Genomic DNA, 72089 nt, shown 5'->3' with positions numbered 1-72089 from the left:
ATGACGAGTCTGGTCGAAAAGAGCATGCCATATACTACCTTAGCAAAAAGTTTACCGACTGTGAAATCAAATATTCACAGCTTGAGAAAACTTGCTGTGCTTTGGCCTGGGCTGCTCGCCGACTGAGGCAGTATATGTTGAACCATACTACCTTGTTGATTTCTAAGATGGATCTAGTAAAGTACATCTTTGAGAAGCCGGCTCTCACCGGACGTGTTGCCCGTTGGCAGATGATTTTAACAGAATATGATATCCAATACACGTCGCAGAAGGCTATCAAGGGTAGTATTTTGTCAGACTATCTCGCCGAGCAGCCGATTGACGACTATCAGCCTATGATGTTTGAGTTCCCTGATGAAGACATCATGTATCTTAAGATGAAAGATTGTGAAGAGCCTCTTGTCGAGGAAGGACCGGATCCTGATGACAAATGGACATTGATGTTTGATGGGGCTGTGAATGTGAATGGTAACGGTGTTGGTGCAGTGTTGATCAATCCAAAAGGTGCTCATATACCTTTTTCTGCTAGATTGACTTTCGACGTCACCAACAATGAAGCTGAGTATGAGGCTTGTATCATGGGGATAGAAGAAGCCATTGATTTGAGGATCAAGACTCTTGACATCTATGGAGATTCCGCGCTAGTGATCAATCAGGTCAATGAAGATTGGAATACGAACCAGCCGCATTTGATTCCTTATAGAGATTACACCAGAAGAATACTGACGTTCTTCAAGAAGGTGAAGTTGTATCATGTCCCCCGGGATGAGAATCAGATGGCTGATGCCTTGGCTACTTTGTCTTCTATGATCAAAGTTCATTGGTGGAATCACGTGCCGCATGTTGACGTGAATCGACTCGAGAGGCCTGCGTATGTGTTTGCAGTCGAGTCTGTTGTGATTGATGAGAAGCTGTGGTATTATGATATCAAGAACTTCCTCAAGAGTCAGGAGTATCCTGAAGGTGCGTCAACGAATGACAAGAAAACCCTGAGAAGGCTAGCTGGAAGCTTTTATTTGAATCAGGATGATGTGTTGTACAAGAGGAACTTTGACATGGTTTTGCTCAGATGCGTGGATAGACATGAAGCAGACATGTTGATGCAAGAAGTGCATGAAGGTTCGTTTGGTACCCATGCTGGTGGTCATGCAATGTCGAAGAAATTGTTGAGAGCCGGTTATTACTGTATGACTATGGAATCCGATTGTTTCAAATACGCTCGGAAGTGCCATAAGTGTCAAATCTATGCCGATAAGGTGCATGTACCACCAAGCCCTCTGAATGTCATGAACTCGCCTTGGCCGTTCGCCATGTGGGGCATTGATATGATTGGGAAGATTGAGCCTACTGCTTCGAATGGACATCGCTTCATCCTGGTTGCGATTGATTACTTCACCAAGTGGGTGGAAGCAGCTTCCTATGCTAATGTTACCAAACAAGTGGTTGCCCGGTTCATAAAGAAGGAAATCATCTGTCGTTATGGGGTTCCTGAGAGAATCATCACTGACAATGGTTCGAATCTCAATAACAAGATGATGAAAGAGCTTTGTAAAGATTTCAAGATTGAACATCACAATTCTTCTCCTTACAGACCGAAGATGAATGGTGCTATAGAGGCGGCAAATAAGAATATCAAGAAGATTGTGCAGAAGATGGTCGTGACGTACAAGGATTGGCATGAGATGCTGCCTTTCGCTTTGCACGGGTACCGTACCTCAGTACGTACGTCGACCGGGGCAACCCCGTACTCCCTTGTGTATGGTATGGAAGCAGTCCTACCTGTTGAAGTGGAGATTCCTTCTCTGAGGGTTTTGTTAGATGTCAAGCTGGACGAAGCCGAGTGGATTCAAACAAGGTTTAATGAGTTAAGCCTTATCGAAGAGAGACGGCTAGCAGCTGTGTGCCATGGGCAGTTGTATCAGAGAAGGATGAAGCGAGCCTTTGATCAGAAAGTGCGTCCTCGGAGCTATCAGGCTGGTGATCTAGTTTTGAAGAGGATCCTTCCTCCCGGTACAGATAACAGGGGCAAGTGGACTCCTAATTATGAAGGTCCTAATGTTGTGAAGAAGGTTTTCTCCGGTGGAGCCTTGATGCTTACAACTATGGATGGTGAAGATTTCCCGTCCCCTGTTAACTCAGATGTAGTCAAAAAATACTTCGCGTAAATTGACCCGCTGGACAAAAAGAATAAAAGAGTCCAGGCAAAAAAGGGCATCTCGGCGAACCAAAAAACAGAAAGAAAAGGTTCGGGCAAAAATTAGGGATAAAAAATGAAAAGAATTTGTACACCCGGTAAGTCGAAAACCCGAAAGGGCGACTTAGGCAAAAATGGGTATCCCGGTGGATTGAAAACCCGAAAGGGCGATCCAGGCAAAAGAGGGATTAGAGCGAAGACTACAGTCTGAGTTATCTGTACTTCATCGCGCTTCGTCATCTGCCATCTCCAAAGATGTGATCGGTCCAGTCGTTCTTCTCAGAAATCAAGGAAGACGGGAGGAAAACTGATGATCTGTGAGTTATAACAGAATTGGGAAATAGTGGATGTCGTGTTCACATTGCCATTAGGATAGATTTTTCCTTTTGTGCGCAATTACCTCTTTCAAGGAATTGCTTCCCGATGTATTCGCCTTTTCAGGCCCATTTTCAATCAATAAAAGTCGTTATTCAGATAAATAGCTCTCCTGTTTTTATTTTACTGTTTTGTTTGCAAAGACGTCCGAATTTTTGATAAACATTGCATATAAAAACATGAAGGCTAAACAATAACTTGCAGAAAGATAAAACATTTGAAAATAATTTTGAATGTTGAGGACACTTGAGCGTATCTTGTCCATGTATCCCCTGGGGCATTTTGTTGTGCTGTTTTGCAGGTTGTCATCTGTAGGGATGTTTCCACAGCAGATATTTCCCAAGCAAGTATGGAAGTTGTCAGAACTATGTTCCCCTGTAGAGACGCCTTTGGATATTGTCTTCTATCCCCAACAGATCTAAGGATTGCCTATCCCCAACAGGCCTGGAAGTGGGTGTATTCCCCAGCAAATATTTCCCCAGTTGAGATCCCCACTGAGTATGAAGGATGTGGTATCCCCAGCGGAGGTGTCAGTGGAGTGTTGTTCCCCAACAGTCGGGTTGGAAGTACTGTTATCCCCAGCGTGGTCGTGAGCGCTCATCCCTAGTAGGGTTGTGTATGTCTCTCCCCGGCACAGAGTCTGGTATATTACTTTCCCCACCAGCGTTTTGCTCTTCCTCAGCAGAGTTGGTGTGTTATCCCCGACAGAGTTGTTTTCCCTAGCAGATCTCCCGAGTAGTTGGTGTTGATAATTTTCCTCAGCGAGTCCCCGAGTGGAGTGCGTTCGAAGAAATTTATCTCCAGCAGAGTTTATCCTACCTGTGGATTGGATGAGTTTTCCATAGCGGAATGATATCTGCATCACCAAGCTGAGTCTATCCTACCTGTGGATTGGGTGGGTCATCCCCAGCGGAGTAGCATTTTTTTTCCCAAAGCAGAGTTTATCATTTGTGGGTTGGTTGGCTCTCCCCAGTGGAGTCGCCTGGTCATCCCTAGCAAAGTTGACCCCACTTGTTGGCAATTCTCCCCAGCGAGTTAATTTGTTTACTTCCCCAGCGCAATCGCCTCGGTTAGTCCTCAGCAAAGTCGCTTTGTTTGTTTCCCCAAGTGGAGTCCCCGAGTGGAGTGGGTCCTATGAAGGATGTCCCCGGCGAAGTCTATCCTTTTCCCAGCAACAGTATTATTTTCTCTAGCACGAGTGAGAAGTTGGGGCTCTCCCTGCAGAATATTCCTCAAGCAGAGTCTCCCCACAGAATGGGAGTACTTGACCAGTGTTTGGGCTCCCCAACCAGAGTTCATCATTTTGCATTTTGCATATAGTGATCATTGCATCCTCAAAATCGCGTAGCATTTCCATTCAATATGGAGCATTACGCCATAGAAAGATTCAAACATATGCATTCATGTGTTAACCATCGGACCGTATCCCCGGCAGAGGCGGATCTTTGTTCAACATCTGTACGACACATTTGCTACAGTTGCTCCTGACGGCATTCAGGATTGATACCCCCTAGAGGTTTATTTCCTCATCCGTTGGTGAAAGGAAAGCCTGTTTTCTCCCCAGTGAGATCCCCAGCAAGTGTTTAGCCTTGCCCCGACATATATAGATGTCATCTTGTGATACTGGTCAGTGTCATATCAGCACCCGCGTGTGTTATTTCTTTGGTGTCGGTAAACACCATCTTTCGGTGTCGGTAAACATCGAGTCTCACCCCTAGTCATCGGTCAGTGTCTGGTGTTCTTTGGTGTCGGTCAACACCATCTTTCGGTGTACACTTCGAGTCTTTCCCAATCATTCGTTGATGTCTGGTCTTCGTTGGATGTCGGACAACATCATCTTTTGATGTTCGTAATACCCTTTATCCTCCCCAGAGGTCACCTTTTTCCGTTGGTGTCGATAAACGTTGAGTTTTTTCTAGTCGTCCGCGAACGTCTAGTCGAATCATCCCCAATAAGAGTTACCTCTCTGTTGGTTTCGATAAACGTCGAGTTTTTCCCGATCGTCCGTTGACGTTTGGTTGAGTTATATTTTCTCTCCCCAGAAGAGTTACCTCTCCGTTGGTTTCGATAAACGTTGAGTTTTTCCTATTTCGTCCGTCGACGTATAGTTGCTTGTTCCCCACAGATCATTTGTTAATGACTGTTGATTCCCCTCAGAGTTACCTCTCCGTTGGTTTCGATAAACGATGAGTTTTTCCCAATCGTCCGTTGATGATTGGTTGTGTTCACTTTTCCCCATAAGATTTACCTCTCTGTTGGTTTCGATAAACGCTGAGTTTTTGCCTATGCGTCCTTTGACGTGTAGTTGCTCTCCCAGTAGAGTTACCTCTCCGTTGGTTTTGATAAACGTTGAGTTTTTCTCATTCGTCCGTTGACGTCTGATTGTATATCCTATTTCCCAGTCATTCATTAATGTCTGGTCGATTCCCAGCCAAAATCCCCAGTAGAGTCGTCAGTGGACGTCCTATTCGGTTTCTGGTTGTGGTATCCCTTCCTGAGTGAAGCGGTCTCCTTCTTCGTTGGTGTCGATAAACGTCGAGCTTCTCCTTCTCCGTTGGTGTCGATAAACGTCGAGCTTCTCCCTTTCGTCCGTTGACGTCTGGTCGAGTCTTCTCCTTCTCCGTTGGTGTCGATAAACGTCGAGCTTCTCCCTTTCGTCCGTTGACGTCTGGTCGAGTCTTCTCCTTCTCCGTTGGTGTCGATAAACGTCGAGCTTCTCCCGTCCGTCCGTTGACGTCTGGTCGAGTCTTCTCCTTCTCCGTTGGTGTCGATAAACGTCGGGCTTCTCCTTCTCCGTTGGTGTCGATAAACGTCGAGCTTCTCCCTTTCGTCCGTTGACGTTTGGTCGAGTCTTCCCATTCATCCGTTGATGTCTCGTCACCTCTCCGTTGGTTTTGGTAAACGTTGAGTTTTTCCTGGTCGTCCCCAGTAGAGTTACCTCTCCGTTGGTTTTGGTAAACGTCGAGTTTTTCCCATTACGTCCGTTGACGTATGGTTGTATCTCTTCCGGTCATTCGTTAATGTCTGGTCACCTCTCCGTTGGTTTCGATAAACGTCGAGTTTTTCCTAGTTGCCCGTTGGCATCTAGTTGTGATTTCTTTCCCCATTCATCGTCTTTCGATGTCTGGATGTGGATGTACTCTTGGAAAAAATCAAAATCCCCGGTAATAAATATTAGATCCCAGTGGACGTTTTCGTTGGTGGATCCCTGCATTGTGCAAATTTCTACGGTTCTTGGTATTCAATCCCTGTTTACCCGGAAAGTCTGACAGCCGTTGCTCTCATCCATTCGGGTTCCCAGTTGATTGAATAGGGGAAGCTGTAGCACCTCAAATTTGCACCTCCCATTTTGTACATTCATTTTCATGTTAGGTCATTAACATTACATGGTCCACTGCATAGCATTGCATTGTCCATTGCCCAAGTGCAAGTCATCAGTCATCAGTCAAGATTGGCCAGGAGATCCAGTCAAGCAAGCAAGCAAGTGCATTTCCTATTGAAGCAAAGCCCTAGGGTTGGTTCAACAAGTTCATATGACCTAAGGATCATTTTGAAGTGATTTGGTCAAGTATTGAAGGCTCAAAGCTCATCAGTCATTGCACAATGCATCTGAAACCCTAGAAAGTCAACCAAAGTCAACTGTGCATGAAATCATGGATTTGAAGGTGGGAGATGGTTAGAGAGGCCTCATTCATGTCCATACAAGTCTCATTTGACATTTCAAAGATCAACATTAAAGAATTTAGGGTCAGATGAAAAGTTTCCAAAAATAGTAAGTGACCTGTAATTTCAAATTGCCAAAAATGGAAAGGTCTTCTCCTCAAGATTACATGTCCAAGGAAGCTTCAAATGAAATTTTGTCCAACATAAAAGTTGAAGATCTTGCTCTCACCTTTCCAAAAAGTCCAGGAACATGAATTTATCATGTGTGGTTGAAAAATTATGATCAAATCATTGTCAATGGATTTTGAACTTCAAGCTTGGATAATTTTCACACCACAAGGCCAAATGAAGTGGGGTTTTTTGCCACATTCTTGTTTTAACCTGAGCTATCATAAACATGCATCACATTTCATCAATCCTCATTACAAAATTTTGGCATTTTTCACTTGAATTGAATTTGAAATTTGGAGGGAAAAAGTCCAATTTGAAAATTAAGCATTTTCCACACTTCCAATCACTTGCATTTGGTCTTAAACAGCATTTTGAGGTGAATTAACATGCAATTCGTGCACTGTAGCAACATTTTCCATGCACATGAGGGTGAATTCCCAATTTGCATTACACTTGCATTTTCATTAATCACTCACATTTGGCTAATTGGGATTAAGAGTATGATTAGTGCATCATATATATAGACTAAGCCTAACAGAATTTGGATTAACAGCTCATAATTTTTCAGATCTGAAACTTTTTCCATTTTTCTCTCAAACTTTTTCTTCATCTTTCTGCAATTTTCTTCGAAGGCATTGATTGGTTCTTGGTTAATCCATCATACACAAGCATAGTTGATGAAGATTGAAGCAAGCATTCATCCTTTTCGTGCCTCTTTTGGAACTGTTAAAGCAAGCTTCATCCATGGCAGTCGCGGATTTGAGCTACATCAAAGGCAATTGAGCAACATTCCTTCATCCATTCATCTACCTGAGCATTGGAGAGCAACTGTTTCACCTTGCCAAGGCCAGAAAACTGCAATTCCAGTTCTGCAATCCTTTGAAGGTTAGAATTCGATTCTTGTAATTGTTGAAATCATGATATGCGTTACGTAGATCTTGAATCCATGAGTATTCTGAGCTTTGTACTTTTAATTTTCATCAAGAATTGAGTGAGAAATGTTGAATATAAGATTGATGATTGAAATTTATCTTGCTCGATCTGGACATGTTGTTGAGATTTAGGTTGAATGGATGTTAGATTATTGATGTGCGTGCTAAGACGAAGCTAATGATATAGGTTTTGTGCATTTTGGTGATAATTTGTTCTTGAGCTGGAAATTTGTTGATGAACACGATGAAGGTTTAGGGTTTCCGTTCCCAGAAATATGTTTGATCTGTTTTAACGCTGGCTGCATGTGATTTTCTGTTTATGCGCATGTATTGGTTGATTGAGTCCAGCGTGTCGTTTTCATTGGCCACCAGCGTTTCCAATTGCCATGTAGGCTTAAGTGAAACGCGGCGTTTCACTTAAGCAGCGCCAGATTTAAATAGCAACGTGGTTCAAGTCCGGGCGCAAGCATTTTCACATTTAGGCTTTGGGATTTTTTCATTTTATGCTACCATGTTCACACCATGCCATTTCACATGTTTTTTTAATTTTTTCTCCATTTAAAAAATTCATAACATCATGATGGATTGTCCAAATGAGATGAGGTTTTTTGCCTGATATTCCTCAAGATGTCTTCTATTTTATGGATATTTTTCCACAATTTGTGCACGGTTGAATTTGTTTTTGGCCTAGGGTTTATGTTTGCATGTCATATATTGCACCTTGCTTGCCATTTTCATTGTGAAATAATGATGCTTAATCCAATGAAGCTGAAAATTTACATGTGTAAAATAGAGATCCTAATTGACATTTTGGCATTGAGTTTGCTATTTTTTCATTTCTGGTTTGTGAGATATCATCTGATCAATATAGGTGTGACAATGTGTGTCACACCATTTCTTGTCCAACTTGTGGATTTTCATTACCATGCCATATGAACTTAAATTAATCTGATTTTTTGCATGTTGATTCTTCTGGATGTTAAGTTCGATCATGATATTTTGTGGATTTTTTTGAGTGCATTTCCAATTTGTTTGAGAATTTCTCTTCTGTTTGACCATTTGTGGTCTTTTTGAGAGTCATGAACTTCTATGATTTGTGAAATTCTTGATGTTTATTGGATGGACCTGAAATTTTGCACATGTATTCTAGACACCTTGAAGTTTGCCATGGCTTTGGTTTGATGTCCATATCATGTTTGGATTCTGTTTTATGCTTGTGTGAAGTTGATGCATGAATTTGTGCTTCCTTTGAGCTTGTTTTGCCTTGCCTTGCCTTATGGATTTATTTGACATGCTTCCACTTATCCAAATGACTTGAATTTTGGTGTGATGATCCTATGATGAATGCTGTTTAGCCATGATTTTTCTTGTGATTTATTGAATTGTTTTTGAGTTGATGTGGATTGATTCATTCTGTTTGGTTCTATGAGCTTTCAATTTACATGCTTTGTACTAAATGCTTTATGAAATGAAATTGGTGCATGATATGAATGTGAGATCTTTTGGATTTTGTTCCTAACTGATTAATCTTGATTCTTGATAATTTTCATGTTCTGTTTTGGTTTATTGCTCCCATTTTGACCCTAGGCCTTGTCCTAGTGGTTAGTGCCTCTCACATTTGAGCTTTGTTTCAGGTTAAGAAGCACAATTGCCATGCTTGATGAGGTTCACTCATTTGGAGTTGATCCATTGCTTGTAGATGACTAATCTTGAGTTTATTTTGTAGGCTTTGAGACTTAAGCCTATGCTTTGTGGCTTGCACCTTTGTGCATTGATGCTTGTTTGTCTGTTTATGTACAGTTGTCTGTTGACTTGTAATTGTTTGTTTGACTTTTGCTTGAGTTGTGTACTGATTATGTTGGATTGTTTTCAGGTACCTTAGTTGCTATAGTTCCTTTGTGAACTTGCTTTTGCTTTGCTTGATAGCTTGAGCATTGAGGTATAATGTCTCTAACTTCATGTAGTCTGGAAGACCTGGCCTGTTATTTGGTCAGGCACCTGTCTGAAGTCCTCCTTAAGAGGCAATGCTTGTGATTGTTTATCTTTGCCCCAAGCAGGAAAAGACCTTTGATAAGGCAATTGGCAGAACACAAGAGATGTGCAATCCATCTCCTGCTATTCAGTTGAGTCATCCCTTTGCTCACACAACTGGTGTTGATGCATTGTGGATATTAACCCAAGATCCTTGTACAGTTGTACAGTTGAGTCAGTCATAAGTGTAGAAGGGTTCCAACTTTCTGAACCCACACTTTCATCTGTCTAAAGCTCTCCCAGACCAGGGATAAGAGCTGTGAGGCACACCCCTCACTTCCTATTTCATCTGCTTCACCCTAACTCTCAATGTTAGGGTTAAGAGCTAACATCACCTGATTACAGATGGCTTGTGTTGTACAGCCTAACCCTTGTGTGAGCCCACTTTGTGTGTATATAGTGTGTGCTATTTGTGATTGTTTGCTTTTGCCTGTGCTGTTATGATAGCTTGCTCCCTGTGCAAGTTAGATAGCAACCTTAACTTAGGGATGATTTGCATGATAACATCTAGGCTCGAGTCGTAGTCTCCCTAGTTGTGTCTCCCTTTGTTATCTGGTTAGGCTAGTCCTTTGTCCCTGCGTAGGGGAACTACGTCGCCCTGATCCTCATACCAGATGAGGTACGTAGGCAGGAGATGAGCTGATCTCTCCGGGCGCCCTTTTTGTTTTGTCTTTGTGTGAGTAGGAGATGGACGTAAGCCCAGCGATTGGCATTCCGTATCCTCTTGTTGTGTGCTTGGAGTCCGATGTAAGTCCAACAATTGGCATTTGGTTTCCAGTGTGGGTGTGTTTGGTTCGGAGTCAGATGTAAGTCCAGCGATTGGCATTCGGTTTCCATGTTTGCCTGTTTGTGTGGAGTCTGACGTAAGTCCAGCGATTGGCAGTCGGTTTCCTGTGTGGTTTTGTTTGGCGTGCGTTAGCCGAGCTACGAGTGCTCTAATTCTTCTTAGTCCGAGAAGATACGTATGCATGGGATGCGACATCCTAGCGAGCATGCTTTTCCCCTAGTCCGAACTACGTCGACTCTGATGTCTATGCATGATAGACTACGTAGGCCCATGATGCGATATCCTGCCGAGTTAGTTTCGTTTGTTTTCTTGTGTCTCTTTCAGCCAGTGTGTTTGTTTCTGAGCAGTGTTTTAGCAACCATTTTCCTTCCTTTTGTGCGTGGATCCCGTCGAGTACGACGGATGCGTAGGGGTGCTAATAGCTTCCCTTCGCATAACCGACTCCCGATCCCATTCTCTTTGGTCGCGAGACCATGTCTTTTCCAGGTTTACTTCGAGCGTTTCCTTTCCCTCTTTTGGGATAAATAACGCACGGTGGCGGCTCTGTTGTTTCGTTTTTCCCGCCGGTTTTTCGCGTAATGCGACAGAGGGTTCATTCATGGTAATGAACAACACTTAGTTGTTATGCTAGAGAATGACAAAGAGGAAGACTACACCAATTTTGTGACGCATGGAAAGGCTTGTGATAATTGAACTGCTATTGATATTCCTGTTATTATGCATAGATCTAAGTAATTTCTTTTATTTGTTTTAAAAATCCTTCTCCTATGCCTAAGGGAGAAATGAACATTATTGAGCATTTCAAAATTGATCATCAATAAAATTAATTCTATTCATCCACATCTATGATGTTTCGTTTTACTTTTTGCTTTATTCTGAAAATGGTAATCACAAAAAACATAAATAAACAATATAATTGTCCACCTGCATAATATTTGGTCACAAGTTCACCTCTCTAAAATCAAAATATCAAATCATTATGTAGGTTGGTTTCTAACCCCTTTGAATACAATGATCCTTCTCCTTCTCCAAATTTTGAATTCTCTGTGTTTGAGGCTGAGGAGGAAAGTGATGAAGAAGTGAGTGATGAATTGTCTCTTCTTCTTGAGCATGAAGGAAAAACCATTCAGCCATTCGAAGAACAGATTGAGTTAGTCAACTTAGGTTTCGAGGATGATGTGAAGGAAGTCAAGATTGGGTCTCGACTGTGTCCAGACGTTAAGAAGGGGTTGATTGATCTTCTCCGAGAGTATTTACATGTGTTCGCTTGGTCCTATCAAGACATTCCTGGTTTGGATTATAAGATAGTAGAGCATAGATTGCCATTGAAGACGGAATGCCCGTCAGTCAAGCAGAAGTTGAGAAGAATGCATCCTGATATGGAAATGAAGATTAAAGAAGAAGTGCAGAAGCAGATTGATGTTGGTTTCCTTGTGACTACTAAATATTCGTAATGGGTAGCCAATATTGTGTTTGTGCCGAAGAAGGATGGAAAATTCCGCATGTGTGTCGACTATCGAGATTTGAATAAAGCCAGTCTGAAAGATGATTTCCCTCTGCAAAACATTGATACATTGGTAGACAATACATCTAAATTCAAAGTCTTTTCGTTTATGGACAAATTTTCCGGATATAATCAGATCAAGATGGCACCCGAAGATATGGAGAAGACCACATTCATTACACCTTGGGGAACATTCTGTTATAGAGTGATGCCTTTCGGTTTAAAGATGTTGGTGCAACTTACCAAAGAGCAATGACTACTCTTTTTCATGATATAATGCATAAAGAGATTGAAGTTTATGTCGATGACATGATTGCTAAATCAATTGATGAAGAGGAACATGTTGAGCATTTGTTGAAGCTATTCCAGCATTTGAGGAAGTATAAACTCCGCTTGAATCCCAATAAGTGTAGTTTTGGTGTTCATTCTGGTAAGTTGTTGGGCTTTATTGTCAGGGAGAAGGGTATTGAAGTTGATCCCGCAAAGGTCAAAGAAATACAAGAGATGTCTGCGCCCAAAACTGAGTAGCAAGTCAGTGGTTTTCTCGGCCGCTTGAATTATATCTCAAGATTTATTTCACACATGACTGCCACATGTGTGCCTATATTCAAGCTTCTTCGAAAAGATCAGTCTTGTGATTAGACCGAAGATTGCCAGAAAGCTTTTAACAGTATCAAAGAATATCTGCTTGAGCCTCCGATTTTGTCTCCACCTATTGAAGGAAGACCGTTGATCATGTATTTGAATGTGCTTGAAGAGAGTATGAGTTGTGTTCTTGGTCGGCAAGATAAGACTGGAAATAAAGCATATGCTATTTACTACCTTAGTAAGAAGTTCACCAACTGTGAGACTCGGTATTCTATGCTTGAGAAAACTTGTTGCGCATTGGCTTGGGCTGCTAAGTGTCTGCGTCAGTATATGTTGGATCATACCACTTGGTTGATATCCAAAATGGATCCAATCAAGTATATATTCGAGAAGCCTGCTTTAACTTGGAGGATTGCCCGTTGGCAGATGTTGTTATCAGAGTATGATATCAAATACCGATCTCAAAAAGCAATCAAAGGTAGTGTCTTGGCTGACCATTTGGCTCACCAACCAATTGAAGATTACCAGTCAATGCAGTATGATTTTCCTGATGAAGAGATCTTGTACTTGAAAATGAAAGATTGTGATGAACCATTGCTTGAAGAAGGGCCAGAACCTGGTTCCCATTGGGGCATGGTGTTTGATGGAGTTGTTAATTAGTATGGTAATGGCATTGGGGCAATAATAATTACTCCTCAAGGCACGCATTTTCCATTTACAACTATATTGACTTTCAAGTGTATAAATAATATGGAAGAATATGAAGTTTACGTTATGGGGCTCGAGGAGGCCATTAATCTCAGAATTAAGCATTTAGATGTATTTGGAGATTCAGCTTTGGTCGTGAATTAGATCAAAGGTGAATGGGAGACAAACCAACCTGGTTTGATACCACACAGAGATTATGCGAGGAGGATTTCAACTTTCTTTACAAAGGTTGAGTTTCATCATATCCCTCGAGATGAAAACTGGATGGCAGATGCTCTTGCAACGTTGGTGTCCATGATTATAGTGAAGTATTGGAATGAAGTTCCCAATTTGACTATGAAGCGTCTTGATAGGGCAACTCATGTTTTTGTTGTGGAAAAAGTCAAAGATGAGAAGCCGTGGTATTATGACATCAAGTGTTTCCTCCAAAGTTAGATTTACCCGTTTGAGGAATCTTTGAAAGATAAGAAGACTTTGAGAAGGTTAGGCGACAATTTCTACCTAAATGGTGATGTGTTGTACAAGAGAAACTTCGATATGGTTTTGCTCAGATGCGTGGATAGACACGAAGCAGACCTGTTGATGACTGAAGTCCATGAAGGGTCCTTTGGTACTCATTCCAATGGACATCCAATGGCGAAGATGTTGCGAGCAGGTTACTATTGGCTGACAATGGAATCTGACTGTTGCAAGTTTGTGAAGAAATGCCACAAGTGTCAAATATATGCAGATAAAATTCATGTTCCTCCGACACTGTTGAACGTCATTTCCTCCCCGTGGCCCTTCTCCACGTGGGGAATTGATATGATTGGCATGATTGAGCCTAAAGCTTCGAACGAACATCGTTTCATTTTGGTGGCTATTGACTACTTCACAAAATGGGTCAAAGCGGCATCGTATGTGAATGCAACCAAGCAAGTTGTTGTGAGGTTTATCAAGAATTATATCATATGTCGTTATGGTGTTCCAAGCAAGATCATTACTGATAATGGATCGAACTTGAATAATAATATGGTGGAAGCTCTTTGCAAAGACTTCAAGATTGCACATCATAATTCTTCTCCCTACAGACCTAAGATGAATGGGGTTGTTGAAGCTGCAAACAAGAACATTAAGAATATTATCGAGAAGATGGTTGTAAAATATAAGGATTGGCATGAGATGCTCCCATTTGCTTTGCACGAGTATCGTACATCCATCCTCACTTCAACAGGGGCAACCCCTTTCTCTCTTGTATATGGTATAGAAGCAGTGCTCCCCATAGAGGTTGAGATTCCGTCATTGCGTGTGCTCATGGAAGCCAAGTTGACTGAGGCTGAATGGTTTCAGACCAGGTATGATCAGTTGAATTTGATTGAAGAGAAGAGATTGACTGTCACGTGTCATGGTCAGTTATATCAGCAGAGGATGAAGAAAGCTTTTTATAAAAAGGTCAGACCTTGTGTGTTCAGAGAAGGTGACCTTGTGCTCAAGAAGATTTTATCTTTTAAACCATATTCTAGGGGAAAATTGACTCCTAATTATGAAGGCTCATATGTTGTTAAGAGAGCCTTTTCAGGCGGTGCATTGATCCTTACAACTATGGATGGTGAAGAGTTCACTCGTCCTGTGAACGCAGATGCAGTCAAGAAGTACTTCGCCTAAAAAGAAAAGAACAACTCGCTAAGTTGAAAACCCGAAAGGGTCGCTTAGGCAAAAATGAGTGTCTCGGTGGATTGAAAACCTGAAAGGGCAATCCAGGCAAAAGTTAGAGACATAAAACAGAAAGATTATCCCGATAAATTGAGTACCCCATCTTGGGGAAATTTATGCAAAAGTTAGGCATTATGGCAAGTAACTGCATCCTTTGATCTTCAGAGTTGAAGACACTTTTGAGCACAACGGTCGATGTTGATTCATCATCCCCAGTAGCGGCCAAGAGCACAGTGAACATCAAGAGTCGGTGGAAGGATTAGTGGTCATTTGTATTCAATGTAATCCTTTTCCATGTAAATCACCATTTTTCAAATTTGTAAAGATATATGGAGTCTTGTCATTTACAGACTATCATTCTATTAAATAAAGTTGAGCTTTTATCCAATTGTTTCTACTCTTATTTAATTCAGCCAAATAGTTTTAAATATTATTATGATCATTTTTGAAATAAAAGTTTTAAACCAAAATCATTTTTCTTAAACATATAAAAGCATGAATTTTTAAGCAATCGATTTCATTTAAAAGGAATATCAACAGTGGTTCGAAAACAGTAAGCCCTAAGTTTGGAACATTATTGTTTCTCCCCGAGCAGTAGGCGCAAATTCTCTTTCATCCCCGACATCATTTTTTTAGCACTCGACAATTATTGTCCGCTATTCCCCAGAAGATAGCCAGCTGAGTTGGTTGATTGGTCCCCTGCGAAGTGTTTATTCCCCAACTGAGAGCGGTTTCCTCAGCAGTTCGTGTGATTTCAGTAGAACTTTGGTTTCCCCACCAATCTCCATTCAATTCGCTCCCAGACAGAGTTTCCTCCTGGTTTCTGAGCAGCTATTTGTGTTTATCGTCTGTATAGTTGTCTCCTATTTGATATGGTGTTGACCTAAAATTCCCCGCAAACTCGATAACATTTTTTTCTCAACAGATCTTCTCTTTCCCCAAGCTAGGTTTGAGCCTTTAGAGTGTTGATCTCTCTTTTCTCCAGTAGTTGTCTCCCTCTTTTGCGGATTGACCGAGAATTGTACCGATGATTCAAATTTGCGACACCTTTGTATCCTTTACGATTGTTTTGTCAGCATAATCATTAGATATACATATACATGTACATAAACATTCACATATTCCATTATTGCATCATCATTATTGTTGATTCACTCATGTGATTCTTATTCTCTGTTATGGCGGTACTTTATCCCCATACAAATTTGGTGTTTGTCCTCCCTCCATGGTAGAGTGTCAGCCCCTTAAGCAGAAAGACTTTAACCTTTCTCCTTTCCCCATTGAGTTATTTCCTCGTGGATGATTATTATTTCAGTTTCCTCCCTAGTGGATTATCTGGATTGAATCACTCCCCTTGAGTTATATCCTCATTGGGTTGAGTCTTGATTGACCGTTTCTTTCTAGATCTTACCTAGATAGATGCTTTGGGTCCCCTAAGAATTTATTACCCAGTAACTGGTAATATTCTTCTTAGTCTGTAGTTTGTCATTTCTTGCCCAATACCCGACAAAAGTACCCCTATTTTCTCCTCAGTGGAGTCCCCAGCGGATTCATTTTTATGTTTCCCCAGGAAGTATATCCTTGATATGTTCATCCTAACCGATGACGAATATTTTCTTCCCCTTTGTTTCAATTTATCCTTGATATGTTCATCCTAACCGATGACGGATACTCTCATCTTTGGTATTCTACCCATTAAAAGGTAGTTGTAATCCTTATTTTGTTCCCCTTGCAGAGTTTATCCTTGATATGTTCATCCTAATCGATGACGGATACTCTCATCTTTGGTATTCTACCCAGTAAAAGGTAGTTGTAATCCCTATTTTGTTCCCCTTGCAGAGTTTATCCTTGATATGTTCACTTTAACCGGTGACAAATATTTCTCTTTGGTGGTATTCTATCCAGTAACTGATAGATGTAATTCCTATTTCTTTCTTGCAGAGTTTATCCTTGCTATGTTCACTTTAACAGGTGACAAATATTTCTCTTCGATGGTATTCTATCCAACATTCCATAGATGTAATTCCTACTTTTTGTTCAGTTGGTTTATCCTTGATATGTTCATCTTAACTGATGATGGATATCCTCCTCGACATCCCCAGGTAAGTCTATCCTTGAAATGTTCATCTTAACCGATGATGGAGTTTCTTTCCTTTGAGTCTATCCTTGATATGTTCACCCTAACCGGTGACGGGTATTCTCATCTTTGGTTTTTTGCCCAGTAACTGGTAGTTTTAAATCCTATTCCTGCAGTTTTCCCCAGCAAGGCTATTCTTACCCAGTAACCAGTAATGAGCATACCCTCATGGCGGTTCCCAGCGAGTCATCCTTGATATGTTCATTCTAACTGGTGACGGATGTACTCTTTGTCAGATCTTTATTATCTCCTTACCCAGTAACAGGTAGTGGATAATAAATTTCTGCTCCTCTTGAGTAGAAGTTTATTTCTTCCCTAATTGAGTTGAGTGCGTATTTCCATAGTGAAATTTCCTTTCCTGCATGATTCGAGTACTTCAATTTTATTCTGATTTACTCGTTTCCCTCGCAGACGTTCCTTTGTTCCCCGGGCTGAGTCTTTCCATTTTTATGGAATTCCTCTCGTCCCCCAGCTGTTTTAAGTCGTAGCCTGGCCTACGCACAACCTTTTTATCCCCTCAGAGTCTCTATCTCCCCAATGAGTTTTTGTTACGGAATGCATTATGCTCCTGCGAACCGTTGGTCTCTCTGATTTCTTTTCTTTTGTGGCAACGTTCCCCCATAGATAATTTGCTTTTACATTCATATCATATGCATCATGAGGTCTCTTAGGGACCAAAATTTATTTCTATATGTTGTTATTTAAGCCTATTCTACTGAGTCGATACGAAGATTTTAACCTTCACCTCCTCAGTTAGAATGTCCTTAAATAAGGGCAGTTGTAAGACCCTAATTTTGACCCTAAGACCCCTCATGCAATCTCATCATATGCATTAGCATTGGGATCATACATTGGCATCCTCCTCACCCCTCTTTCATTGGGTTTGTTCTGGGAGAGATCACCAAGCACTATGTGGTTGTATAATACTTGTATATTATCATTTTACTAACCAAAATACCAAAAATATGTCTTTGCTTATGCCTAACTCTTTTGTAGGTAATGCATGATCACCATTGATCCATCAAGTTCATATCTATGGTTTAAGACCCTCATGGATAATAGCACAACCAAGGATTGATCCACAATGTTTCAAATCATCATATATGAGTCCCAATGATCTTTACATGTTATTTTGGTCAAGATTTCTTCAAGAGTTTGGAGTTGGTTTGCCTTGGAAACCCTAGTTTGTCTGGGTATCTTGAGTAACTTCTTCACAAGCTTCCTCACCAATTGATCAAATTTCTCAAGAGATATTTCAAATTTCATCATCTTACTCATATATGATCTACCATGAGCTTAAAAAGTCAAGAGAATTACAAGTTAGCAAGATGGTTGATGGTGGTTGGCCTGATGGATTCATCTGATCAAAACTGGGTCTCCCTAGACCCTATCTCCTACACTTTTCACCATATGAAAATGATTCCAAGATCAAAGTCTCTCTAAATTACATTACAAACAACTTTCATGTTGAAGTCTAGATCTAATTTTACTTGGAAAGTCATTTCTATGTTGAAACATTATAGGTCATTTTGTCTAAACCCTAATTTGAAAGTCAACTTCCCAGGGCCATAACTTGCTCAATTTTTATGAGATGAAAGATTTCCAAGTTTCACAATTAAATTCAAGATTTCTAATTCAACTTTGATGTTTGGAGTGAAAGCTAAATCAACTTTTATGAGCATGTGATATGAGGATACATTGTAGGTCATTTTGGACCAATACCATTGAACAAGTGATTTTCCTCAACTTCAAAAATACATAACTCTATCATTATAAATCGAAATGATGTCAAATTTGTGACTATTGTGAAGGTATTTGAAAGAGCTACAACTTTTTTGAAGACACTGTTCTCATTTGGAGCTCACATAAAAGGTTTAGTTAGGTGGAACATTGAAGTATGTGACTTGACACTTAGAAAAAATTTCAACATGTTGATATTTCCAAACTTTCACCTCAAAATTCACCTTGATCCAAGTTCCAAATGGAATGGTGTTCAACATAAGAGTTGTTCCTCTTTATCTAAGCTTTCTAAATAGTCCTAATTCATTCATTTTGGATGAGGTTTGCTAGGTTTGCGTATGGTGTTAACAGGCCTGCATCATTGGTAAAAATCAAAAGATCAAATAATCACATAACATTGCCTTGCCATTCAAGCTTCATTCCAACATCATTTCAGTTGCATTTGGACCTAATTGGGTTGCTTCATGGGCTTGTACACGCCCATGCAAGCTTGTGCATGACATTACCAATTTTGGAAGAAACTTCAAGTGTGCAAATAACACTTCCAATTGCTATAAATAGAAACCCTTTGAGCTCATTTCAAAGGATCCTTGCGCGCCAGCTTTGCCCCTCTCTCTTCAAACCCTCACAATTCAAAGGAAAACCTGATAATTTTCACTTGAAATTTAGTTTGAATCTCACTGTTTGGAGATTCAAAAAATCCAGGATCCAAAGCTTCTTACCATTCCTAATCCACTTTTGCAAGTCATTGGAGCAAGATCAAAGAAGAATTGAAGAAAGGAAGAGAAAATTCTACACAACATTGAAGGTATTTTCCAGAACTTTTATTCTCTTCGATTCTCACTCAATTCTCATAAATTCTCTTGGATCTTTGGTTGTCTAAAGTCCTACCAATGTAGGAAAGAAGATTGAGTTGCTTTGAGGTCAAATCGAAGCAACTCAATTGACACACCTCAAAATCCAACTCCTCATATCTTTCTATATATTTGGAGTTAGTTAAAATTGAGGTCAGATTTATGCTCTACACCATTTTTCCTTTCAGATCATGTCCTCCTTTTTCATTTTTATGATGGTGATGACTGAACCAGTCCGGCAAGGTTCGCTTGAGAAGGTGACCGACCATTTGCTCCGGCGATGTGGTGAACAGGTTCTGAGCCATATGATCAGTTCAAATCATTTTGATCTTGAGCGTTGCTTTTGAATACCATTGGTGTGGCGCGCTGACTCGTGTGTTTGGTGGAACGCGCGTTTTAGACCACTTTATCTGCCACCTCAATTAATGGGGGAGATCAAGTGGTCCACGTTTTTTTGTATTTTTTGATTTTCATTTTTATTCCTTTGATTTTCATTAATTCATATTAATTTTAATATTGGTCCAAAAAATATGAGAGTTTCACCAATTTTTTAAAAATAAAATCCTCTTTCATATTTTGAATTAAAATTATTTTTTGGATCATTATTTATATTTTGCATGATTTAATTTATTTTGTTAATACTTTTAATTGTTTAAAACTACTTTTAAGTCTAAAAATTCTGAATTTTTTTCTCCAAGGTACTTTGACCTTGTTTGACCTATGATAAATCTCATGACCATTTCTTTGGTGTTTTGATGAGGTTTTAGGAATTTGACAAACCATATTTAATTTAATGCATTATTTTTAGTATTTTTAAATTGAAAAAATGCCAAATAATTATGTTGAGCCATTTTGATTTGACTTTGTAAGTTTGACTTGTGTTGTTGGGCCTTTGTCAAGGTTGACTTGACTTTGTTAAGTTAAGATCATTGGATTTAGGGGATTGATGGAATGAACGCCCCATCTCTCACAATGAATGAATGATCTTAATTTGGTAAAAGTCCTCCCTTGTCCAATTTGAGTTTGATCTATCTCCCCTCCCTCTTAGTCTCATTCCCCTTCTTTATTCAGTCATGTCATGGACCTATGATATCTCTACATCCTAAGGCTAGTTGATTGCAAAATCAACATAAGTATGAATGAGATTAGGCCATCACTTTTGCATATTATTTTTGTGGGTGGTATGTTTCATGAGCATAGGCCACCACTTTTGCATATTCATTTTGTGTGTATTTTATTGTGCATTATTTGTTGCTTAATTCTAATGTCCAGGGGAATTTGGGGTTTCTATATGACATTCTTGTCTATTGGGTTGCAGCCCATTGGTCAGATCTCTTCAACTCTCAACTTTTAAATTTATGCTTAGGATTAGTCCCTTCATCTTATCCCCACTTCTTAAATTTCAAAATCTCTCCCCCTTTTAAAAACACTTCTTTGATTGTGTTTTTTTAAAACTTAGACCATATTACAAACTAGAAACTTTGGCCTTATGCCATTGCATTTTTAAACTTTTTTTCTTAATCAAACTTGTAAATGTACTTAACTATAGTTGACCTAAAATTTTCAAAAGCAAAAAAAAGAACTAACTCATTCAAGCCATTTTTAGGCCTTTAGGCCTTTCAAACCAAATTTTTGTTAAAAGCAATACATCCACTTTGAAATTTATACCCCGAACTATGAGGTTTTGATCCCTCATTTTTATGTTGGTACGTAGGCACAAGTTTGAAGGTCTTGTCAAACACAAAAATATAATTAATGAATTCTTTTCTCATCCCCCATTATATTTGTTTGTAAACATCATTTTGTACAAAATACATATGCACACAAAAAAGGGCTCCCTAGGAGTACCTAAGACACTTTGGGTGCTAACACCTTCCCTTTGTGTAACCAACCCCCTTACATGTAATCTTTGGAATTTTATTAGTTTTGATTTGAAAACTTCTTATTTTTGGGTTTTGTTCGTACTTTTCCCTTTTCGCTTGGAAACAATAAAAGCACGGTGAAGACTCTGGTTTTATTGATGTCTTGCTTATCCATAGCTTGATGATCATGAATTTACCGCTACATGGTGTTGTCTACCCGTGGGGGTTTCCTCCAAACTTTACTCCTCTAGTTGCTAATGGCAATGCTTTTTCTCCATATCAACCTTTTGTTGTGCATCCTGCCAATGGGAACTCTGTTGCCCATCCTTAGGGCATGACCATTCAGTCTCCTCAGATGGTTGGTGCTGACAACCATGAGATCAACCCAGAACAGGCTCTTCAAACTTATGCGCCAGTTATTATTGAAAATCCTGATGATAATGACCCTCGCCTTCATTTTCATGTTCCTCCTCGGGCTACTCAACCTGTTGTCCAGAATTTGAATCAAGGTGTTTAGATACGTCCTCCTTATCCTGGGGCATCTTCTGATGTTGCACTTCCATTCGTGTATCTTGGGGAACCCTATTCTCCATATCAGGGTCAGTATGGTTAGACTGTTGGTCAGATATTTAACTCGAGATTGGTGTATCCTTAAGGGTATCCCCAATTTTCTTCTCCTCTAGTCCTTGCTTAGGCAACTTCTTAGGGTGTTCAACTCCCAAATCATCAAACTAATCGTCATCCTACTAATTAGATTGCTTTTAGTTCATATTAGAACAAACGAGAAGACTATCAATTACTAGATGAGAGGATAAGGCCTATTGAAGGTTTCTCCACTTTTGGCATGGACGCTAAAGACCTATGTCTAGTTCCTAATGTGGTGTTTCCGCATAAGTTCAAAGTGTGAGACCTGCCAAAATACAAGGGTTTAAGTTATCCCAGAAGTCATGTCATTATGTATTAAGGGAAGATAACATCCTACATTGATAATGATGACCTTCTTATCCATTGCTTCCAAGACAACCTATCTGGGTCATCCTTAGGTTAGTATATCATCTTAGAGCGCAATAAAATCAGATCATGGAAGGACTTGTTTGAAGCCTTTCTCAAGCAATATAAGTATAACATGGATATGGCTCCCACTAGGTTACAACTACAAAATCAAGCAGCAAGTGAAAAAACAACTACAAGTGAAATTTTCATATTCATCCTAACATGACTGACTTAGCATTGTTAATCCCCAACTATTATGAAATAACTAACTTTTCAATTCAATACATTTCATAACACAACAAGATCATAATAACATTCAACTATTTTTTTCTAGCATATTTTTCTAACTGAATTAAGACAAACACATTCAACATTCATAAGCATAGTTCAGTTTCAATTCAGTTTTGGGAATACCATTTCTAACTTAATTTTCAGGCTATGTCTAATGCAGAATGATTAATCCCAAGGAAATCCAATTCCAACCTCTAGAAGTTCAGTAATATCATAAATAGTTAAGTTAAGAGATCTACGACAAATCTTGCAAGCTTTTTATTTCATCACCAATCATTAACAGTCCAACAAACATACTGCAAGTCATGAAAAAACTAAACTTAGCTTTAACAAGCCTTTAACATTAACATTGAACCCTATAAAATCCATTCACAACAATTCACAAACCCTACACCTACAGTGAACAAGCAGACCAATTTCACATAAGGAGCACAACATTCAACAATTAACCAGCAGACTAACTAATGCATCATGAACATCGAGCAACAATAATGATAAGCAACCCCAGCAAGCCAATTAACTGGTTATGAAATCGAGCATCAAATTAACATCACAAAGAACTCCACTTAATATTTTCACCAACATCTGACATTTCAATTAATTAATCATTTAACAGGAATTTCAAATTCAGTTTAACAAAAAAGCTCTAACTTAATACCACTTAACTCTCAAATTAACAGCAGTCGCTGATTCAAGTTTCCATTTCATCACTAACTCACTATTTCACTGAAACTACCTGAGATCATTTAACTACAACTAACAGATTCATTCTACTCTAACCAACTAACTCCAACTAGCATTATTTGAATCCTAGCTGCTAACAGAGTTACCAACTGCAATCGTTTTGTTCATCAGGAAGCTAATAGAGTCGGAATCGGTTAGAAACAAACTCTATAAAATCACTTCCCGTCGAAATCTCAGAAGGGACTTGATCAGTCACCATTTATAGTCAGTTTTCATTACTGATCCGACGCAAAACAGAGATATTTGATACACTGTGCAAGCATTTAAGGTACAATTCGAGTAGTTTTACTTCTGCTATTTTATTTATGCATTTTTAATCTTTGTTATGTTTTACTTTGTTTATCTTGATTTTATGCATGGGATAGCTGTGTCTTTGTTATGCAGGAGAAACAGTATGCTGACACGGGCCGTGTCAGCCCAAGCCCAATATTTCCAGTTTTCTCGGGCTTTTCATTCTTCGGGATTTGTGGAGACATCTTTAAACCTGTCCAACTGCTGCTGGGAACTTTCACTATAAAAAGAGGTCTTCTGTCAAAGGAAAAATCATCTTGGAATACAGCAAACCACAGTATTGTGAAGCAATCAAGTATTATAAAGATCAAGGCATTTGGAGAGCTGAAGAGATTCATGAGCGGGAGCGATTGAAAATCAAAGTCATCTAATTACTTGTAATGTGTAATTTTAATCTTGAATTTGTTTTAAACAATATGAGTAGCTAAACCCCTAAATGCTAGGGGGTGTCCCTGATTTAGAATTGTAATGAATTTGAGTTTACATTTGCATTTATAATATTGTTTTTACGGTAACCTTTTGATATGTTTATTGCTTTCTCTTTCGGACCAATTGAGATTGATTTGTGGTTATCAATTAGGTTGGACCGCCATTGATAAGGTTTTCATAAGGTTACTCTGTAGTAGGTATCACCTAGGACTAGGGGTACCCTGTATGAACCAGAGTATTCTTGATATTATACAGCTTAACTTCACCCTAATTGGCTATGGACATAGGAATTAGGGTAGAATGATTAAAGGTTTTCTCACCAAGGACTTGGGAGAAAATACCCTTGAGAACTGGTAGTAATTGATATTTGTTGATGCAATAGTGACTCAGAGTTGTTACAGAGATAAATCATACACCTTCCCTGGCATTGTTCCTTTTTCTCTATAAACCCTTATTTTCATATTTTTTTTACCTTTTCTTTTATTATTATACTTTTACACTCAAAAACCAAATTAATACTTTTTGTTTAATTGAATGATAATTTAAACTCGATACTAACGTGCAGTCCTTGAGATCGACATTCGGGGAATTTCCCCATTATTACTATAAAAGGTAAAATAGTACACTTGTTATTTTCTTGATCAAGTTTTTGGCGCTGTTGCCAGGGACTGCCAAAAATATAGAGTTTAATTTTATTTCAATTAAAATTTTCTTGCTCTGCAATAAAATTATTTTTCTGTCATTTATAATTTACTAATTTGTGTATGCGAGGAAAATCCTCAGCTAAAATTCTTTTTGACGCAGAGATCAAGAGAACCCTTCACAGAAAACGCAGAGAACAAATGGTGGATTCAACAGAAGAAAGTACCTCGGATCAACCAGAAGTCAAGGAACCAATGGCTGAAGTTCCTCAAATTCCACCTCCTCCACTGCCGGAAAGACTCCTAGGTGACTATGGAGGTGCAAATGCACCGGGTGGTCGACTGACCATTGTTAACCAACCGGTGAATGTGATAAATTTTCAACTGCATCCTAGTACGATCAATCAATTGGAAAGAAAACCTTTCACCGGAAAGGTTAATGAAGATGCCAACAAACACCTACAAAGATTCCTGACCATGAGCACCACCCTGAAAATTGATGGTCATACTGATGAAGCAAAAAAATTAAGAATGTTCCCGTTCACTTTAGCTGAAGACGCTGAAGAATGGTTCTATTCTCTCCCTGCCGGTAGTATCACTTCCAGGGAGGAGATGGAAACTGCATTCTTAAATGAGTATTTTCCAGCATTAGTATTCCTGAGAAAAAGGTATGAAATTCTGAATTTCAAACAGAAGGATGGTGAATCATTGGGAGACACTTACAAAAGATTCAAAAGGATCTTAGTCGCGTGTCCCACTCATAATATGGATCAGACAGAACAAATGCAGATGTTCGTTAATGGGCTGAAAATAAAGACAAAACAGTTGATTGATACAGCAACCGGTGGCTCAACAAATTTCTCAACAGCCACTAGTATCAAGAGGATTATTGAAGCAATAACTGCTAATGAGCACTTAGATCTATATGACAGATGTACCAGTCAGTCAGACGGGATGATTGATCTAAAATTAGAGACAAATAAAATCCGTTTGGAAGACACTGTTGTTGCCGAAGTAGACAAAAAGCTGAAAGCTATGAATATAGGTACTCAATAGATAGCGCAGGTTCAGCCAGCTCAGGCGAGCACTTGTGAAATCTGTAATGGACCTCATCACACAGTCTATTGCTTTGCGACTCCCTAACAAATTGAAGAGATCAAATTCTTGAAGCAGAATGATCCCTACTCTAACACTTACAACCCAGGTTGGAAGAATCATCCAAACTTCTCCTGGAAAGATCAGAGAGGGAATGTTCCGCGATAGGGTACAGGGCAACATCAGACTCAGTATCAGCAACAACAACAACAACAGGCACCTAAAAAGGCTGAATGGGAGATTGCCATTGAAAAGTTAGCAGCCCACAACATACAGTTTCAAGAAGAAACAAGGACTAATCAGAAAAACACCACAACCTCCATAAAAAATCTTGAAGTTCAAATGGGGCAGATAGCACAACAGTTAGCTTCAAACTCTCAAGCCCCGGGCACCTTACCTAGTGGTACGGTGACAAATCTGCGGGAACATAACATCGTGAACACTGTCACAACCCGAAGTGGAAAGTCAACAGAGGAAAATAATATAGAAAAAGATGGATTAATAGAGGTGGATTTAGAAATCAAGGAAACAAAAGTCCAAGATGAAGAAACAATTCCACCTCCTGTCGAGGAGAAAGAGAAGGTTCCTAAACCCGTAATCAAACTCCCTTACCCTCCACGACAGAAGAAGAAAAATCAACATGAGAAGAATTTCGAGAAGTTTCTGGAGATGTTCAAAAAAACTCAAAATCAATATCCCTTTTTCTGAAGCATTAGAACAAATGCCAATATATGCTAAGTTCATGAAAAACATAATTTCCAAGAAGCGTTCCACTGATACTGAACCAACCATCCTGACTGAAACATGCAGTGCCGTTCTCCAAGGCATGAAAATCCCAATGAAGAAGAAAGACAGGGGATCAGTTACTATTCCTTGCACTATTGGTAATCGTAAATTCAAGAAGGCTCTGATTGACTTAGGAGCAAGTGTAAGTTTGATGCCACTGTCCATCTATAAGAAATTAGGCATCGGTTCTGTTCAAGATACTCGAATGACCCTTCAGTTTGCGGATCGCTCTGTTAGGTGACCCTATGGTATTGTGGAAGATGTTCTTGTAAAGATTGACAAGTTTGTCTTTCCAGTCGACTTCGTCATTTTGGAAATGCTGGAGGATGAGGAGATCCCTCTCATATTGGGAAGACCTTTCTTGGAAACAGGACGATGTATGATAGATGTTGAGGAAGGAACTATGGCCCTCAAGGTCTATGATGAAGAGTTAAAGATAGATGTGAGGAATACCATGCAATACAAAGATGATGTCGGCACAAGCAACACTATAGAGATAATCGACCAGGTAATTGCTCAAGAAAATGACCAGCATAGACCCCGGTCACCTCTAAACTGGGTCTTAAGCTTGTCAAATTTTGAAAGTAATGAAGATAAAGAAGAATCTGAGGTGCTTGCTCTAATGGAAAAACAACCTGAATGGATTAAATCTAGACCACACCGGTGGGAAGATCTAAGACCACCACCATCCGATGTCACTGAAGAACCCAAAAAAGGGGTGAATCTGAAGCAGTTGCCAACAAATCTGAAGTATGTATTTCTAGACACTGAAGAAAAATGTCCAGCCATCATTAATGCTAGTCTATAGAGTGTCCAAGAGGCAAAACTCATTCAAGTGCTAAAAAAATACAAGGGTGCAATCGGATGGGCAATTGAGGACTTAAAAGGTATAAGCCCTACTGTTTGCATGCACAAGATCTTAATGGAGGATGACCACAAACCGGTAGTGCAACCATAACGAAGACTTAACCCAACCATGAAAGAAGTGGTGCGCAAAGAGGTTGTAAAATTCTTGGATGCGGGCCTAATCTACCCTATCTCCGATAGTTCTTGGGTAAGTCCAGTCCATGTGGTACCAAAAAAAGGGGGCACAACAGTAATAAAGAATGAAAAGAATGAGTTGATTCCAACCCGCACTGTTATAGGTTGGAGAGTGTGCATCGATTACAGAAGGCTAAACGTGGTAACAAGGAAGGATCACTTCCCATTACCATTCATTGATCAAATGCTGGAAAGGTTAGCAGGACACGAGTATTATTGTTTCCTAGACGGTTATTAGGGGTACAACCAGATTGCGGTTGCCCCTGAAGACCAAGAGAAGACTGCATTCACATGCCCCTATGGTATTTTCGCTTATAGAAGAATGCCATTTGGCTTATGCAACGCACCGACAACCTTTCAAAGATGTATGACTTCTATTTTTGCTGACATGCTCGAAAAGCATATGGAAGTATTTATGGATGATTTCTCGGTATTCGGTTCTTCATTTGATAACTGTTTGACTAACCTGTCACTTGTTTTAGAAAGATGCCAGCAAACAAATTTGATCCTGAATTGGGAAAAATGTCACTTCATGGTCCGGGAAGGAATAGTATTGGGCCACAAGATCTCCAACAAGGGTATCAAAGTGGATATAGAAAAAGTGGAGGTAATAGCAAACTTACCACCACCGGTGAATGAAAAAGGCATCCGAAGCTTCTTAGGACATGCGGGTTTCTACCGCAGGTTCATAAAAGATTTCTCCAAGATTGCCAAACCATTGACTAGTCTGCTGGTAAAAGATACTCCGTTCTTATTTGACAAAGAATGCAGGAAAGCCTTCGAGACCTTGAAGAAGGAGCTGGTGTCAGCACCCATAGTTATTTCCCCAGATTGGTCTCTCCCTTTTGAGATAATGTGTGATGCAAGTGATAACACAGTGGGGGAGGTACTAGGGCAACGCAAGGAGAAGCTCTTGCATGTTATCTACTATGCAAGCCATGTACTCAACCCTGTTCAAATGAACTATGCAACCACAGAAAAAGAACTCCTGGCGGTGGTATACGCTTTTGACAAATTCAGATCCTATCTACTGGGATCAAAGGTAATTGTATATACTGACCATGCTGCTTTGAAATATCTTTTTGCAAAACAGGAATCCAAGCCGAGGCTGCTGCGATGGATCCTCCTACTACAGGAATTCGATTTGGAAATCAGAGACAAAAAGGGTAGTGAAAACACTATTGCTGATCACTTGTCTCGGATGACCCCGACTCAAGAAACAGAAGAAACACACCCCATCAGAGATGAGTTCACAGACAAACGCATTCTAGCCGTTACGCATATCCCATGGTTCGTCGATTACGCGAACTTTGTGGTGGGTGGACTGATACCTGATGACTTTGACACTAACAGACGATTTTTTTTCCATGATTGCAGGTTCTATGTCTGGGACGATCCATTCCTTTACAAAAAGGGATTAGATGGTCTAGTCAGGAGATGTGTTCCAGAGGAAGAGCAGAGGGACATTTTAAAAGCCTGTCATAACTCCGAATATGGAGGACATTTTAGCGGAGACAGAACCGCAGCCAAAGTCGTCCAATCTGGATTGTAGTGGCCCACACTATTCAAAGATGCACAAGCATTGGTAAAAGAGTGCGACAGATGTCAAAGAACAGGAAACATATCTAAAAGAAATCAGATGCCTCAAAATGCCATGTTAGAAGTCGAACTGTTCGATGTATGGGGGATAGATTTTATGAGACCCTTCCCACCTTCCTTTAGAAAGCAATACATTCTGGTTGCGGTTGACTATGTGTCAAAATGGGTGGAAGCAGTTGCACTGCCCACGAAATATGCAAAGGTGGTGATCAACTGCCTCAATAATTGTATCTTCGTATGGTTTGGGGTAACAAGAGCACTTATTAGTGACGAAGGTACCCACTTCCTAAATAAATTGATGGAAAACCTACTGCGGAAATACAATGTCAAGCATAGAATCGCCACTCCATACCACCCCCAGACCAGTGGACAGGTTGAGGTATCCAATCAACAGATCAAGCAAATCCTAGAAAGAACTGTCAGTGCCTCTAGAAAGGATTGGTCAATCAAGCTCGATGACGCACTCTGGGCATACCAAACAGCGTTCAAAACACCAATAGGTATGTCCCCTTATCAGTTAGTCTATGGTAAAGCTTGTCACCTACCACTCGAACTTGAGCATAGGGCATTTTGGGCTACCAAATTCCTCAACTATGATCTGGCCAAAGCGAGAAAATCTCGGATCCTCCAATTACAAGACCTAAAAGAGTTCAGGAATCGAGCGTATGAGAATGCCAAGATATACAAAGAACAAACCAAAACCTGGCATGACAGGCGCATTCAAAAGAAAGACCTTCAGGAAGGACAACTGGTGTTATTATTCAACTCAAGGTTGAAACTCTTCCCAGGGAAACTGAGGTCCCGATGGTCGAGACCCTTTGATATACAAAAGGTATTTTCACATGGAGTCGTTGAACTAAGAAATCCAGCGAACGGAGACACGTTCAAGAGTGAAACCTTACATACAAGACCAGGAGGGTGGTCCTATAGAAAAAATCCGTCTCACCTAAGCAGACAGAGAACCGTCGAGCCATGAGACGTTAAACAAAGCGCTTCATGGTAGGCAACCCACACTTTTTATTTCTAATCAGTTTTATGTGTCTGTAGGTATACAGGAGTTCTGCAAGGAGGAGCCAAAGGAACCAACGGTTGACCTAACAAGAAAACCAAAAAACGGCCAAAAGGACAGCCTGACACGGCCACCCGTGTCAACTGACGCGGGTCGTGTCAGGAGAGGGAAAATGCATGAAGGATGTTGGAAAACAGTGGCCTGACACGACCACCCGTGTCAGGAGCACTGAAGGAAAATTGGTTTGGAGTTTGGTAAAACAGTGGCCTGACACGGCCCGTGTCGGGATCACTGTAAAATATTTTGTGGAAAGTGGTAAAATAGTAGCCTGACACGGCCGTGTCAGGCATGCGTATTTTTTGAATTTTTTTTGAAATTTTGAATTTCTCATGGGGCCCACCCACTTAATCCCCTCTTAACCATACTTTTTCCCCTATCACTCATCATTATCAGATTTTTACCACATTTATCATCACTCTCTCTCATCCATTTTTCATCTTCTTCTCTTACTCACTTATAAACTCCATTAAAACTCACTCACCTCACCACACAAAACCCTTCATGCACCCAAGTTCCCCTCACCTATAGCTCAAACACCCTTCACAAATATTTCTCACCTCGTCGTCCCGATCGTAACCATGGTTTCAGATTTTTCTAACTCCGAAGTTCGGAATACTGCTATTTTTTTAAAGGTCCAAAATGCCCCCGAGAAGAATCCTTACCGGAAAGCAATAACTTGCAGAGATGGCGAAGTCCCAGAAACGCCCGAGCCGGAATCCTAATCCCCACAATATTGTGTTTGACAACCCGGAGCAAGAGCGACATTACCAAATTCACCGGAAGCGCAAGCTCACGCCGACCAGGTATATGTGTGAGCATACTCTGAACGCTCTTGGGCTGAAAATTGAGGTGGGCTGAAAATTGAGGTAGACCGAGTGTTCCATGTTTTGGGCATGCTCGAGTTTATGAGTTTGGAGGCGTCGACATACGAGCGCATTACTCTCGAGTTCCTCAGCACCCTGGAGTTCTAGCTGGAAAAGCGGTGGATTAACACAACCAAGTATTATTTTGGCACCTTACGTTTCCGGCTGTTTAACAATTATCATGAATTGTCTGTTGAGGAGTTAGCTTCCATACTCCGACTCCCTCTGAACGGACCCGGAGCGGTCCCAGACGGGTTCTCTCCGAAGGATTTCTGGATCGCCATAACTGGGAGGACGGATTACTCCTCCAAAGGTGCGAAAGCCTCGGGCATCCAAAATCCCTATTTCAGGTACGCCCAAAAAGGTTTAGCATATACCCTGTTCGGTAGAGGCGACAGCACTGGAGTAGCTACTCAGAGAGAGCTATTTTTCATGTACTCGATGGCTCAAACCAAGACCATCAATGTAGCGGCCTTTGTAGCAGACTACCTGGGGAAAGTCGGCCGAGCGAACTCCGGAGGCATATCCGTGGGAGGTATGATCACCTAAATTGCATTGCATTTCGGGTATCAGGCTGCTTTACTTGAGGACACGCCAATTGCAGGTAATACAAAAATTGACATGTCTGCTCTGATTTCCCAAGGTATGATTACGGTTGCCCCTACTTATTATTCCGTACTCATTCATAAAAGGTTTATCATCGCTCTGCCGGATCCGGACAGAGTAGCTATTACTGACTATGCGAATTGGTTGTATGTGAGCGTCGATCCCGATGCGGATGAGGGCCACGAAACTGACCATTTTAATGCAGATGAGCAATTTGTAGATGACCAGGCAGAAGGAACGGAAATAGAAGAGGAAGATCCCCAAGCACCTCCTGAGCACTTTGTCCCACAGCATCAGGAACCCACCCAGCAGGCGGCGGGTTCATCATCTTTGTCAACTGACCAATGGAGCTGGGTACAGACCGAGATAGGTGACTTGCGGACAGAACAACAAAGGCAAGGCATCGAGCAAGCCTGTCAAGGAGCTATGTTGGATGAGATGAGCAGCATGATGCGACAGTTGATGTTGCATTTCCCGCACCCACCTCCTCAGTAGGACCCTGTAAGTTCCCTCCTCCGTGCTTGTTCACAAACATTATTTTTACTTTTTAATTTTGTATTCTAGATTGAATTTGTCTGTTGAATGTATATTATGCTGCAACTGTGTGTGTCAAGTCTATGTTGACAGGTTGGAAAAGTAATAATCACAATTGAGAGTGGATGAAAGATCACACCACTCACCATGGCTTATTGTGAAGGATCTCCCCAGAAAGTGACACTGCTGAAAGTGAAGATCGGACGCAACGTATACAACTTAACCGACACGAGTATTCTGCATATTCCGAAGTAAGAAAGCAATTGCACCAAATTTAGGAGCACTGTGGATCCTGTCCAAGCTGAGCCAAACCAAGTGAGTCATAAAAAGCCAAACATATTAATCATCATGAGCGTCATTCAGGTTTATCTTTATCACTCTAAATTTACGTAGACTCTCTGGGACTGTCACTACATGATACACACACTGAGGCACGTTGTTTGTAATTAACCCCGAGCTTTTTTACCCATCCCGAATTATTATATCCCTCGTTAACCCCCTTTGAGCCTATATCCATTTTTTTGTTTAAAACACCATGAATGTAACCATTGGCCAAAACACTTCCCCTCCCTGTTCAGAGTCATAAGAATATATTCCAGCTGTGTTGAAAAGCTAAGTTTGGGGTAAAAACCCCAAAAGCTCTCAAAGCCCTAGAAAATGCAAAAACAAAAGAAAAAGAAAAATTGATGAATCGAGAAAAAGAAAGAAAAATAAAAATCAAATACTCGATGATTCAAAAGCAAGAAGCACAGAAAAGGGCAGTCGGTAAAAATTCAAGAAATAAGAAAAGAGAACCGAGGAAATAAAAGAAACAAACACAGGATGTAACATTGACTCTGAACCAAAAGCCCCTTGTTTTCCTTTTTTTTAATCCATACCCTAACCCAAGCCAAGATACAACCCGAAAGACCTTAAAAGTGTGTGTGTTATGTGTAAGTGATGAGAAAAGAGAGACTATTCAAACTTGTGAGTGATATTGCATACTTTGAATTATGAGTGTAAACAGCTTACCCCGAGAGAATTGATGAGAATGTGAAATAAGCTAACAGGTAAAACGGTGCTTTGAAGTGGAAGTGTGAATGATGACTTGCGAGGATAGGCAAGACTTGTGGAAGGAAAAGGGAAGACGTTCGCGGATGATCTCAGCAGTGGTGGAAAGCATAAAGAATTCTAGGGAGTGATAATGAAACATTACTTGGGACAAGCAATGAGCTAAGTTTGGGGTTGTGATCAGTCACCATTTATAGTAAGTTTTCATTACTGATCCTACGCAAAACAGAGACATTTGATACACTGTGCAAGCATTTAAGGTACAATTCGAGTAGTTTTACTTTCGTTATTTTATTTACGCATTTTAATCTTTGTTATGTTTTACTTTGTTTATCTTGATTTTATGCGTGGGATAGCTGTGTTTTTGTCCGACAGATCCAGGTAGAAGAACCGGAGAACTCAGAACACGACAGTGCGAGAGTCCGGCACGCAAAAGAGCAGAAAACCCCGGTACAGGAGGCTTGACACGGCCACCCGTGTCACCTGACACGGGCTGTGTCAGGGCAATGGAAGCAAAGGAAGGAAAACAGTAGCCTGACACGGCCACCCGTGTTAGCTGACACAGGCCGTGTCAGGCAGAAGCCCCCACCGTGTTAGCCTTGCCATGGGCGTGTTAAGAGAAACAGTAGGCTGACACGGCCACCCGTGTTAGCTGACACGGGCCGTGTCAACCCAAGCCCAATATTTCCAATTTTCTCGGGCTTTTCATTTTTCGTGCTTTGTGGAGACATCTTTGGACCTGTCCAACTGCTGCTGGGAACTTTCACTATAAAAAGAGGTCTTCTTTCAAAGGAAAAATCATCTTAGAATACAACAAACCATAGTATTGTGAAGCAATCAAGTATTACAGAGATCAAGGCACTTGGAGAGCTGAAGAGATTCATGAGCGGGAGCGATTGAAGATCAAAGTCATCCAATTACTTGTAATGTGTAATTTTTATCTTGAATTTGTTTTAAACAATATGAGTAGCTAAACCCCCAAATGCTAGGGGGTGTCCTTGATTTAGAATTGTAATGAATTTGAGTTTACATTTGCATTTATAATATTGTTTTTACGGTAACCTTTTGATGTGTTTATTGCTTTCTCTTTCGGGCCAATTGAGATTGATTTGTGATTATCAATTAGGCTGGACCGCCATTGATAAGGTTTTCATAAGGTTACTCTGCAGTAGATATCACCTAGGACTAGGGGTACCCTGTATGAACCAGAGTATTCTTGATATTATACAACTTAACTTCACCCTAATTGGCTATGGACATAGGAATTAGGGTAGAATGATTAAAGGTTTTCTCACCAAGGACTTGGGAGAAAATACCCTTGAGAACTGGTAGTAATTGATATTTGTTGATGCAATAGTGACTCAGAGTTGTTACAGAGATAAATCATACACCTTCCCTGGCATTGTTCCTTTTTCTCTATAAACCCTTATTTTCATTATTTTTTTACCTTTCCTTTTATTATTATATTTTTACACTCAAAAACCAAATTAATACTTTTTGTTTAATTGAATGATAATTTAAACTCGATACTAACGTCCAGTCCTTGAGATCGACATTCGGGGAATTTCCCCATTATTACTATAAAAGGCAAAATAGTACACTTGCTATTTTCCCGATCAGGACTCATCTTTCAATCTTAATCTTCTTCTCTCTCTCACCCTCACAAAAGCTTCAACAAGTCCATTGAAGCTTCACGTGGAAGCTTCAATTGGTTGATCTCAAACCTAACATCTCTCACAACTCTCTTTACAATCTCAAAATCTCACAATGCTCGTCCTCCGATTTGTCTTTCATAACACGTACAAACCAGAACGAATCTCATCCTACAGACTAGGATCATAGAGAAGAAGAAGAATTTGCAAGGATTTAAGAGTAGAGGATTGAATTACTTGGGGAAGTTGCCTCTGGTATTTTCATACAATTAGCTTCATCCAACATCTCATGCATAGGTACATCTTCATCTTCTTCTTCGCGATTCCTCATCATTAAGACGTAAGTTTAAGCCATAAAGATCAAATCCCTAGGGTTCAAATTCCCTTTCTGTGCTGAGACCTTCAGATGGTTGAACTTGGATGTTAGGGTTCTTCCTTTAACCCTTTGGATTTGAGCAATGGAGAACGATTTAGATGGAATTGGCTTAAAGCTTTAATAGAGATCAATGAGATGAGCATTTTAAGGTACAATTTGTATGGTTTAAGCCTCCCCCACCATCGGAGGTGATTTTCGGCGCGGCGGACTGGTGGCCGGATTTCGATTTGGTGGAGGACATGTGTATATGAGTTTTGGTTTTTTGCACATGTGAAGTGGATAATGACTTCTCCTCTCATGTGGTGTGCATTTGGGCTTCGATTATCCGTTAGGCCCATTGAATTCCGTTTTGCACCACCTGCTTGTTGAACATACTTCCCAGGCATCCATCAATATTGGTTTATGGGCCTCAATAGCCCTAAATCCATGCAAACATGCCATTTAGTGTCCGCTTTCACTCTCGAATGTACCTACACCCCCTTTTCGTCATTTAGGGCCCAAGTGCAGCCTATTGGGTCACTTTCATATTGTTTTTTTTTCATGTTTTGTGATTGTTAATTAGAGATTAGTATATTGATTAGATTAATTATGATTTTAGATTTTTAATTAGTTTAATTAGATTTTAGATTAGATTAAAAAATTTAGGTTGATTTAGATAATTAGAATTAATTATTTTTTTTTGGAATCTAATTAGGGTAATGAGGTTAGAAATTGAGATTAAATTTAGGTCTTAATTATAATTGTAGAATTTAGGGATTTTAGAATTTAAATAGGTTTTAATGCTTGATTAGGTGATGTTTAGATTTGATTAGGATAACTAGATTTTAGACTAATTAGATTTTTGTATAATTAGATATAATTAGGCTTAATTAGTTTCTAATTAAATGTTGATTTTTATAAAATATTTCCCTAATTGATTGCATATTGACCATTTTGCCCCTAGGTAAGAAATTCTGATTTTTAATTCATGATCCCTCAGCTTAGGGTTTGCTTAGCGCCAATGGATTCTTTAATTGATTAATTCATTAGTTGGTTGTACATTGCCCGATTAATTTCTTTGAATCCCACAGATTAGTGTTGACCAAAGGTCACTTTGGTCAACCAAATCCTTTGTATTGTGCTTTAATTCCCAAGATTATTCAAGTGATTAAAAGTCCCTTGATCATTTTATATGGCAAGTACATAGTACTCAAGCTGTATTGGATATGCTGAATCTCAGGAGCTAAAGACCTCACGGATCAAATGTAAGATCAAGACTTCAAAGTCAATACCTATCAAGCATAGTTGGCAAAGTGGACTACTTCTCAAGCACAACAAAGGTATCAACGCTTATCAATCATAATTCAGATTGTGTGGCACAAGCCTTAAGAAATAGAGAATGAATGAGAATGGAGAATTCCATTAACTCATTCTTAATATCTTTGGGTACGAGACGAATGACCCAGTTGCTCATAGTATTCACCTCTATTTATAGACTTTAGCACAATTCGAATAAAATGATTGTCAAGTCTTCTTCTATAATAAGTAGCATTGCATATTTAAGATCAACAACACTCAGGATCTCTTATCATCAACTTGTCAATTCTGATCCAAGTTGTATGCCATGAGCCTTAAGAAACAAAGAATGATGAGAGTTAAGCATTCATATCCTTGACTAGAATATCTTTGCGTACGGGACAAATGACCCAGTTGCTCATGGTATTCACCTTTATTCATAGACTTTAGTGCAATTTAAATCATGTAATTAACAAGTCTTCTTCAAACACATCAATCATTCAACACTTCAATAGTGAAGCATCATTGCATATTAATCCTCCTTCAACAGTGAAACACTCTTACTCTCCTCCTTGATGTTCATACATCTTTTGGGATCATTAACTTAGGGTAACATACTCATTTCCTAATCAATTTCCTCATGCGTTGCCTATATAGTTACAGACTTTGGCATATCTTTCATTGCCCATAAAGTACAGACTTTTGCAACTTCATTTTTCCCATGGAGTATAGACTTTGGCAACCCTTGATTACGCCTTTAAAGTTCAGACTTTTGCATACTTTGTTCTTTTCCTATAAGGTACATACCTTAGAATTCTTGCCCTACATAGTTACAGACTGTGGCAAGCCCCCTTTTTGCCCCATTGAGTTACAGACTCTGGCAACCTTGATTTTGTCAATACAATTATAAACTTTGACATTTCATTCTGCCTTATAATTACAGGCTATGGCATACTTATGCATCTTGCCCGTGGAGTACAGATTCTAGAAACCTTTAACATTGCACTGAAGTTCATATTTTGACATCATATTCCCGTGCCCTTATTGAGTTATAGACTCTGGCACTCAAATCATTGTTTCTTGCCCTTGTATAGTTCAAACTATGGCCTATCTGTATGCTCTTGCCATAGGGAGTTACAAACTTTGGCTACCTCTCATCTTGCCTTGTGGGGTTACAAGCCCTGGAAAATACCTTTTCCTACCCCATGGAGTCTCCAACTCTGGTAGCATCTTTGGTTCAGACCATTCCTTCATTAACGCCCTGTGGTTGATTACCATCATTTTTTAATGCCCCACTCTTGCTTGTTGCCACACTCTTGCCTGTTAAGCAATTTGGTTTGCCTCTAGACAATCCAATCACATATTCTTTTGTTATTTTAGTGGTTCCACGAACTACGAAGCTCTGAATTTCTTATTGCACGATGAGAATACGTAGGCACGAGGGTTCGAATCCTCCGCGGGCATATTTATCATTATTTTTTCTCCTGTCTTAGGGCATCATCTAGATCTTTCATCAACTACTACCTGCATTCACTTTATGTGATGTACTTTCTCTTTGATCCAAATACACTATCTCTTTGAGCTCCATTCAGTGTCTGCTTGTGAACCGAAAGATGTTTGCCCTGATACCAAACACTTAATTCACTTTGTTTTAGGTCGTACCATATAGTGGTGAATGCTTCAGGCTACCCACATATTGGTTAATGCCACTTTTACTCTTGGGTTCAAATTTCACCCTTTTTTGGAGTCAAACCACATTATTATTTGGTTTAAACCATATTTATTATCACTCTTCTATCATCTCCCACCATTAGTTCTATGAACTACAAAGCTCTACATTTCTTATTTCACTATAAGGATACGTAGGCATGATGACCCTAATTCTCTTCAAGCACTTTATCTATTTCTTTCCTTTTCCCCTTATTCTTTCGCGAGTAATCCTTAGTTATCACACCCATTCAAGCAAAGAACAATCAAAACAGTTCCTATTGAGTATAACGGATGTTAGGGGTATTAATACCTTCCCCTTGTATAACCGACTTCCTTACCCAGTTTCTCTTTCCCCGGGTTTTATCGATGTTCTCCTTTTCCTTTGGGAATAAATAAAGTTCGATGGCGACCATGTTGTATGTTTGAGCATGCGATGCGTTCGGGTATAGTTTCTCTATCTTCACTATGAATATAATTTTCCTTTCAAATCGAGAAAAAGTTGGGGTAATGAATCAAATTATATTCTTGTGATAAGAAGCACCGAAAGAAACGACAAAGCAGAAACATAACTTCGACAAATTAAAAGAGTAACATTTTCTAAAGACTATGCAACTTATAGAGTATAAGAAGATCCAACAAATCTTCAAGAAGCATTGTGAACTCTTGATGCAGGTCTGTGGCAAGAAGCTATTAACGATGAGATAAATTCTCTAGAACCTAACGAGGCTTGGAACTTAGTAGACTTTCCTCTTGGTTGCAAAGCAATCAGTTGTAAATGGCTTTTGAAAAAGAAACTAAAACCTGATGGAAGATTTGATAAGTACAAGGATCTCCTTGTAGCCAAAGGTTTTAGGCAAAGAGAAAATATAAACTTCTTCAATAATTTTTCTCCATCACTAGAATTACCCCTGTTAGGGTACTAGTTTTGATTGGTCTTATTCATAACTTAATAGTACACCAAATGGATGTTAAAACAACTTTTTTGAATGGTGACTTAGAAGAAGAAATCTATATAGACTAACTGGAAGGGTTTGTGATTCATGGGTAAGAAAACAAGGTCTGTAAGTTAGATAAGTCAATGTATGGTGTAAAATAAGCTTCAACGAAATGGTATGAAATTTTGATAACTTAATGATATTTAATGGGTATTCTACTGAAGTTGCATGTCTCTGTTACCTTAAGGGTTATGGTTTTGTTGCTTATGTCTTAAGCTTTTGGATTTTAGTTTTATGTCAATAAGTCTCCTCATCAGTTGCGCATTTCTGGGTCGAGTTTTAGAACTGATTTTAGCATGGATAAATTTAAGTGTTTGATTGTAGTGTAAGTGATATGCTTTAAGTTATTTTTTTTTGAGTTTTTTGGGCCAAAAACTATATTTGGGATTGGGTCAAGATATGACATTGACAAAATCTCAAAACATCTTTAAAATTTCAAAAAAAAATGAGATTCTAGGTTTGTGATTTGAATCACACATCACATGAATCGAATCAAATGAAACAGATACTATAGGAAATGTTACAAACTATCATGACTCGAATCACAACTTGTACTTGTTTTGAATCATAACATCATTTGATTCGATTCAAAGGTTACACTTGACTCAAATCATATAATACTGCATTTCCATGTTTTGCCATTATCTTGTTTGATTCAAATCATCATTTTCATGACTCGAATCATGACCAAAGTCATAAATATGGGTTTCTCATATGTGTCATATCTTGATTCAAATCACTTTGCTCCTTAAATCAAATCATACTTTTGCTCGTGACTCGAATCTAACATCATTTTCACTCTCTTTTTTTGTGTTAGATCCCTAACACCTATACAAAAATCATTTTCTCTCAAAATCTTCACAATATTAGAAAACATATACTTCCAATATTGATTTGAGAACTTACAAACCACTTATTCCTTCACATTTTCAAAAGAGTTTTGAATCTTTCGCGAACACTTGCAAACAATTAATTTCATCTTCTGTAATGCCCCAAAATTTTATTTGTTTTCTTAATATAGTTGTGTAATTTGTGTGAGTTGTGATGTTATGTTATGTTAAGGAAGACCCTTGAATGTAGTATACTAACCTTAGAAATTAGAATTTAAGGTGTTTGGGGTGTGTGAGACAAAAGGTAGAGATATAGGGGTAATGGGAGAAGTAGTGGTTGTTACTATTATTTAATTAGAATGATTTATATAAATAATAGTAATAACTAATATTTAAATATTTATTTTAATTATTATTGTTACAATGATATATCAAAATAAATATTTGATTTGGATATACTAAAATAAATATTTACTTTAGATTTAATAAAATAATAATATTAAATTTTAAATAAAAAAAGAAAATTGGTTGTTATAAGGGAATTGGAAGTGAGAAGAGGGGAAGCTACATAATACGTGAAAAATTGGGGAAAATAATGATAAGAGGACAAGAGGAAAAGCTAATATGATCAAGAAAATCACCATTGTCAAGAATTAAAGCTTAACAATCTAAGGTAGGGAGGGGGGGGGGGGGAAACCATTCTTATAAGGGTGTATATCCATGAGAGGGTAGCGAGGGGTCCTTCTCTCTTAGGTTTACTCTTTACCATGTTTTGATTGAAATTCTAGGTGGTTTACGATGTTTGTATGATGAGATGATTAGATTGTGATTTTTATATATAAATCCTTGATTGTCATATGAATTTGATATGATGATGCTTACTGAATTTTTTTGTCATGGTCATGGAATAAGGGTTTTGGGGATATGAACATGATGAACAAATTATGGGAAATTATAAGGTGATGATGTGTTGGTGTTTGTTGAATTAATTGTTGATATATGTACATGTTTGATGATGAAAATCCTTGATAATATTGTTAGGGATGCTTATAGGATGGAAATTAGGGTTTGGGATGTGTTAGAATCGTACTGTTTTAGTCCTTCCAAACAACATCATTTAAAAAAAATCCTTTGTATGGTTTAGTCATGACGTTTGACTCGTGTCACGTTGAAGGTGGGGTTTGGTGAGTTGGTTAGCTGAGAGGGAGTAGTACAATTTTGATTCAGGGGAAAATCATTTCAATGGATTTATCATAGGGTTACAGTAGGTGGAAAGTAGTTTAAAAGTATGATGGATATGAATGAAGTCCGTATCGATAATTTAATTGTTGTGTCACGAATTATTAGTATGTGTGTTAATGACGTTATTGGTGGACTACGTACTATATAAGCATATTGAGTGATCAATGGTGGACCATGATGTAATAGACTATTTACGTGTGTTTGAATGAATCATAACGAAGTTCCTATTGGTAAATTGTTGTGACATTGTGAATCATTTGAATTGTTTGTTCACTTGTGATTGTAATAATCTAGACGGGTGGATTATGTTGTGCATGGATATAGTTGTATGATCGATTGTGGATCACGACATGAATAACGACAAGTGTGTCAATTTCATTTTTTGTCATGCCATGCATTCATAAATTGTTGAATTGGTAGAGATAAGTTTAAGTTCGAAGGGGAATGCTAAACTTATCCGGAACTTCAAAGGGGAAGTTTGGGATTTCGAAGGGGGAATCAGGTTCGTATTATGAACCGTTGATAAACAATTGGTACCACAAGCATTGGGTCAAATTATGGAGTCTCATTGCATTTTCATTATATCGTGTGGTGTTTAATTATGGTGAGAATGTGGATTGTGAATGATTGTGGTGCCTTACACATGGAAATTATCCTTAGCATGTTATACAACAATTAATTATATTAATGTATTTTTCACCCCCCCTTTTTGTTTGTTGTGTCTATACTCATTTGGAGTATAGAAACTCAGGTACATGAGTAGTTGACAGTGCATAATATGTTGTTATTATTCGAGTCTTCTAGTGGAGTCTCTCTGATACGTGACACAAGGGCTATTTTATTTATGGGGTTGTTTTACCTATGTGTTTTCCATGTTACTTATCTTTAAATAATAAGGATTGTTGTTTTAAACTACTATAGTTTGGATGTTTGGGCGAGGCTTTGGATGCCGAACAAAAATTATTTTTAATTCCGTTGTAATAATGTGATTTATATGAGTTGAAGTAAACTTTTAAAATTCAAATTATGTGGATGTGACATCCTACTTGATTTAATTATTTATATTTTATTTATTTATTTGAATCGGGAACTAGGGTGTTACATCTTCTACCTTATTCTTTTTCCATTGCTGTATGGATTTGAATCTCATTTTCAGAGGTTAGTAATTATTGAGGATATTCGTTTTGATATTAATGCTTCTTTGAATCTTTGGTTAAGATTTCAAAGGTTAGCAAGGTGTGTGGTATTGTGGTTGATTTTGATAATTCTAGTGGAAAAGAAGAAGATTCTTCTCTCTAGGTTGACTCTGGTAGTGCTATGTGGAAGCCTACAAACGAGGTAAGAGTTCTTCTCAATTTTCAAACATACCGACTCTCAAGATACTGGTGGAATCAAGTAAATATTTTTATAGAATGAAGACTTAGGAGTAGGTTGTTAGGGCTGAAAGATTATAGGAGATTTTGCGTGAAGATTTCACAAATAGTTGAGTTCGTAAACTATGTACAAGTCAAAGATCTAGAAATAATATTTTTTTAATTTTCATCGTTAATTTGGATATTGTGATTATACGAAACTCTTATAATTTTTTCATAAAGATTATTGGAAGATCAACAAACTTTCAATGGACAACCATTGGAGACTATAGTAGGCCCAAAGCAAGGACAAACACATATAACTTGTATAAATCCTCGCGTACTCTCTTCTCTCTCTCTCTCTCTCTCTCTCTCTCTCTACTTTTTAATTTTCATAGTAATTTCATGATTAAGTTGTTCTTTATTGCTTTCTAGAAATTGCATGTCATTTGGATTTTTGTTGGTAGCGATTTTATTGTAGAGATGTAGGTTTTGTTAGAATCGGAAATTCGATTATGTGTTCTTGTAGACCAAAATAAAAATTAAGGTTTTAGAATGTATATTGTATTGGTGTTCTAAAATCACACATCTCGTGTAATTTTAACAAGTATTCAATACAATTCAGTTGTATGTATATTTGGTTAAATTTGAGGTTTCGATCTTTATTGTACTATGAAATGTTTAAATCCTTACGTACCGATTCCAATCTATAAGCATAATCTATTTTACACTAAAACTTGCTTCTGTCATGCAAAATCATTTTTGTTTTAAAACTCTGATAAAGGTTTTTCAAACTATTTTCAACAAAAGTTTTAACTAAGAGGTCTATTGACTCCCCCTCTAGATCGTTAAATACACCATATTCTCTTCCAACATGCAATGGATAAAAATCCCTATACTCGTAATTTGTAATGTTTAGTTTATTTATATGTAGGGACAACAAATTTTCTCATATTTTTTTGCACTTATTTACTAACATGTTCAGGTGTCTAAAATATTTGATTATAGATTCAACGGTTAAATATATTTTTCGTCCCTATAAATAACCCAACATTAAATTTTAATCCCTATAAAAAATTTCTTCAAAGAATGATCCTCCTAAAGTTTGTCGTCGACAATATTAGTCCTTGCCATCTATTTTCTTTAATGGACATTGACGTGTCACGCTACATCACTTAAAATCAACTTTAAAAAACTAGTTAAATTGTGGGGGTTATAAACCTCCCCTAAATGACTAAATTATCTCAGACATGTCATCAAACAGCTTGTGAGCAATCTTTCAAGGATGTTAATGGTTCCATTGAATCCCATAAATCACTTGTCAAAGTCCACATAGAATTTGGAGAACCAACACAAACACCTTATGGATCTAGATCCACCACTGTTCCATCCATTTTAGTATTAATATTTTGACAAGAATCAAAATTTGATACATCAAATTTGAACCGTTCATAATTCCCTTAACCATATCAAAATTCTAAACATTATTATTATATTTTGTATCTGTTGCTAATTTAAAACATCTTCTGCATGTTGTTCTTGATCATTATAAACATTACAATTATGTAGTCATGATCTTAGTTATCCTCTTTTTCTTAAGAGGTGCAAAAATTTTGTTGTTGAAATGGTAACCAAAGTGTTAGGCGGGATTTGAAGGGGTTAAACATGTTTGATTATCATTCTTTCTTCTCAGTATAAATGATTATGATGACTCTGTAAGACCCCAATTTTGACCCTAAGATCCCTCATGCAACTTCATCATATGCATTAGCATTGGGATCATGCCTTGGCATCCTCCTTACGCCCTCTTTCATTGGGTTTGTTTTGGGAGAGATCACCAAGTATTATGTGATTGTATCATACTTGTATATTATCATTTTACTAACCAAAATACCAAAAATATGTCTTTGCATTTGCCTAACTCTTTTGTAGGTAGGGCATGATCATCATTGATCTATCAAGTTCATATCTAGGGTTTAAGACCTTCATAACTAATAACACAACCAAGGAAGGAGCCACAATGTCCCAAATCATCATATATTAGTCCCATTGATCTCTACATGTTATATTTATCAAGCATTCTTCAAGAATTTGGAGATAGTTTGTCTTGGAAACCCTAGTTTGTCTATGTATCTTGAGTAACTTTTCAACCAAGCTATCTCACCAATTGATCAAATTTATCAAGGTACACTTCAAAATTCATCATCTTATGAATATATGATCTACCATGAGCCTAAAAGTCAAGAGAATTGGAAGTTAGAAAGTTGGTTGATGGTGGTTGGCCAGATGAATTCATCTCATCAAAACCGGGTCTCTCTAGACCCTATCTCCTACAATTTTCACCATATGAAAATGATTCCAGGAGAAATGTAACTCTAAATGACATTGAAAACAACTTTCATGTTGAGACCTAGAGCTATTTTTGCTTGGAAAATCATTTTCTATACGGATACATTATAGGTCATTTTGTCTAAACCCTAATTTGAAAGTCAACTTCCCAAGGCCATAACTTGCTCAATTTTTGTGGGATGATATATTTACAAGTTTCAAAATCAAATTCAAGATGTCTACTCCAAGTTTTATGTTTGGAGTAGGAGATAAATCAACTTTTATGTTTGGAGTAGGAGATAAATCAACTTTTATGAGCATGTGATATGAGGATACATTATAAGTCATTTTTGCCCTATACTATTGAACAAGTGGTTTTCCTCAACTTCAAAAATGAATAACTCTATCATTATAAACCCAAATAAGATTAAATTGGTGACCATTTTGAAGGTATTTGAAAGGGCTACAACTTTGATGAAGACACTATTCTCATTTGGAGCTCACATAAAAAGTTAAACAAGGTGGAATATTGAGATATATGACTTAACACTTAGAAAAAATTTCAACATGTTGAAATTTCTAAATTTCCACCTCAAAATTCACCATGATCCAAGTCCCAAATGGAAAAGTGTCCAACATCAAAGTTGTTCCTCTTGATCTAAGCTTTCTAAATATTCCTATTTCATGCATTTTGAATGAGGTTTGCTAGGGCTGCACATGGTTTTAACAGATATGCATCAAGTGGAAAAATCAAATGTCCAAAACTCCATTTCACATTGCCTTGCCATTCAAGTATCATTTGAACTTCAGTATAATTACAATTGGATCAAAATGGATTGCTTCATGGGAATGTACACGCCCATGCAAGCTTGTGTATCACATTGCCAAATTTAGAAAATTTTCAAGTGTGCAATTACCTATCCCAAATGTTATAAATACAAGGCCTCTGAGCTCATTTCAAGAAGACCTTGCGCGCCATCTTTGCCCCCCAATTGAAACCCTCACAATTCAAAGGAAAACCTGGGAATTTTTAACATGAAAATTGAGTTTGAATCTCACTATTTGGAGATTCAAAAACTCCAGGATCCAAAGCTTTGTTCCATTGCCAAACCACTTCTGCAAGCTCCTCGAGTGTGATCAAGTAAAGTTTGAAGCAAGCAAGATCCAGTTTTGCACAACATTAAAGGTAATTTTCAGAAATCTTTTTCTCTTTGATTCTCACTCAATTCTCATCAATTCTCTTGGATCTTTGGTTGTCTGAAGTGCTACTAATATAGGCAAGAAGATTGAGTTGCTTTGAGGTCAAATCGAAGCAACTCAGTTGACACACCTCAAAATTCAGCTCCTCATATCTTTTTATATATTTGGAGTTAGTTGAAATTGAGGTCAAATTCGTGCTCTACGCCATTTTTTCTTTCAGATCATGTCCTCCTTTTTCATTTTTTTGATGGTGATTACTGAACCAGTCCGGTGAGCCTCGCCTGAGAAGGTGATCGGAGTTCCAACGCCGGTGGTGTGTTGGACAGGTTCTGAGCCATTGATCTCATTTGAAATGTTTTAATCTCACACGTTAGTTCTGATTACCATTGGTGTGGCGCGCTGACTCAAGTGTACCATGGAGCGCGCGTTTTCATCCACTTGATCTGCCACCTCAATTAATGAGGGAGATCAACTGGTCAACGTTTTTTCTGATTATTTGAATTTCATTTAATTTGTTTTATTTTTATTAATTCATATTAATTTTAATATTGATCCAAAAAATATGAGAGTTTCAGCAAAAAAAAAAATCCTCTTTCATATTTTGAATTAAAATTATTTTTTGGATCATTATTAATATTTTTCATGATTTAATTGATTTTGTGAATATTTTTAATTATTTAAAAATACTTTTAAGTTTCCAAAAATTCTATAAAAAAATCTCCAAGGTCCTTTGACCTTGTTTGACCTATGATAAATCTCATGGCCATTTCTTTGGTGTTTTGATGAGATTTTAGGAATTTGACAAACCATATTTAATTTAATGCATTATTTTTAGTATTTTTAAATTGAATAAATGCCAAATAATTTTGTTGAGCCTTTTTGATTGTTTGTATAAGTTTGACTTGTGTTGTTGGGCCTTGGTCAAGGTTGATTTGACTTTGTTAGGTTAAGATCATTGGACTTAGGGGATTGATGGAATGTATATTCCATCTACCAAAATGAATGAATGATCTTAATTTGGTAAAAGTCCTCCGTTGTCCAATTTGAGTTTTGATCCATTCCCCTCCCTCTTCATCTAATTCCCCTTCTTTATGCATTCATTTCATTTGGCCTATGATATCTCTACATCCTAAGGATAGTTGATTGAAAAATCAACATAAGTATGGATGAGATTAGGTTACCTCTTTTGCATATTCTTTTTGTGTGTGGTATGTTTCATGAGCATAGTCCATTATACTATGTCTCTAACATGCATTAACACCAAAATTCTATTGCCCGACCTCAAATAGTTGTGCCTTCTACATAAGTCCAATTATGATTGCTTAACATAACGCTAAATTTTTGACACAAAAAGGTATATAATTCTAGTTAGTGAGATTGTAAGTCTCCCCTCTTTCATGGTATTGTGTGGAAACTAGGGCTTTTTTCCTTCATTTGGAAGATGTCTTGGTTCAAGGATCCATGCTTATGATAAGTGGGTTGAGTGTTCTCCAAAAAATGACTTAAAGAATAAAAAGAAAAAGCAATACTAACTTATAATTCATTAACAACTAACATTTAATTTCAAGCCATTTACTTTTAATGCACTTTAATTTTTAAGCTCTATTCATTTGCCATTATTCATACTGTAGCGGGATTTTCGTTACCTTTAGGTTTATTGACTAAACCAAATGTAAACATACAATTTGAGTCGCCACCGCACTTTTATTTGTCCAAAGGAAAGGCTAAAAAGAGAACAAAAGGCAAGTAAGAAGTTTTATCAAATCAAAAACTAATAAAAATGTCAGAGATCTGGGTAAGGGGGTTGGTTATGAAATGGGAAGGTTTTATGCATCCAAAACATCCTTAGTACTCTAAGGGAACCTCTTTTTGCAAACATGTGGTGTAGGTTGGTATTTGTGAAAATATGTGCAAAAGATTGGAGGGATGGGAGAAGAATATATTATATTTACAATTTTGTTTTTTGAATGGATGAACCCATTGCCTACGTACCAACACAAAGGTAGGATCAAAACCTCGTAGTTCGGGGTAAAAATCTCAAAGATTGGTGAATCGATTTGATCAAAAGCCTTAAGATCTTTTGTTATCAAAGGGAGAAAACTCAACCTAAACCAACAATCCACCATGTGAGGAGAGCTTCAACATATTAGTGAGGGGTTAACCCTATAATAAGTATGGAAGACTTAAAGTCCAATCACTAAGGATAAGGTGAGATTCACATCAACCACTATGATAACTCAAACCTATGACTAATGTTTATGAAAAGGTTTTAACAAAGGTGGCCATTGGAACCACAAAAATAACTTGAAGTGAGTTATATTTACAAATTAGGTTTATTTACAAAATGAGGTCAAAGTTGAATTAAGATTTATTTACAAACGAGTATTGATGAAAATGGTTTTGAAACGTCAAAGGCATAAGGCCTAGGTTTCTAGTTTGAAACAATGTCAAAGTTTGAAAGAAAAGATTTTGGCTTGGGTTAGAGTGAGGAGAAGAAGATAAGGGCTAGTCCTAAAGCATACAAAGATAAGAGAGAAGATAAAACCTTTGGAGTTCCTTTTCTTGAAATCATAGAGATGATTCAAGATGCTTATTTCCTTTGGACTTAGCAAACACACAAGCAATCAAACAGATATTCAAGCTCCTAGGATCTCCATTTGGCTTGTCTCTCTTAACTTGGCTACTCATGATAATGGTCCTCCTTACTATCTCAATATGGAATCCCTATCACACAAGAGCAAACATCAAAAAGTTCACAACACAATAAGAGGAATGGACAAAGAATAAGTTTTGGAAAGGAAGTCCTTCGAAGTCAACTTTGAAATTTAGCATTCTAAAGGCATGAGGCCTAGTTGCTCTTCAACAAGTTTAGCATTCTAAAGGCATGAGGCCTAGTTGCTCTTGAACTCCTTTAAGTATGGGTATGTCCTAACTCTAAGTTCTTTCTCCTTTTTGCATTTGGTTCACACAAAACAAAGACAAAACAATCACAAGGCAACAATATATTTATATACAATAATTAGCTCAAATGAGCAAAAGGAAAATGACATAAACATAAAATATGTGCTCAAGTGAGCAAAATGAAAAGCAATATGAATAGATGAGCAAGAAAGTAAATTGCATTAAAGTAAATTGCAAGAAATTAAATGCTCAAATTAAAGTTAGTAATTAGTGAAGTTATGTTAGTTTGTCATAAGACAATGTAGCGCTATGTTAAGCAATCGTAAGTGGACTAATGTAGTAGTCACACCTATCTGAGGCCGGTCAATAAAACTATAGGAAAATAAACACAAGTTAGAGATCATGACTATTAAGCCAAGCTCCAAAAACTTGTCATGCCAAAAGAAAAAAGAAAGGCCTTGTATGGACTTTAGGTTTTTTGCTTGACCAAGAAGCAACCTATCTTGGACACAAAACAACTCACTTGATCTTGGATCAAGTTGAGTTTGGTTTGGATCAAAGAAGGTTAAACCTCTCATTTGTCAAGACTAACCATAAGACATTAACTCATTGGCCAAAAATAAAAAGAAATGGGATGAAGATGAAATGGATGGAAAGAAAAATCAAGTATCAAATACAATTGATCAAATGTGAACCAAGTCATCATCAATCAATGCTAAACAGAAGAGAAATGAAGATTACAAGTCAATAGGTCAAACATATTTTTTTGGTATTTTTTGAATTAAAAATAAATGCAAAATAAAATAAATTAAATATGGTCAAACCTCAAATTTAATTCAAATCAACTTCAACAAGTCCAATTAAATTCTCATAGGTCTAACATGGTCAAACAAACTTTGACAAATTTTTCCAACAATTTTTGAAATCAAAAACTATTTAAAAATAATGAAAAATAACACAATATGAATTAAAATCTCAAATCAAATAAGAAATTGATGAGACTATTTTTCATTGACTTATCATGATCCATAAGTGTTAGAAAAATATTTTTGGATTTTTCAAATATCAAAAAGTATTTTAAAATGAATTAAAATTATTAAAAACCAAATAATTCACAAAAAAATATTAAATGAAGTCACAAAAATAATTAAAAATCAAAATATGAAACTAGATTTTTCAAGAATTTTTTTGGCATTGGTCTCATATTTTTGTAACTTCAAATAAAATATTTATGAATTTTTGAAAATGAAAAATAAAATGGAATTAACAGAAAATAAGAAAAATAGAAAAAACCAGCGCCCTCAGATGGTCTCATTAATTGACGTGGCAATGATCATGTGGCTCTAAGGCGCGGATGCACGGTGCATTGGAGTCAAGTGCGTAACATTATGATTTAAATTAAGTCAATACATGCAATGGCCAAGATTAAAGCGTTTCATCATGATCCATGGGCTCTGAGGCTACCACGTGGGGATGATGGTGGAACCCACCATCTTCTCCGGCAATCTAACCAAATCCGGCCACCACGTGTAGGAAATTAAAGTTTAATGAAAATGAAAACTGAGGATATCAAAATGAAGCTGAGGTAATGTACATCACCCCTGTAACCATGGATCATCCTCAAAGTTCCTATTTAGAGAGAAACATGAGCTTGAATATCATGGTACATGAACTGAAATGGCACGATTTGCAAAATTAAGACCACCATTGGCCTGCCTCATGCATGAGGGCTTCAGAAAACAACACAAACCAAAGAAATTCACATTATATTGCAAGATTTAAATCAAAGAAAATTGAGGTTCTACCTCTGAAATGGAGCTTCAAACAACACGAATTATCCAAGCTCTTGATCTACTTTTGCTCTGGAAGTGTGATGGTGATGCTAGGTTAAGGAATTGAGCTTTGAAGATCAACTAATGATGTTGAAATTCAAGCTTGAAAAAGAGAAAGAAAACTGAAAATTCCTTTAGTGAGGGTTTGGTTTTCAATTCAGCAGCACTTCAGATCTCCACTTGGTTACCCTTTGAATGAGAATGCACTCTTATTTATAGCTGGAATGTGATGCAAGGCAATGCTTCCCTCGTGTGCATGAAGTTTGAATCCTCCTTGCATGGGGCTGTACAGGCGCATGTGAGGCCCAAGAATGAATGAAAATCCATGCTGAGATCAAATGAAAGTGAATTGGACGTGCACAAGATACTGCACAAGCTTGCACACCAAGTTATAATGTGAAATGCAAAAATGAAGATAAACATAAAGCTTTTCTAAACTCCCTCATGGAAAGTCCAAAAAATTAATGTGAGTAATGGTTGGAAATCCCTTGAAATAAGGAACAAAAGTCATGTTGGGCAAAAATTCATTTGGAAATTGGAAATTTATGAAAACTAGTTGTGGAGGTTTGAGTACAAAACATGTCTAGGTTCTCCTTGGAATTTTTTTACCAAAAGCAAGCATCTTCAAGCCCTTCTATTTCAATAATGCAAGTCTCAAATGGAAAAACCCTCCAACATAGAAGTTGTAGATCTTTTCAAGATGATCAATTTAGACTTAAATTTTGCATCATTTAGATTTTTCATGAGATAGTTATGGGCACTTGAAGTTGGGCATTTTTCAAATTTAATGACTTTGGTTAAAAGTGACCTATAAGGTTTTGTATTATCACATGTATTTATTTTAGGATTATGAAATTTTTTCCAACATAACATTTTAAGTAGACATCTTAAGTTTTCTAATGCAATTGGTATCACCTCAAAATCATAAAAATTAAGGAAGTTGTGTCCTTGGGAAATTGACCCAAAATTAGGGTTTCAGTCAAAATGACCTATAATGTTTTGAAATTAATGATGACCTTCCAAGTTTCAAATGGATTTTTGATGAACATGAAAGTTGTTCATATGGTTATTAAGAATATTGTTTCACTTGGGGTCATCTTCATTTGACAAAAACATCACAAGTTGTGTCTCAGTGATCCTCAGTTTAGTCAGATGACTTGACTGGTCAACTTCTCAAGGCCAAACTTCAAATCTTGATGAATGAATGATTTAGGATCCTCACATAAGCTCATATATGCATAAAGTAATGAATGAAAGAACTTCCCTTGATTAAATTTGATCATAGGTTGAGGTTGCTTCATGAGCAAGGCACAGTCAAAGCACAGTTGAATTAAGGTTTCCTTGGGAAACAATCCTCAACCCCTTTGGGTTATCTTGATCAAATTGGCAAATTGAGATACTTGGGAGACATATGTGATGATTAGGAGCTTTGTGAACCATTGTCATGCTTATTCTCATCTTCATCTAGCCACTTCATCGAGCTTAGGAGCCCCCTAGGAGCATGGGAGCACATGATCATTTGAGCTACAAAACAAAAGAGTTAGTGACATATTTTTGTGCTTTTGGTTAGTAATCAAAATAAGAAAATCAATAATATAAAATACAAGCATGTTTGGTGGTCTCAAACCACTCACACAAGTCCCACCCTAAGGTTAAGGAGCCAAACATGCTATGATCCTTGAGGCAATGCAAATGAGCAATAATATGATGCCATGAGGGATCTTAGGGTCAAAATTAGGGTCTTACAGATGCCCCTATTTAAGGTCATTCTAGCCGGAGATATGAAGGTTAAAATCTTTGTCTCGGTGCGGTAGAATGGGCTTAAATAATAACAAAGAGACGAATTTTGGTCCCTAAGAGACCTCATGATGCAAAATGTATGTATGCAAAAATAAAATCTTCATGGTGAATAATTGCCACAAAGGAAAAGAAATTGGGAGAAACTGAAGATCCATAGGAGTAACACACTCACTAAGGAGACAGAGACTCTGGGGAAAAAGGTAAAAATGCGTGAGCAGGTCACGACTTGAAAACTTGCTGAGAGACACGAAGGGATTCCACGAAAATAAATCAATGGAAAGACTCGAGGTGATGCAAAGATTCATGTATTAGGGAATATGCCAATATAACAAAAACTATCCACAAAGGATACATCGGATAAAAAATCCGGACTTAGACGGGGATGTCCACAAAGGACCCAGCTGAGGAGGAGAAACAACGAGATATTACCGGCTACTGGGTAATAAACTCAAAGAGAGACATGTCATCAAAACACCCGTTACTGGGTGGAAGAACGACACGCTCAGGGAGAAAGAATATCTAAGACCGGTATAAGGGTGAGAGATATCAATCATCCAAAACATTTGAGGAGGACCTAAAAGGCACATCTCAACTCAAGAAAATATGACTCCACATGGGACAAAAGTCATAATAGGGAGCAGAAGGAAGGAACACCAGGGATACCGGTTACTGGGCATATAATAGGTGACCAACCAAGCGTGAATTGGGAACATATCCAAGACACTCATCATCCGAAAGGAGGGCTGAAAAAGCAAACTCAACTTACAGGATGGGCATTCGATTCCTCAAGGAAATATGAATCTTACTCGACTGGGGAAGAAGAAGACTTCGACTAAAGAGCACATGAGATATATTATCTATTACCGTCATAACGTAGATAACATACTCGCATGGAAGATTATCCACAACCGGTTATTGGGTTAATAAAGGATAAATCGACCGAAAAGAAAGGACATCGGGATACCGGTTACTGGGTATAAAATGATGACCAATCAAAAGGAGAAACAGTCATTACCAAACAAGGGTAAATGAAAGATAACTCGGTAGAGATGAATTGCTTGACAACAACAATTATCCAAGAGATATATCACCGGTTACTGGGTGGTATACTTAAAACGAAGGAAGTATCAATATCGGTTACTGGGTAAAGATAACCAACAGATAGGGGATTACATCTACCGGTTACTGGGTAGAAAACCACAGAAATAGGACTTACAACTATTGGTTACTGGGTAGAAGGCCACAAGATCCACTGAGGAAAAGATGGACAATTACTAGTTATTGAGCAATTGAACAACTAAACCACAGGGAACTGTAGGGGATAACAAGAAAGGAGTCAGTCTAGGAACAAACTAGAAATATACAATTAAACAAGACTCAACCCAATGAGGATATAACTCAGGGGAGTAATTCTATCCTAACACATAATTGGGGTGGAAACTGAAACAATAATCATCCACGAGGACATAACTCAGTGGGGAATAAAGAAGGAGAGATAGACACTTTCTGCCTACAGGGCTGACTCTATATGGTGAGATCAGACACAAACATCTGCTTAGGGAAGAACATTTCACCAATAGCAGGAGATAACAAGCAAATATATATGGCAAAGAATGCAACATGAATATCTGAATGCTATAATTATGCATGTGTATGCATGATTTATGTATGATTAATGCTGACAAACAGACATATCTAACACAAATAGGTCCGAGAATCAACAGACGGACATCCGGCACAACATCTCAGCAAGAAAGGCAAAGCCCACAGGAGAATCAGTTCTGGTGAGGATGCATCAAATACTGGAAGACATCGACCACTGCTAGGGATAGGCAAAGTCACAAATTCCAACTGCCAGGGACTTCTTGTCCATTCTCGAGAACAATTGGTTGGAGATCGATAAGATCTGCCGTAGAATAAACTGTACTGGGGAACTTATCAAGGAAAGATATACAAATCCATGGGGCTCAACGCCGGACAGATACTCATCAATCAAAATATTCCCTTCTAACTGCTAGAGAGACCACCTCTGCTAAGGGGAGACAAAACAAATTGCTCCGCTGAGGAAGGAAACAACACATCTTCAGACATCGTCTTAATTCTTAGAAGAGATCTTCAACCACAGAGGGGATCCAAATTATCAAACTCGGGCCAAGAAACCCTGCAGGGGATAAACTGTAGGCAACCCTCGAAGGAAACATGTTAGGGATAGAAGAGAAACAGATCTTCCACCAACTGCTCTAACCCATTTCCTGCTGAGGTGACAACCTGAAAGCTAATGAAGAGGACATAAACATGCCAGAATATAAGCAAATGTCTTACCCTTTTGGAAATCGTACTATCCTTGGGAGAGCACTGAAGATGTTCCAACTATCTTTTTAGTCATTGTGAATGTTCACTTTGGTTAAAATAGTTTATAAAAACTTTATTTGTTTAAAACAATGATATTTATTAATTAAAACATGCAATCATTTGTTAAACAGAAACAAATAAGAGTGCCAAGAATTGGATAAAGGCTCAAATTTATTTAATAGAATAATAGTCTGTAAATGGCGAGACTTCATGGATCTTTACAAATTTGAAATTGGTGATATATATTGGAAAAAGGGCTACACTGAACATAATGACCGTTTCTCCACCAACTATAAATCCACTTTATTCGAAGCTTCAGTTGATGATGACTGAAAGAGAATCTTTGACAGATGACAAGCTGTAGAACAGAGTCTTGTCAGGATGCAGTTACTTGCCAAATCCCTAATTTTTTCCTAGATTGCCCCAGGGTGAGGTACTCAATCTAGCGGGATATATATTTTTTTCATGTCTCTAACTTTTGCCTGGATCGCCCTTTCGGGTCTTTGATCCACCGAGACGCTCATTTTTGCCTAAGTCGCCCTTTCGGGTTTTCAACTTAGCGAGCTATTCTGTTTTTATTTTTAGGCGAAGTATTTCTTGATTGCATCTGAATTCACAGGACGAGTGAAATCCTCCCCATCCATAGTTGTAAGCAACAAAGCACCGCCTGAAAAGGCTCTCTTAACAACATATGGGCATTCATAGTTTGGAGTCCACTTGCCCCTGGAATCGGGCGTGAAAGACAAGACTTTCTTGAGCACGAGGTCACCTTCTCGGAACACACGAGGCTTGACCTTCTTATCAAAGGCTTTCTTCATCCTTTGTTGATATAACTGACCATGACACATGGCAGTCAATCTCTTCTCTTCAATCAAGTTCAACTGGTCGTAACGACTCTGAACCCATTCAGCCTCAGTCAACTTGGCTTCCATCAAAACTCTCATTGGTGGGATCTCAACCTCCACGGGGAGAACAACCTTCATGCCATATACAAGGGAGAAAGGGGTTGCCCTTGTTGAAGTGCGGGCAAATGTACGATAGCCATGCAAAGCAAATGGCAGCATCTCATGCCAATATTTGTACGTAACAACCATCTTCTGAATAATATTCTTGATGTTCTTGTTGGAAGCTTCAACAGCCCCATTCATCTTGGGTCTATAGGGAGAACAATTATGATGTGCAATCTTGAACTCACTACACAACTCTTTCATCATCTTGTTGTTCAAGTTAGATCCATTATCAGTAATGATCTTGTCTGGCACACCATATCGGCATATAAGCTGGTTCTTGATAAACTTCACGACCACCTGCCTGGTCACGTTCGCAGATGATGCAGCTTCAACCCACTTGGTGAAGTAACCAATGGCTAGAGAATAAAATAGTGACCATTCGACGCCTTCGGTTCAATCATGCCAATCATGTTAATTCCCCACATGGAGAAAGGCCATGGTGAGGAAATAACATTCAAAAGTGTCGGGGGAATATGAATCTTATCCGCATAAATCTAACACTTGTGGCATTTCTTCACATATTTGCAGCAGTCAGACTCCATTGTCAGCCAATAGTAGCCTGCTCTCAACATCTTCTTTGCCATGGCATGTCCATTGGAATGAGTACCAAATGAACCCTCATGGACTTCAGTCATCAACAAGTCTGCTTCGTGTCTATCCATGCATCTGAGCAGAACCATGTCAAAATTCCTCTTATAAAGCACATCACCATTGAGGTAGAAACTGCCGGATAATCTCCTCAAAGTCTTCTTATCTTTAACAGATGCCTCAGGCGGGTAAGTCTGACTTTGAATAAAACACTTGATATCATAATACCACGGATTATCATCTTTTAGTTCCTCAACTGTAAACACATGAGCTGGTCTATCCAAGTGCATCACGGTAATGTTGGGGACTTCATTCCAGTACTTCACCATAATCATTGAAGCAAGCGTAGCAAGAGCATCCGCCATCCGATTCTCATCTCGAGGAATATGATGAAAGTCAACTTTAGTAAAGAAATTTGAAATCCTCCTCGCATAATCCATGTATGGGATGAGACCAGGTTGATTCGTCTCCCATTCACCCTTAATCTGATTAACAACAAGGGCCGAATCGCCATAAACATCAAGATGTTTGATCCTAAGATCAATACACTCTTCCAAACCCATAATGCAGGCCTCATACTCTGCCATATTATTCGTGCATTTGAAGGTTAGCCTTGCTGTAAAAGGAAAGTGTGTGCCTTGAGGAGTAATAATCACTGCCCCAATATCATTTCCATACTAATTGACAGCACCATCGAACACCATACCCCATCGGGAACCAGGCTCTGGCCCTTCATCGAGCGTAGGCTCATCATAATCTTTCATCTTCAAATAGAGAATCTCCTCATCAGAGAAGTCGTACTGAACAGACTGATAATCTTCAATTGGATGATGTGCCAAATGGTCAGCCAAGATACTACCTTTAATAGCTTTTTGAGCTCGATACTCAATATCATACTCAGATAATAACATCTGCCAACGGGCAATCCTCCCAGTTAAAGCAGGCTTCTCAAAGATATACTTGATTGGATCTATTTTGGATATTAACAAAGTTGTATGATTCAGCATATACTGGCGTAAGCGCTTAGCAACCCAAGCCAAGGCACAACATGTCTTCTCAAGCATTGAGTACCGAGACTCACAGTCAGTGAACTTCTTACTCAAGTAGTATATTGCATATTCTTTCTTTCCTGATTCATCTTGCTGACCAAGGACACAACCCATGGAATCATCAAGCACAGTCAAGTACATAATCAACGGTCTCCCTTCAACAGGCGGAAACAGAATCGAAGGTTCAGACAAATACTCTTTAATACTGTCAAAAGCTTTCTGGCAATCCTTGGTCCAATCATGACGCTGATCTTTCTGGAGGAGCTTGAATATAGGCGCACATGTGGCAGTCATGTGGGATATAAATATCGAAATGTAATTCAAGCGGCCAAGAAAACCTTAGACTTGCTTCTCAGTTTTGGGCGCAGGCATCTCTTGTATTGCTTTGACCTTGGTAGGATCAACTTCAATACCTCTCTCGCTGACAATAAATCCCAATAACTTGCCGGAACGGACTCCAAATGTACACTTGTTCGGATTCAAGCGGAGTTTATACTTCCTCAAACGCTAGAAAAGCTTCAACAAGTGTTCTACATGTTCAACTTCCATTTTCGACTTCGCAATCATATCATCGACATACACCTCAATCTCCTTGTGCATCATATCATGAAACAAGGTAGTCATAGCTCGTTGATACGTGGCTCCGGTGTTCTTCAAACCGAAGGGCATCACTCGATAAAATAATGTTCCCCAAGGTGTGATGAATGTTGTCTTCTCCATATCCTCGGGTGCCATTTTAATCTGATTATAACCGGGAAATCCGTCCATAAATGAAAAGACATTGAATTTAGTTGTATTGTCTACCAACATATCAATGTGTGGTAGAGGAAAATCATCTTTTGGACTAGCTTTATTCAAGTCACGGTAATCCACACACATTCGGACTTTTCCATCTTTCTTAGGCACAGGCACAATATTGGCCACCCATTGAGGATATGTAGAAGTCACCAGAAACCCCGCATCAATTTGCTTCTGAACTTCTTCTTTAATTTTCACTGCCATATCAGGATGAGTTCTTCTAAGCTTCTGCTTCAGAGGCACACACTCAGGCTTCAACGGCAAGAAATGTTGCACAATATCGGTATCTAGACCCGGCATGTCTTCATACGACCAGGCAAAGACGTCAACATATTCTCGTAGCAACTCAATCAACCCCTTCTTAACAGACTCTTCAAGGAGTGCCCCAATCTTTACTTCACGAACGCAATCTTCAGACCCCAAGTTGACTGTTTCCAAATTCTCAAGATGTGGCTGAATGATCTTCTCCTTGTGCTCAAGCAGACGGGTAATCTCATCAGGAATCTCTTTAACATCATCTTCTTCTGCCTCAAATACAGGGAACTCAAAGTTGGGAGATGGTGTTGGATCATTATGTTCAATGGGTTTAGTTAACCTGCATAATGATTTTGAGTATAAAAGAGATTTCAGAATTCAAACAAAGAAAATCATTATGCAGATGAAAAGATTGATTTTATTCTCTTTTTATGGTTTTATAGTGATCACCAATTTCATGCAAAAAGCAAAAAGGAAAAATAATTTTGGGAAAATAAACATTTAACATGTGATTATTGAATGAATATCATTGTATTACTCAAATTATGCCAACAATGTCTTCACTTCTCCTTTTGGCATGGGAGAAGGGTTTTTGAACAAAATGAACACATTACGTTGACTTGTGGATAACTGTTGGAACATCAACAGCGACCCAATTATTGCAGATTCCACCAGGTATGACAAAGTTGCCAAGGTCTTCCTCTTCATCATCTTCAACAATGGCAGCAGCTTCCTGATTTTCAACGGTATGGATGAAACCTCCACTCTGGAACAACCCATGCTCATTGGAAACACCAGAAGAATACCCTATGCCAGCTCGGGACTTGTTATCTTCCAACTTTATCATTTGCCCCAAACCAGTAGTTGCACCATGCTCAATGGCCAACTTCACATCATTATAGGAGACAAATGAAGAAAGTCCTTTCCTTGAAGGCTCAGCAATAGATAAGGCTTGGAACAGAGTCCCAACCTCATCCTCGACATCAATATAGGAGAAGGAAGATAAATGACTGACCAAGAAATCCTTCTCTCCCCCTATCACCACCAACTTCTTGTTCTTCACGAACTTCAACTTTTGGTGCAGGGTGGATGTCACGGCGCCTGCCTCGTGAATCCATGGTCTGCTAAGCAAACAACTGTAAGACAGATGAATATCCATGACCTGAAAAGTGATCTGGAAGTCACTAGGTCCAATCTTGATCGGGAGTTCTAATTCACCAATCACAGTTTTGCGCGATCCATCAAACGCCTTCACAACCACTCCACTCTGCCTCATGGAGGTCCCTGATACGAAAGTTTAGCAAGAGTGTATTTTGGCAACACATTAAGTGATGATCCTGTGTCCACCAACACATTGGACAAGGCATCATCCTTACAGTTCATTGAAATGTGTAAGGCCAAATTGTGGTCTTTTCCCTCCCCGGGAAGTCAGCATCACAGAAGCTCAAGTTGTTGTAAGCGGTTATATTTGCAACAATGCTATCAAACTGCTCTATTGTGACATCGTGGTCCGCGTATGCCACGTCCAACACCCTCTGCAAAGCTTCGCGGTGTGGCTCAGAATTCACCAACAAAGATAAGACAGATATCTTTGAGGGAGTTTGTAGCAGCTGATCAACAACATTGTATTCACTCATTTTGAGGAGCCTCAACGTCTCATCACCATCCTCTTTCATAATGCCAGACTGGCCAACCGGGATAGGAGTGTTATTATTCTTGACGGCAACAGGGTCAACAACAGAATTATTTTGAGAAGAAGTCCCCACGGGACCAGCAGGATTAACAACGGTTCTCTTCACAATGTCTTCATGGGGTTTCGGCTGCGCCGAGAAAACACGACCACTACGGGTCACACCACTGACATCTAAGATACTTACAACAGAGGTTGAGGGCAACGACACCTCCTTCCCATCTTCTAGCATCACAACGTTATACTGGTAGGGAACAACCTTGTCCGATACATACGGGACAGGGTCCGCTGGCTTTATCACAAGAGCTGGACATACCTTCTTCTTGCTGCCATCATACTTGACAACAACAGGTTCAGGAATTCTGAATACATAGGAGATAACATCAACTTCGTCCTCATTATGATTCTGAAGTATCTCGATCATCCCTTGGTCAATCATCTCTTGGATGTCCTTTCTTACTTGACGGCATCCTCTCTCGTTGATAGTGCACACTTGGCACCTATCATGGTCATGCTCGTAGTGACTGTGTTCACACAACAACTTATGCATCTCGACCAAAGATTGCCTTATATCATTAACATACATGACTTTGTATTTGCCAGGGCATCCCTGGACCATGTTAACAACTGCTTTCCCATGCTCGGGAAATAGGTTCTTCTTAACATTAGGACCTACGTCCTCGAAAAGCAATAGCCCACTTCTCACAAGGTCTTGCACCTTGGTCTTCAGAGGGTAACAGTTCTCCACATCATGTCCGGGAGCACCGGAATGATATACACAGTGAAGCTTTGTCTTATACCACCACTGAGGGTTGGTTGGTACAGCAGGAGGATCTCGTGGGGTTATCAGCTTCCTATCTATCAAGGAAGGATAGAGCTCAGCATATGTCATCGGAATTGGGTCAAAAGTTACCATTTTCCTCTCGTAGTTGGTGGTGCTAGTGTTATTATTGTTGCGAGGCTGGTAGGCATGTTGTTGTTGACGATGTTGTTGTTGTTGTTGATGAACTTCTCTAAAAGCTGGTGCTATATGAGCCACCTGGTGTTGGTTGACGGCTGGACGCACATCCTTCCTCCTTACGGAGGGCCTTCTTTTAATATGGGAGGACACGGCGTGAGTCTCTCCCTCCTTCTTCCTAGCAAAGCCTCCATACTTCTTTGCTGAGGAACCATCTTCTCTAGATAAATGTCCTTCACGGACCCCCTCCTCTAATCTCATCCCCATATTCACCATTTCGGTGAAGTCTGAGGGAGCACTAGCAATCATTCTTTCATAATAGAAAGAGCTCAAAGTCTTCAAGAATATCTTTGTCATCTCCTTCTCTTCCAGGGGTGGCACTATCTGAGCTACCAATTCTCGCCATCTCTGGGCGTATTCCTTGAAAGTCTCTTTCTCTTTCTGGGAGATCACCCTCAATTGGTCCCTGTCTGGAGCCATATCCATATTATATTTATACTGCTTCACAAAGGCCTCGCATAGATCGTTGAAAGTGTGGATGCTTGCACTCTCCATCCCCATATACCACTGGAGCGCAGCACCTGTCAGGCTATCCTGAAAGTAGTGGATCAGCAGTTGGTCGTTGTCGGTCTGTGTTGACATCTTGCGAGCATACATCACAAGATGGCTGAGCGGGAATGTATTTCCCTTATATATCTCAAAGTCAGGTACTTTGAATTTAATAGGGATCTTCACGTTGGGCACTAGGCACAACTCAACAACACTTTTCCCAAAGAGGTCCTTACCCCTCAAAGTCTTCAGTTCCTTGCACAGCTCAAGGAATTGATCTTTCATTTCATCCATTTTCTCATATACGTCTGGGCCCTCAGATGGCTCGGAATGATAAATGGTGTCTTCAACGCGGGGAAGAGTGTGCACAACGGGAGGTGGCACATACAGGACCGGGCTAGATGGCGGCATAGAAGCGAGAGTAGGAGTAAAACCCTCTGGTATGAAATTGGGAGGCATTCCCCAAGGGAACCCTACTGGCATAGACGGAGCTAAATGGGTTGTTGCAGCAGGCACAGTTGAAGTTGATATCTCAGATATGACAGTCCTCCCGGGAGGAGTTGCAGGAGTTGGTGAAGCTTGGCTCTGCGCGGCCAGAACTAACTCCATCATGGCAGTCAGCCTAGCAATCTCTTCCTTCAAGTCCCTGCACTCTTGCTCTAGATGCTCCATTATCTTCGGATGATTGGCTCTAGTATTATACCAGTGCGTCAGCTTGTCTTCAAAATAAATGAAGAGCAAAGAGATAGATCACTGATCAAGAGCTCAGAACAAAACCTGCTTATGTATATGATGCATGCAATGTTTGTGCATGTGGTTTGTTTTTAATCAAAAGAACTTTTTATAGATCTATTTGTAAATATTTTGAAAACATTATACGTATATGGAATACTCATAGCAATAATATTTGGAAACTTTTTACACCAAAGAAGGAATACAATCTTGGTAACCAAATACAATACAAGAGAAAAGGAGAATGAACATCCTATGGAGCCCTAGAAGCAATCATCCAAAGCCTTCGAGATCGGAAGATAAGCTGCATGAAGCCTCTTCACCTCTCTCTCATAAGCTGCTTCCATGTCGGCCTTCTCCTTGGCAAGCTGATCATACTTCCTCTTCCAAAACCTAGATGAGTGAGGAAGAAGAGAAGTAACTACATCATCAGGCTCATCAATAACCTGATGCTCTAGAAATTCTATCATTGCATCCTTATCTTTGAGCTGCTGAAGAAGCTTCTTACGCTCACGAACCCATGCACACGACCGGTCTTCATCTCTCAACTCCTCTACGCCTTGATTAGGGAGGGTTGAAGGCCCAAGCATAACCATAGGGGTAGGTCTCGGATAATCGTATGACATGCGGTACTCAAAAGCTCTCTTCCTCACTCAAGAGGTGTAAGGTTTCAAAGCAATACAATTCTTCGGACCAAGCTCATTCCTCCCTTTCCTATGAACTTTGCGTCAGGCGCGGACCATCCTATCCTTCAGGTTTTGGGGATCTTTACCCTCTTGAAAGAATAAGCCCTCCAACAAAATGTTGTTGGGTTTATCCTTTAAGGGGAACCCAAGCTGACGGCGAGCCAAAACAAGGTTGTAGTTAATTCCACCACATGTACCAAGAAGAGGCACATTAGAGAACTCACCACAAGAGCCAATAATCTGAACGCCATCATAAACACAGTTATACCAAGAGATATCATCATTAGTGAGAGACATGAGTCTCGTGGACCACCGTAGACATCCCTTGTTCTCCTTGAAGGTAAGCGTCTGAGGCAAGTGAGAAATGAACCACTTGTACAACAGAGAAAGACAACACACAATGGATCCACCACCTTTGCATTCCTCATATTGATAACGCGAAAACGTATCAGATAATTCCCTTAATTTACACTCAAAAATCACACCATTTCGATTAATATCCCGATTATTGCGCAAGTATTCGTGTTGTTTTTGCAGGTGTTTGAATCTCCATGCACTAAAGAGCAAAATGAAGAAAAAGAAGAAGAAACACAGGAAAAAGCACAGAAAACCAGAAAAGCAGAGTTTGCAGATTTTGCTGATGTGACGACCGTCACAGATTCATGACGCACGTCACGACCCAGACTGTGACGACCGTCACATGCCCATGATGAGCATCACGCGGCCATAAAGTGCGCTTTGAAACAGTCAGCCACATCACCCAAACGTGCCTAAATCTCCTCCAACAAACTTATTCCCACAGATTCCTCACTCAAGACCAAGTCTCCCTTGATTTTCTCAACTACCAAGACCTAATGGACACTATATAAAGGACCCAAATGGAAAAAATGGAGGACGCCTACTTTGAGATTTACGCTCTGCAATTTAATTTTCAGCTTTCTAGCTTTTAGCATTTTTTCTTTCGAGCAACCTTATTTCCGTTGCCTTATTGTATTCGCCATTCTTTTTAGAGTTTCCCTTTTTCCAGTTAGCCATAGTAGTAGTTTCCTACACTGGGGAACTACTACACTTTATTTAATTTTAATAGTAATTTGTATTGAAGAAGCAAAGCCTGCCGACTTGTGGAGGACTGCTCAAGTACTCCAAGAATCGCTATTCTGTTACTTCGATCTCTAGGTTTTTATTGAATTATTATTATTATTGCCCACTTATTATTATAAGCATGTTTGCCGCAATATTGATTTGTTTATGCCTTGTGTTTGCGTTATTTAATATGTCCGGCTAAACAACAGGTATCGTTATCTTGCAACTTAATTTGATGGGATTTAATAATAACCGGTGAAAACCCTTTTTCTCAAATAACCTTTTAGGCTGAAGTTTTTAATCTAAATTTAATTAACTTTATCACAAAAGCGTGAAAAGCTATTTAATACGATTTTTCCACGAGAGTGGGAAATTAACTAAGGTGAGAACCAACAATCGCGAGAGCGTGAGGCTCGAGATGGATAGTAAAAATTAGGCATTGAGTTTAAAAACAGCGAGAGCACTTTAAAAGTAATTAGAACTTATTTATTTTCAAAAAGTAATTTTGACTTCAAATGGGACAGCGAGAGCGTACATTCTGACTTAAAGTTATAGGCCGAATCAACAACCACGAGAGTGTGAGATAAAGTCTTTTAAATAAACATTTTCTACTGAGAGATATTTGGCATTTAAACTATTCACCGGTGACTTATCGAATCCCTGAAAATTAATGCACTGCATACTGATTCCTTCCATCTATTCTTTCTTAAAACCAAACATTCCCTTTAGATTTAATATATAACCCCCGAACTTCTACTAATCATTCCCTTAGCTAAACATAGTGACGTTAGTAACACTAGTTTGACCATAGGTCCCTGTGGGATCGATATCTTTTAAAACTAAAGCGACTGGACTGTGCACTTGCAGTTAAGTACCCGACAGACTATATTTTACATATAGCCAGATCAAGCATCACGTTTTTGGCGCCGTTTTCGGGGACCTGTTTTAGTCAAATAGTGTGATTCTTTCGTTATCCAGTATAGACTAAGGCACTTTTTTCTCTATTACTATGTATCACCCAAACTTTCTCTACAATTATCACTCCCAGTATTTTGAGAAATCGCAAGATTCCTATAAATCCAACCTGGAAATATTAATGGAGGATTTCATTGAGACGCAAACTCACTCTAGGATATAATCTATGATAGAACGCTTTGTGGCTACACAAACTCTTCAAAATGAAGAATTTAGAAAACAAAGTCTCTATACCAATGAAACCCTTATGCAACTGAATATTATGGTCGAGTCCCTCGTCACTCACAACGAGGCATTGGAGACTCAAATCTCCCTACTTGCGCAGACACCTCTAGGACCTTTCCTTGAGAAACATGCGGATATGGTAAAAATCACCAGTGAAAGATTTACCGAAAATCCTAAGGAGAGTGATAATGAGGAGGGTTCAGGTGAGAAAAGAGTAGAGATTGAGAAAGTTCCACAAACACCACCCAAAAGGGAGGTTGTCAAAGAGGTAGAGAAGGAAGAGTTATATGTTGTTCCTCCTCTCTATAAATCACCAATTCCTTTCCCGGGAAGGTCTGTGGAAGTTAAGGTAGACCCCAAATCCGAAAGAAATAAGGAGCTATCAGAAAATATCCACACCAATGCACCTTTGTATGAGACCCTGAACAAGAAGAGAAAATTAGAAGCCAATGAAATTAGGGAACTAATTAGTATAAAAAGGGGAAAACCAGACTTTGAGGTGGTGTTTGCAAAAATTGAACCTAAACCTGAAAAGCTAGCTCTCAGGATAGAGCCAGTACCACCACCACAAGTTCAGAAGGATAAACTACCTCGCAAAAGAAAAAGAAGAAAAGGCGACGGATATGAGAGATGGATTGATAAGTGGCCATGGAAATCAAGGATAATTAAAAGTTTGACCGAGGATTCATCCTCGAAAGAACCACCATGAGTATTTACACCCCTGAGTCGCCGCGCTATCGACGTAAAACATAGCGAATATTTCCTGTTTTATTAATGTCAATCTTTCTCTCTATCCATTTTTTTCTTTCTTAATCTGTATTTTTCTTTAAATAACCATTACTGACTTAATGCCAGTATCTACTTGAACTTATCGAGCTACTGACTTTCATCATGCAACCAGTAGATATAATTTCCAGAGGCAGAGTTCAGAGAAGGCGGTTTGATTATCTAGCTCGGAAGGATATGGCATTATCGATTTATTATGATGGACCTACCATGGATAAATTAGGCATCCGAGATAGCATCCTATATATGTTTAACCAGCTTGGGTGGGAGAACGCGGCCATTAAGAGACGGTTTGTGACGTACCGTGAACTAACCTTAGAATTCCTGAGTTCCCGTGTATACATCCCTGAACATGGTTACGAACTTAACAAAGGGTTGATATCCTTTAGGCTATTTAGCATGGACTTCACCTACACCCGTCGAGACCTTGCTGACCTCCTAGGATTTCCTAGTGGCCTTTTCATTTTTACTACCCGTCAGGAGGACCTTATCGATGACACTGACCTTGATGACTTCTGGGGTTGCATATCCGGAGAATCCAACCCAAACCCGAATGAGATGCACTCACAAAAGACCCATAACCCTGCTATCTGATACTTTCATAAAATATTAGCCCACACCTTACTTGGTAAGGAAGAGAATAACACCTTAGTGTCCCGCGATGAACTATTCATCCTGCTATGTGTCGATCAAGGTCGACACGTCAATATAGTGACATTCATGATGGAAAGATTTGTCCACCTTGCTAAGAATAACCGTACCCCCAATAATCATAGGTGGCCTAGTAACCATGATAGCATACGCCATAGGACTTGTACGCCCACTTTATGAGCTTGTACCTTTTGGAAACATCCGTCCAATGGATATTAAATTTTGCTTTAACCGCAGAATCATAGGAAACATCGGGACGGATACCTTTGATTATCTAATCAGTAACAAAGTGGTTCGACTATTCACCTTGCCTAACCATGAGAAAACGAGTGTTCACAACCGCGATAACTGGCTCTATGACTTAGAGGAACACCCTATTGATCCACCTTTACCTCCTGCGACCCCACCTAAATATGAGTGTATCAATGACCCTATCCATAAGGAAGAATCTGACCCTGAAACACCTCCTAACTATTATAACATTGTTGAACCGGTTCCTCCATCTTAATGTGATAATCATGCCATGCTCATCACCCGTCTGAATGCTTTCCAAGCTGACATCACCATTGTGAAAGAAGAGATAAAGCTCATACGCTTCGATGTCCTAGGCCTGATGGATATAGCCGTTGAGCAGTTTCATTATCTGAACAAAGTTGTCGTTGCATTGGGACAAAAACGTGGCTAATACTACTGACCACTGATTTCTCCTACTCGCACTAAGTAATGAGGACACTGCTTTGTTTTGTGTGGGGAGGGAGCACATTTATTTATTTCATTACTTTTGTTCTATTGCTTTTGTTTGCTATGTTATCGCTACAATTTTTTCCTATGTTACATTTAATTTCAATTTATTAATTCAATTGCTATTTATTTAATTACGCTTATTTCATCTATTTATTTATTTCCGCATTTATGTTGTTAAAATTGCTTAGCTATCCTTTATGCTGTTATCAAATTCTACTGCAACCTGTGTTAGAGAAAAAATTTGAAATTCAGCGTGTGACGACCGTCACTATAGGGTGACGTTCGTCTCACAGACGTGACGACCGTCACGGATCTGGCACGATCGTCACACGCATGAAAGTGACCGTTATGAGCATATGACCGTTGCATACGACCGTTACGCGTCTGTTGTGCGTGACGACCGTCACACCCGTATGACGACCGTCACGAATTCCAGAGAGCTCGCCTATAAAAGCAGGCGCTCTTTCTCCCTTCTTCCTCACCAATTATCGCTCTCTTACATTCTGCTCTTCATCTCTTAAATTCTTCACATTTTCTCCAAGCGTGTAACTCACAAATATTCCACCTCAACCACCAACACCAGAAGTTTCATACAACTCATCGATGGCCCGTCAAGAAAGAGCTACTCCCGACCTTTCAACCGTCATATTCCGAAACAGAGAAGACGACGAACACCAAAGAAGCAACTACCTCAAGTTCTACCAGTGCTCCGTTCAAGCCACGAGGTATGTTGATCATGAATGCCTAAGGGAGTTAGGACTTTTCGAGGGTGTGGAGTGGATTCTAGCTACTTTCAGCTTGACGCAGCTTTGTACCACACCGCAGCCAACCTACGAAGCGTTGACCCTGGAATTTATGAGTTCCTACTCATACATCACACCCCCTGGCGCTACCCAACATCTCACCGGTGCAGCCACATTTAGAATGTTCGGCACCGAGTATTCCCTTAATCAAACCCAGATAGCGAGAATGCTTGGTTTCCGACATGGAGAAGGAATTCATTGTTGCATCCCAGAAGGATGGTTAGAGATAGCATTCCAAGTTTGGCACAACCTCACCAACATGAACGTAACGAGCTGGGATACGCTTAACGCAACATATATCCACAACCCAGCCATTAGATACTTTCACCGAGTCCTGGGGCACACAGTTTTTGGAAGAGTCAGCAACCACAAGGTAAACTCCAAGGAACTTTTCCTTTTTCACTGTGTGTTTTCCCAAATTGCGTTCAATATTACTCCTTTCCTACTAGCCAACATCCAGGCTGCTTGCATGAGAGGCAGCCAGGCGTTTTGTTTTGGGGGAATCATCACCTCCATAGCACTAAGCTTGAATTTGGGAGATAGGCTAGCCAACTTACCAGCCTTGTAGGCAGAATTCCTCGACATCGACTACTGTCGTGCTTCACACCTGATCAAAGCAAGAGACGACGGGAAGTACCATCCTGTTGTCAGAAACAAGACAGTATGGAGCATCATCATGCCCACCAGGAACCGCACAGATCCAAGAGAAATGGAAAATTGGATTTTTTATCTGGGGGCCCCCGAGCCAAATGATGGAAATCCTGGTAATGGTATAGATGAAGTCGAAGAGAAGCTTGACAGAGGCATGCCTCAACCACCTCAAGAGCATGCTACAGAGACTTCTTCTCGAGGACAACGAAGAAGCGAACGAAGACCCGCCTCCATGCAAAACATCTACGCCGAGATGTTGCGACACAACCAAATAATGGAAGACCGCCAAACAGAAATGATTCAAGCGATCCAGCAAATGCAGCGGGATCAACACGATTATGCTAACTGGCATGATCAGGGGATGGCGGAACTTTTAGACCAGATGAGTGCCCTGACTTATCGCGTAGATGCCATCCAGGAATACACTCAGCACGTAAGATTGGATCCTACCCAGCGAGGACGAGGTGAGCGCGCAAGAGCAAGAGCCAGAGCACGAAGAAGCCAGCCGCGTAATGACGAGCAGTGATTTTTGTTTCTTTCCTTTTTACTTCTATATTGTCGCATTGAGGATAATGCATTGTTTAAATATGGGAGGAAATCCTTATCACTCCTCTACTTGTATCTATTGCTAATATTTTCAGCCAATACAAAAAAAATTTGCTTGTCCTTTTCAATCATTTTTTACATATTCTGACATAACAAAAAAATTCTCCTTAAGATTAAATGCATACCCTACGAGTACATAGGTTGTCTCGCGGAGGCTTTGTCAGGAAAACTGAGAAAGATCTAACAAGATTGATACCGGACCGACACCCTAGATCCCTTATTTCTACGAGATCAGTTTGAATAACCATTATACCGACACCTTAAGTCTCCATTCTAGATTAACCTCTAGTAGTTTATACTAGCAGTCAGCACCGTCTCAAGCACAAACCACGTGGAGAGCCGATGAATATAAGTGTTTGATGCCTACAAAGTAAGAAACTCCTTCATACTATTGCTATCAAGAAATTGATAAAAGAACCATACAAAAGGTTGTAAAGTTATGCAAAAAGAAGGAACAGAAACCCCAGTTGGTTGGTCCAGAGGTACCTGGTACTGGACTTGGTAGGGCGAACTAAGGTTCGATCCCCCACAACCTTCAAAAAGGGGATATATAAAGGGGTACCACACTAGTGTACCAGACCCCCGTGCTAAGAAAAGGATCAAAGTCACTAATCGGCTACCTCACTACGTGCGTGTGGAGGAAAAGGGCTTAATGTGATTGCGCTAGAATGAAACTGGGTGAAATAGAAACAAAGACACTAGGTCGAGCTATAATAGCATGATTCGGACTGGCTTGTGCAAAGGAGAGATCTATGCTAAAGCTGAAAGCTAGTTCGTCACAGTACCTTTAGTGTTTTACTCGAATATCGACCCTCTTACCAATCCACCTGACAACCACGTATGAACGGGTAATGTATTCGCATTTAACTTTGTTTTCAAATTGTATTTTCTTGAGGACAAGCAAAGATTCAAGTTTAGGGGAGTTTGATAACGCGAAAACACATCAGATAATTGCCTTAATTTACACTCAAAGATCACACCATTTCGATTAATATCCTGATTATTTCGAAAGTATTCGTGTTATTTTTGCAGGTATTTGAATCTCCATGCACTAAAGAGCAAAATGAAGAAAAGGAAGAAAAATAAGAAGAAACACAGGAAAAAGCACAGAAAAACCAGAAAAGCAGAGTTTGCAGATTTTGCTGATGTGACGACCGTCACAGATTCATGACGCACGTCACGACCCAGACTGTGACGACCGTCACAGGCCCATGACGAGCGTCACGCGGCCACAAAGTACGCTTTGAAACAGTCAACCACATCACCCAAACGTGCCTAAATCTCCTCCGACAAACTTATTCCCACGGATTCCTCACTCAAGACTAAGTCTCCCTTGATTTTCTCAACTACCAAGACCTAATGGACACTATATAAAGGACCCAAATGGAAAAAATGGAGGACGCCTACTTTAAGATTTACGCTCTACAATTTAATTTTCAGCTTTCTAGCTTTTAGCATTTTTTCTTTCCAGCAACCTTGTTTCCGTTGCCTTATTGTATTCGCCATTCTTTTTAGAGTTTCCCTTTTTCCAGTTAGCCATAGTAGTAGTTTCCTACACTGGGGAACTACTACACTTTATTTAATTTTAATAGTAATTTGTATTGAAGAAGCAAAGCCTGCCGACTTGTGGAGGACTGCTCAAGTACTCCAAGAATCGCTATTCTGTTACTTCGATCTCTAGGTTTTTATTGAATTATTATTATTATTGCCCACTTATTATTATAAGCATGTTTGCCGCAATATTGATTTGTTTATGCCTTGTGTTTGCGTTATTTAATATGTCCGGCTAAACAACAGGTATCGTTATCTAGCAACTTAATTTGATGGGATTTAATAATAACCGGTGAAAACCCTTTTTCTCAAATAACCTTTTAGGCTGAAGTTTTTAATCTAAATTTAATTAACTTTATCACAAAAGCGTGAAAAGCTATTTAATACGATTTTTCCACGAGAGTGGGAAATTAACTAAGGTGAGAACCAACAATCGCGAGAGCGTGAGGCTCGAGATGGATAGTAAAAATTAGGCATTGAGTTTAAAAACAGCGAGAGCACTTTAAAAGTAATTAGAACTTATTTATTTTCAAAAAGTAATTTTGACTTCAAATGGGACAGCGAGAGCGTACATTCTGACTTAA

This window comes from Lathyrus oleraceus, chromosome 6, assembly GCF_024323335.1.
Source record: "Lathyrus oleraceus cultivar Zhongwan6 chromosome 6, CAAS_Psat_ZW6_1.0, whole genome shotgun sequence".
Lineage (NCBI taxonomy): Eukaryota > Viridiplantae > Streptophyta > Magnoliopsida > Fabales > Fabaceae > Lathyrus > Lathyrus oleraceus.
This window is presented reverse-complemented; position numbering follows the sequence as displayed.